The sequence below is a fragment of the Lissotriton helveticus genome, chromosome 6 (genome assembly GCF_964261635.1).
Source record: "Lissotriton helveticus chromosome 6, aLisHel1.1, whole genome shotgun sequence".
NCBI lineage: Eukaryota > Metazoa > Chordata > Amphibia > Caudata > Salamandridae > Lissotriton > Lissotriton helveticus.
The window spans coordinates 690,533,233-690,605,321 of record NC_136067.1 but is presented as its reverse complement, the minus strand read 5'-3'; positions in this window follow the sequence as shown (position 1 = coordinate 690,605,321).

Below are 72,089 nucleotides of genomic sequence, written 5' to 3'. Positions count from 1 at the left end.
TTTCTCCTGCGTGGAACGAAATCGGTTTGAACTATTTTTCATTGTCTACCTCAATATGGGATTGTGTTCTGATTCTTTTGATTCATAACAATAAATTAAGATTGGATATTTGGACTATTGATCAGCATGGCTACAATCTTCATTACTATAGTGAAGGAATATTGTTGAGGGTCTGGTAAGCCAACTCTACCCGCCTAGTTCCTTCTGCTTGGCCAATTTGCTATATGTCATTTGAGATCATGTGTCAAATAAACAATATAATGACAGATTTCGTAAGGGAGAGTTGCACATGAGTGTTCAAAAATAAAAGACTGCTGGGCATATTACCAAGGGGCTTATCGCCGCTTTAGCGGTAATTTTTCCCGCTAAAGCGGCGATAATTTTATCGCCCTATTACCTAGCTGTCGCTAACACCAGTTAGCGACAGCTAATAGGCGATAGCGGGCATTTAGGGGCCCACTATGCATGTCAGCGATAATTATCGCTAATGACATGCAAAGTGGGCGTGCCAAGATGTTAGCGACAGGAAACAGTCGCTAACATCGCTATCACCTATTACCAACTTTTGGAAATAATCGCGCTAAGCACGATTATCTCCAAAAGCTAACGCCTGCCCAGAGCAGTTCTTAGCCATGTTATCCAATGGAAGGTGGATAACATGGCTAAGAGCATTGTCACGAAAATGCATGAATATCGCTGATTTTAATGTAATTGATTCTAGTCTCAAATTTCCAACCTTTTTGAATGTAGTATATTTCCTTCATTTTGCTCAACTAGCTACAATGAACAAATATCCACAAATATTTAGATTTTCCTAAAAATATACTGTGGCAAATGCTTGATAATTCAACAATATTATTTCAGATTTGTCTTGACTGAGTGTGTAGGTAAAGCATGTTTTTTGCTGAGCCCCCACAACTACACATATCAATTCCGGGTTTTCATCAGTGCTTGCAAATAAATAAGGACATTGTTGAAATATGATGCAACTTTTGGATGCCATAATTAAGAGCTGGTATTTCAATCAAGTGATGTCATGCAGATATCAGCCTAATGGGCATGGACTGGCTCTTATCCTCATTGACTTTAAGGCTGGTGAGGATTGATTGCTTATTATTGAGGAGGCAGTGGTTGCTCAATAAATGGTTCAAATGCTATCTACAAGCTGCTTTGCGAGGCCTATTCACTCTAATATGAACCGTATATATTCTTATATCACATTGCCCAAAGCCTTCCATGTGTTGATTGTCACAGTGGCCTATGCGCAGTCCAATCTGCAACAAAGCTATGTTGTTCAAGGCCAAAAATAAGTCTTATTACTCTGTTAATACCTCAGATGACAACAGCTGACAAAGCTGATATAATTTGAAAAATACATGGGCACTAGGAGCACAATTCTATTTTGTCTTTGCCCTTCTTAAGAAAAACACATATTAGCCTCTTTCAATGAAGTAGTGGGGCGCACCTCCCTCTCGGAATTTCCAAAAGAGTTGTGTGGAATTGGTGACACAATTTCTATGGGATTCCAGGCCTCCCACATTATCATTAGCTAATCCAGGAATTACTTCTTTTTATCTGAAAGGGATAACTTATTCAGAAGTAGCTCAGTGTCATCTAAGGTAATTTTATTTAGTTCAGTCTGATTAAGACACTCACATTTCGTCTGTTGTTACACTATTCTTTGGGGCGTAGAATCTTTTGGCAAACCCCAAAATGTGTCTTGTATATCTTCATGCATCTCAATTTATGAGACCGAACGTGAGTCCATAATCTTTAAAACGTTATTATGATATTCCTACTGCCAATAAAATAGTGACAGAAGCCTTTCAATTGTATGGAAATTTGCCTTTTATTTAGTTTTGCCTACCCTGCCCGGAAAATATAATATAGTATACCCTTGAATTGCAGTCTTGAGAATTTGCCAAATTATCCCAATGCTTGTAAATCTTTGTTTCATGGCCATGAACTAGGCTATGCACTGCAGAAATTCAGAAAAATAATTCAGATTGTTATGTAATCTGTGGCCCATAGCTTAATGATTTTCCAAATGTATCACAATCTGATTGTTTCATGCCTCCTACAAGCAGGGCACAAGTCAGGGGTACACGCAGGTACATGGCGTCCACCCACTATTTTTACAGGGTGGACGCCAGCCCCCCTGACAAAAACTTAAGCCCCACAGAAATATGTGGAACTTGTCCTAGTGTAATTTTCAGACAGAGGGACACACGTTCAGCAGTGCCTGTACATTGCCTGCTTTCCATTTCCAGCAGCAACGTTCAGGCAGCGAGGGAGCTTTTTTTTCACCTCCTGCTGGGCCGAAGTTAAGGGGCCATCAGGCCTCCTTTTGTTTGAATATCCTGACTGGAGGCAGCCTGGAACCTCACACTTAAATGTAAATGCCACAGAGGAAACAAAGGCACAGAGCTTGTTATCTCTTCACAGGTCCTTAAGAGAGGCATGCTTTTGCCTTTGTTCAGTCCTTGTACATAGATGCATGCACTGTAAGAATGCCTGGTGTGTTGGTCTGTCCCAGTATTTACACAAATAACAATTTCAATAGCACTATTTTATTTATTTTATTGCGCTAGGCAACCAAGTGCAGGGTGTCAGAGCTCTAGGCACATTATACATTGACAATAAATCATGAACATGTGTAAATCTCTGTACAAGGTGAGTTACATGAGAAAGGGTCACAAAGTGTAGGAGTAACATGCTCTTTATAGGTCACTGTGCTATATTACAAGGATTATAATTTATGAACTGCAGGTAACAAAAGTATCTCTGTGTTAGAAGCAGTAACCCACTTTACCATCTACATAAAATAAACATCTGTCAACTGCATGTTATGTGATGTGCTTTGCAGGAAACTCATTAACCTGCTATGCTACTTTGATTTAAATATGGGACTTCACAAAACACAGATCTCTCCAACAAACGTGTTCACCTCCAGAGTTATCTCACCATTATTACTATTAACTGAGATTTACTAGGTACCTTTACAGCAGATGCCTTAACCCATAAAATATTTTTAAATGTAGACTTTGAAACCAATTAAGCAGAACAGATCTACTGCCATGCTTCTCCTTGTTGCCAATTTCTTTGTGATAAGTTTTAAAAATATAAATGTATCAGTTGAGGCCCAGATTTTGCATTGGGGTTGCGCCACTTTTTTGGCACAACCCCGACGCCAAATCTCATAATGTGCTGAAATGTATTCATTATATACTTGATAAACATGTATGAGGTCTTAATATTTGATGTCACTTCTTGTGATGTCACATCCAGTGATGTCACTTCCTGTTATGTCTCGTGCAATGTCACGCGTCGTGACATCTTGCGCTGTGATGGCATGCGTCATGATTTCACTTGCATACCGACTAACATGGTTGGTCCACCCACTTCTTTTTTTAGGACTTGTGCCCTGCTTACAAGGCAAACCAAATAGAATTGGTTGCATCAGAGAGAACAATGATGAGTTGAAACAAAAAGTGCAGAAACATATTCAGAAAGCTAGGACAATTCTGAAACATGGTAGCCACAAATTTTGAGGACAATATCTAATGATGGATTTACAATTAAAAATAGTTTTCCCCACTCATAGATCTTCAGCATGCATTTCAGCTGGTGAAAAGGAAATTATACTAGAAAGCAGGATGAGTGGAGATTAAAGCTGATGCGTATGAGGGGAGGAAAGACCAAGGAAGAATGGGATAAATAGAAAATTATCTTAAGAAGAAAAACAAACAATAGAACCAAAAGATTGTAATAACTATATCAAATGGCAACTGACACATTGGAAGAGGATCTATATTACCTTCAGAGTCATCAGAAGGTGGATCTGAAGATAACAAACCTCTAGGATCTGATCAATCTACTTATATTACTCAAATGTTGGAGTTCATACTGTTAGAAGTTAAGAAAACCAACAAGGCTTTAGAATAAATCAAACAACAACTTGGAGAGAGAAAAGCAAACCTGGGATGTCTAGATCAAAAAGTACAATATGACAATGGAGTTACAAAGTTTGGGATGGAAAAAGACAGTAAATAGTAACAGTATGCTTCAACCAGTGTAGAGGAATATAATAACGTTGCTAAATTCTTAATAAGGAGATTAAAGTCCAAGGAGGAGAAAAATCATGGTGGAAGCATTTGGGACTTTGAAAAAAGGATGGGTTTGGAAGATTCAGATAGAATTGCCTTGGTATTTTTAAATATGTACATAGATTTATTTACAGAGTAATTGTCCCCAGTGCACCAGAAGAAGTTCAGGACTTTTTTATGAGAGTCTATTCTTGTAGAGACAACTGAAGAATGAGATATTGAGTTGGCCAACTAGTAGGCCACAACTAGCAAAGGCAAGAAGTTTACTGGCAACAGCTAAGGCCACAGGAACTGATGGAATACTTGCAGAGGTTTATAAATGATTTCCAGAGGAACTAATCCCTACATTATTGATACTCTAAAATGCTGTGTTCCAGGATTATTACATAGCTCACTTCTTTAGGTTGGGTAATTTAACTATATTTTAAAACCAGGTCTTCTGGTAACACACTAAATGTTGATTATAAGATTTTAATGGGCATTCTATACACAAGATTACCTGACAAGATCAAATAATGTGTTAATGAAACCCAGATTGGATTGAACCTAGGAAGGTTAATTGCTTCTAAAATTGATTATTTATGGGAGGCAACAGATTTAGTTGGCGACTCCAACTCACCATTGTATATTTGGTTTTTAGACACAGAAAAAACATTCCACCCACTGAACAGGAAATGACTGGGAGGCACTAAACGTACATTCACAGGTCACCAAGTTGATCTGGTCTTTATATAATGGATCCAAGTATCCATATTTTTGCTTAACAATGAAGAGTGGGGGAAATACCCACAATCGGAGGTACTCATCAAGGATGCCCACGTTTCCTCCTTGTTATTTACTTTATTTATTGAAGCCTTAACACAATATTTATACTGTAATAAATAGGTAAAAGTAGAAACTAAAATCTCTGGTTCAAAGAAGAAAAGGCTATATGCCGATGATATGACTCTTTTCACTACACCTGAAGGAGGACATTTTAAAAAGGTAGGATATTATTCACAATTTCACAGGCATGGGGATTTAAAGTGAAAAGGACTTAATCTGAGGCCATACTGTTAAGGTGCAGTCCCATGATTCATCTCAGGAATTTAGTAGTAAATTACTAGGAGAGAAATTAGATATTTAGGAATTCAGAATCTTCAGTATCTAAGTCAGTGAATGAGTTCTATAACTTACCTTAAGGAAGTCAAATTATAAAATTGAGGTCTTAACTTACTAAATGGTGTAATTTATCAATGGTTGGAGGGAAACGGCCTTTACAACATGAGATGAGCTATGCATGCAATTTTTCTGCAAGAGGAACCATGCTTTCCTTAGCCATCCATACGCCATAGCCATGCATATGCATTGTTAAGGAAGTGCACAATCTAGATGCACGGATGGGCGGGCACAGGAAGAGGAAGGGTCGGAAGAGGAAGCTCTGGGATGTGGTCTGGTAAGTGGGGCTGTGGCTCAGTTTGCAGGGGTTGGGGTAGTTTATAGGGGTGGGGGTAGTTTTTAGGGCACAGGGAGGGGTCAGAGTATAGGAATCAGGGAGGTTAGGGTAGTTTTAAGGGGTGGGGAACAAGATTTAGGGCTCAGGATGGGTGGAAGGGACTATTTTCAGGGCTGGGGGCAATTTTAGGGCTCCGGGCAAGGGGACTGGGTTGGGGAAGTTTGCAGGATGTGGGGTGTGTTTTAGGGCTCAACGTGGGGTAAAGGGCTGAGGGCAGTTTTAGGACTCAAGTGCGTGTCTGGCATCAGGGTGGTTTTTAGTACGTGGCACTGGGTTTTAGAGCTCAGTGTGGGGTGCTTGTGTGTGAGCTTTACCACACATGTCCCTTTACCAATCATGCCTTCAAATGAAAGTGCATCGCAAAGGCATGCTTGGTACAGAAATGCGGGGTTGAGAGGCATTCGTTGATGGGGTAGCGTCGTAGAGGCACCCACGGTTTAGCCATGTGTTCTTCTGCCATATAACCATGGTTTGATGGATAAATGTGGTCAAAATGGTCATACTACCTCAATATTTGTTTTTATTCCAAACCCTCTTGTGCTTTCCAAATGCATCTTTTTTTTAAAATAAATTGAATAATTACTTCAGTTATATGGGCATCCAAACAACCTCAGATTTCCAGAAATAACTTAGTCAATCCTTGGAAAATGGAAACTCTGCCTTACTGAATTTAGAATCGTAATATCTGATGGCACTTTCTAGGTATTTATAGAGAAAAATAATTCTGGAACTTACTTTTCAATTTAACTTAGCACCTCTTAAAGTAATGAAGGAGAGTAGAGTGTACATGGTTTTCCATGTAAATATTTAAATCTGAAAAGAATTATGACCTTTGAATTTCATATTCTTAGAGATTTGTGTCAAGGGTGTGTCACTTTGTATAAAAAAAGGGCATAAGTGGACAGTTTCAGAAAGTGTAAACCACCCTGGAATAATCCAGAACTAAAGGGCCATATGGCAGAAGTCATCCCAAATGCTTAGATGAAGGAACTATGGGGAATAAGGCAGATGTGGGGCCAGAATGAAATTTGAAGAAATTAGTCAAAAATGTTATATGCGATTTTGACGAGGTTTTCATAACTACGCCTAATTAAAAATATATATTTTACAAAAACAGAGTTATGAAGGAACCACAATATTTAAAGAAACTTTGCTTGTAAAGTCTATATCACAAAGGTGTTGGAAATGGCCTTCTTGAGGGCGCTTTCCCTTGACATTTTACTTTAGTCCCTCCTGGTATTCCGCTGATCTACATCCTAACCTCAGGACTTTGAGTGCTTTGACACTGCCATTCAGTGCCAAAGCGCTGTGCTTGTCATATACAGACTGGTGATTAGTGTCAATCAGTCAATCAACTAGGGGCTTATATAGTGCAGCTACTCACCTGTGGGGGTCTCAAGGTGCTGGAGGGCTGCTGGTACCTCTGGGGGTAGGGTTATTCGAAGAAACAGGTATTGAGGTTCTTCTTGACTGGGTGCCTTGACTGCCTAATCTGGATGGACGAAACCAAGTAACTGTTTCCTTCCCCTTTTGGTGGTCCCGACAATTTAATAAAAGTGGTGCCAGTGGGTGTAATGTGCAGCGTTATCTGGTGTAGTTTGAGTAGCTAAGGGGCTGGGTATTGAGGTGTAGCTAAAAACTGTGCTTTCTTCACCTTTACAACTGTACGAGGTATGCGATATTTGGGAATGTCGTGGTTTATGCTAATGTGTAAGCAGGAAAGTGTAATACCTCTGAACAGCCTGCATATATATTTATGTTGTTGTGAATGTAGGACTGATTGCTTGTTTTGTGAATACCTCGGAGAAAGGAGGCGCATGGTTTTATGTCGCTTTCGAGGCTGAGGGGATAACAGAGCAAGTGAAATCCTATGAAGGATACATATTTGTTTGTGCTGTTCTGCTGCTAATGAGTTCGACAATTTCATATAACTGTAAAGCATTGTTAGACTTGGAATCTTTTGGCATGTTTCCCCAGACTTTTTGCTTTCTGACCTCCCGGTTCTGACTCTGTTTTTGCTGGTGTACTGATTCTGCGCGCTTTCCTCACTGCAGTCCAGTGGTAAAGTGCAAGTGCTCCTGTATAAAATGTGTTATGGATTGGTGTTTCCATGATTGGTATATTTGATTTATGCGTCAGTCCCCAGTAAAGTGCACTGCATGTGCCGGGGCCTTTAACCCTACAACCCTGGTCTCACCAACGATGCCTGCTGACGCCACCACTGAGCCGCTGCCCGCACCGTGACCTGTGGGCACCGCACTCCGCATCGTCTCACTTCACGACGATGCCTTGGTATCCCGAACAATGCCGCTCCACGTCGGACTCAACGCTGTTGCTTGCGCCGTAGTTCAGGGGCACAGCTCGTAAAGTTATACGACGCACCGCCCTCATGCCGCACCGCAGCCTTGGCCTACCGATGCCGGTATCATCGACTCCAGTTGTTAAGTTGACGACAGCGCTTCAGCAACAGCGACGCCACTGCTGCACCGCGATCTGCCAGCACTGTGACGAGCACCGCATTCATCTCACACCGCTGCACCATGACCTTAGGACGCCGCACCACTGCACTTTGCACCGCAGCAACCGATGCCTGCCAATGCCAGCACTCCTAATTCCATCAGAGAGGAGATCGACCTGCAACGGGCGTGACAACGAGAGGACTTTGACGACCTGCATCTCTGAAAGGTACTGTTGGCGGGTCTTCCCGACACCGCAGCTGACCAGCGACGCCGCGGCCAGCCAGAACTATTTGGACTTGCTTGTTCACGACAACCTGATAGCCCAGACGGAGCTATCAACATCAAAGAACTGTGTTTTCAAGACATCTTGCAACGCAACTAATTTAAAAGTACTGTACTGTGGATTCTTATCGTAATTGGTCTTGTTTGAGTATATAAAAATATTGGATATTTTTCTAAACTCGTGTGGTGTCCGTTTGTAGTGCTTATACTGTATTACTGTTGGTTATGTGCAAATGCTTTACACACTGCCTCTGAGATAAGCCTGAGTGCTCGTGCCAAGCTACCAAGGGGGTGATTAGGGGTTGCAAATGCTTTACACACTGTCTCTGAGATAAGCCTGACTGCTCGTGCCAAGCTACCAAGGGGGTGAGCAGGGGTTATTTTAGGAGTGTAACTCCCTTATCCTGACTAGAGTGGTGGTTCCGGCCTGGCTTCGGTACAAACCTTAGCCAACCCAAAATCCCATTTCTAACAAGCATATTTCCAATATATATGGTTTTTTTTATTTCAATGTGTGTGTAATGCAAAGACAGTGTTTTACACATACGGTGTGGAGTCATTTTGTAGTGTACTCAGTATGTTGCAAGGGTGGTGCTATGCCAATACTTTACACTTTGAGCCAGAGGATAAGCCTGACAGCTCTGTGCCAAGATACCAGAGGGGGAACACTGGTTATCTGACAAATTAATCATACTCATCCTATCTTGAATGGTGGATTATACGTGAGAGTCTCATGTCGGAGAAAAGAGGCAGGTGGGGGTCAGGGAGGGAACAGGAGAGGACGGACAAAAAAATTAACCTGCTGCCCTCCAGCATCGTATCATACTCTTCTACTTCTCTCCGCCGCGGCTGCAGGCTGGCACAGGCACCCAGCCTACACTGCGGCCAATCCTGAAGCTTCTGCCATGCACGAAAGCAGCCTCAGGATTGGCCTGAGTGCAGATGGTTTGCGCTCCAGGACAGACTGGTGGTCTGTGCCTGCTCTCTCCTACTCTATCACTGCATCCGGGGTTGGAGAGAGCTTCTCTGCATATGTGGAATTGGCTGGCCTGAGATGGCCAGCCAAACCCACATGCGCAGTGTAGGTAGAGATCACCACTCCCCCTCAAGCCTATAATCACCCGGGCCCAGCCCCAAGTCTCGGCACATGCTAAATAAAATGATAACAAAGAGGGTTTTAAATCTGTTATATTTTTACATTTTTTAAAGTGCTGCCAGGGGGCACGTTCCTCTGCCATAGCAGAGGAGCCGCCACTGGGATTCTATCTGGCTTCAGTGCATCCTAGCTAGCCAGAAACCTCAGGGTCTAAGAAAGAGTATACAAGGAACTACAATAAATTATTAGTAAAGGAATAAGTAAATGAAAAATTGAAAGTGACATTGGAGTCAAAGTTGAGCTTTCAGCATCAGGAAGGAGAAAGAGAGTGCTTTAATAGGGAAATATATCTACCTTAAGCTCCAAGCTATGTTAAATTCAGTGGTTCTCAGTTTAGTGGTTATAGCTCACTCCCAACATATTAATGCATTTTATCATACGATTCCAGTAAAATGCACCTGGTATTTAACTGAAAACTGAACCATATAGCATGAGATTGTAATATGATCCAATTCCTTCGGGATTTAATTTTTAAATGTCTGAGAGATGGGATATCGTGTTGCACCAAATCTTTGCTTAGCACTGCTGGAATGAATGAGGTTGTTTTGTAAATTGCACAGCTACTCAAAGAGTGTCCCAGGGGTAGATCAAAAGGGATGCACAAACACAAAGGGCCAAATTATCAAGAAAGGGCGATACATTATCGCCACTTTTATCGGCAGGAAACTGCCGCTAAAGCGGCGATAATGGGCTTGATAATATGCCCTTATGAATTCCCATAGAAGCCCAGGCAAACACCAGAACCTGGGCTTCTATGGGAATTCACAAGGGCATATTATCAAGCCCATTATCGCCGCTTTAGCTGCAGTTTCCTTCCGATAAAAGCGGCGATAATGTATCGCCCTTTCTTGATAATATGGCCCAAAGACCTTAAACAGTGGAAGAGAAGAGCCAAGTTTTCAGTTTCCTTCAGAAGACACCGTCAAAGGGGAGAATCCGAAGATCCCGCAGAAGCTGATTTCATGCTTTGGCTGTTAAGGATAAAAGAGATTTGCCTCCCTTCCTCATACACTTCATGCAAGGCATTCCCAGCAAATCGGCAAATGCAGAGCGCAATGCGCTAGTGGATCAGTACGGCAAGAACTGCTCTACCAGATAACCTGGAATGTCCTCAAACACTACCCTATGAACCAACAAAAGAGATGTAACCCCTTCTACGCACATTTTTGCCCTGTGCGGGCGATTTACATAGTGGGCGGGATTCGGACGGCCCTCGCGTCCTCTGTACCGAAGGGGTTAAACAGTATCCATTTCCTAATGGGCAGTCAAAATAAAAAGCTAAGGGAAGGAGAGATGAATATCTGACTAGGCAGATTCAGGATGAGCCATGTAGCAGCATTCTGACCACCTGAAGATGACCAAGCAGGGCCTCAGACTGCTGGACAGATGATGTGAAGCCAAGACAAGACAATTGGGCTTAAACTGAAAATATTACTATATTTTGTTTATTTAATAGCTAGATCATTAATCACCCACAAATTGAGACGTTTAGAGAGTCCAGCATTTGAATAATGGATTATGAAACTGAAAAAGAACATTTCATTACAAGAAATAGAATATAATAGAAATGGAGGGCAGAAAACATACAATAATAGTTGCGGACTGAACAGAGAAAGGTTAGATAGAAGAGAGTAAGGAGATATTGAAACGTTGCGAGTGGTATTTTTGACTTTCCTAGTAATTAATTATATAGCAAACTTGTCTTACACGAAATTGAATGAAAATTGTATGAAAATGTACATTATAACTGTATTTGTGCTTAAGACTCACTTTCTAGTAAAATAAAAATACAAATAAATAAAAAGAGAGAGAAACAGAAACACTGGGGGTTTTATAGATGTGTTATTATTTGATGCAGCTCAGCAAGACAACTTGCTGCGCTGCCCTGTGCTGTGTCAAATGGAGAGAGCCGGAATGAGTAATATTTACCAAGATATGGCGAGTTCCTGCTCTTTAGTTGACTAATGCCAAAGCAGGAACCCTTGCGCCATAGTACAAGGGGGCCTGCATTGCAGTCAGGATTATTCTTCTGCAGGAAGAGACACCTTCCTGAACAAAAACAATCCTCACAGCTATTTTCCTCTTTCTACGTGTGCTGCAGAATGCAGTACACATGGAAATAGAAAGCACAGGGAGACATTAAGATATTTCTCCTCATTGAGCCTCCATCCGGAAGGCGTACAATTTTGACGCATTCCAAGGTTTACTTGTTTTGGTACATCTGGGAATATACCAAAATACATGGGTGGATGCATTGGAATACTCACTCTTCAACCATGTAATGCCTTCCAAAGCACAGAGTAACACAAGGCAGCGACTTGCATTGCCTAGCGTTATTCCATAATTATCAAGCAGCGCAGGGCCACTCAAGGTGGCTTTGTGTGGCTTGGTAAATCTGAATTAAGGTTTGTGCTGCCCTTGCATTACCTTGTGAGATTCAAGGGCAATGCAATCCTATGATAAATCTGGGACTGGATCTCTTTACTCACCCTGTACTTACTGCTGGTTTTGCCTGCAAGGCAGAGGCATTGACAGCTACAACAAGAAATAACTCAACTGTATCATGTTATGTTTCTCTATCCCTACAATGACATATGATATACCTTTTGACAATTTCTGTGTAACCTACTCTCTATGGTTGATGAAAATTCTATGTCTTTCTAGAGCTGAATGAAAGAATAAACCCCTTTTAATAAAAAAAACAGACTAAGCTGAAGTGTAATTCACTTTCAAACAGCTGTGACAACTTTCAGTGAATTAGAAATACATACCATATTTTGAATGCTTTTTAATACACATAGTTATCAGCTGAAACATAATGAATACTCATTAGTATAATGTTTTCACTCCTGACAACATTCATTCACTACTCTCCACTGGCAATACCTATTGTGCTGCTGAAATGTGGGAGCAGAGTTCGGGTTGATGCTGCTATGGAGATGCTGTGCGCTGGAACCACAGCATGCTACGGGGCTTCTGAGGCCGCAAAGGCAACATCTGGGAATATCCCAGATGTGCCCTCCATACCTCACTTATCTTACCGGGCTGGCGTCTTCTGTGTTATCTTGTCATGGCATGTGTTGGGCAAAGGTCTCTGGCATGTTTCCTTGAGCCCACTTCAGATTCCTCTATGTGACCCATTTCCAGAGAGGACAGACATGGTTGCAAGCTCTCAAGGTATAACAACAGAGAAAACAAACGAAGAATTAGGCAGATTAGTATCCTCTATTTAAAGGTCTTTTCCAGTCCTTATTTTGTTTTGGCTCCTAAAAACTAAATCAAGATGGTGGATTAGTCTATTTGTAATAAAGATGAGAAACCAATCCAAGATGGCCATCATACCTCCTGTAACATGTTTCCTCTATCCTTCTTCCTGTTTTTGACAGGTTAATAGCCCCCTTATTTTATTCTTGTCCCGTTTTTTAGTGCTCCAACTTTGTGGGTTCATCAAACCTGTGTTTACCTTCAGTTCTGCTGTGCCTGGTTTCTTCGAACCCTGGTATTGGTCAACATGTTTTGTGCTTCCCCGGCTACTCACAGACAGACGGGTAAGTTTGTCTATGGGGCGAAGTACTATACTCTTCCTCATAAACTAAGTGAGCGCCGACGTGGCCCACCTTTTGAAACCTGGGGGTTGGGTTTAGGAACCTGTACTACACATTCCTTCCAGGGCGAAGACGCTTCAATACCTGACTAGGGGTATTACAGGTATACAGGGCTTTCGCTTCCTTGATTCCTGATCACTTTCCCCTGTTTACACTCCACACAGTTCCGACGAAGTGCCCTTGGATCCCTTATGGACCTACATGAAGCGTGAAACATGTTGACCAATTTGTTCTTGAACACACACTTACATAGATTCTGAGAGCAGCGGAAAGACATTCACCCCCCCCCTCCAAATTTGTTCCACAGAGGTAGCTCCATTGTCTGACCCATTTTAACCTCACCACTTGGACCCCCGAATGAAATTAGGTTCTAGGTACCGTTTGGTAAATTTGACTCACTCGCTCACTCACCCCTTAGGCCCACATACCCACATGCACAACTGTGGCGTCTCCTTAAAAGATCTCCGATAAAGAGCCCTCTTGCGGGGCCCGTGGAGGACAGCAGCGCCACCCCCCATGAGGAGCAACGCCCGATGTTAAAGCATGACACTCGCAAGGGTGTGTGAGGTCACTATATCCAAAAAGGAGGGACTCCCTCATCACTTTAGTTAACTCAACTGTATTGAGATTTACCTCTTTCATACTTCATCTCCAACCAGAATAGGTTGTGACTCTCTCTTATCTTAGGAACAGCTACCCCCTATGAATACCACATAATTTTCAATAGCAGTCGAAGATTCCCTAACATAGAACGATGGGCATAGCAATCAATATTGCAGCAGTTTCAGTTGCAGTATAACTCAGTGGGTGATGCAGTCTGTACACTATTTATGTCTGTCCTTTTTTGCCCAACAGGGGAACAATTTTCCTACTTGACACTATTTTTTAGGCCTCGCCTAGACAGCATGTGCGCTGTCTCTTCGACACATACTCTTCCTAGACTATGGGCTTTAAGCACCACCCATCTTTTCAATTGGCACCTCTTTCCGTCCTATAAAAATGCTTGCTTTTTATTGGTTAATAGGCTTAGTAGTCCCTCCTTTCGGACTTTTGTATCTTCCCATGAGGACTGCCCCTGTTATATGTGCTCTTTCTCGTCAGGTTATTTAGGAAACTTGGACAGCACAATTTGTATAGTTGGCCTGCCTCTGCTCCTGTTAAGTGCTCTGTTTACTTTGTGCACGGGTTTCACGGGGATAGGATGTAGCCTTACAGCTAGTGCAGTCGATCTCAAAGCTGGGGACCCGGGTTCGACTCTGGGCAATGATGCTCCTCATCCTGTGATTCTGGACAAATCACTTAATCTCCCTGTCCCTAACAAAAATGAATGTGTTTATCTGTAACGAAACTGGTGCTCATGTAAAGCGCTCTGATACCTGATATGCTTTGGTCTAGTATGCACTATATAAAACTCTAAAAAAAAAAATTAAACACCACTTCATTTGCTGTGCTGTTTGCCTATCTTCCTTGTTTATTTATCTTCGTCGCCACTTAATCTCCTCTACGATGACCTCCCCAGAGCCCTGATTTTTAAAATGTTTTTGCACCCATCTTCGATGTTTCAGCTTTGTTGTTACATAATCTCCTGTGCTGCCTCCTTCAATCCCCCCTCACCCGACACCACCCCACTGCTTATTTTAAAATAACAATTTAATTATTTTGCAGTATTATATAGCCCGAAGGTATCAGAGCACTTTACATGACCATCAATTGCATTACAGACAGACACATACAATTTACACCCAGAGCCAAAGCTGAGATTCGAACCTGGTTCCCTAGCTTCATGGTCCACCGCTCGGGCCATTAGGCCACATGTGATAGCTACTCCCTCCTCTCCTGTTCGACCCACTTTCCTCCTCACGTGGCGCTGTCCATCATTGGCTACACATGGGCAAGCGCGGGGACAACATGTCACGTCAGTAGAGTGGTTTGCGTGCTCTCTTGGGCTGCTCTACCGTTGTCCATAGAAACAGCAAACAGAGCTTGTGTTGATAAGTGTTTGTTTACTTCATGCAACTGCATGGTATTTCAAGCTTTCGAGTCAGCTGCTCCCAGCCTTGTGCAGCCGCAGAGTGCCCCTTGTCTAATGAACACGCCTGTCTTTGTAGTCTGGAATTCGAAGGTCCATGTACATAGTGAGCTTCACTGTTGCTTCAGATGCTCACCAGTAACTGAGCAAGAGTTGCATGCAGCCAGGTGAATGCCATGAACTCTGAGAGCCTCTTCTTCTTCAATACATCTCACAGGGTCTGCCCGTTGTTGAGTAGCACAGAGGGGAGAGGGCGGGTAGGTAGCATTGTGTTGATTCCACACCTGAATACTTTACACTGCGCTGCCTTCTTACCGATTGGGCCAGCTGAGAACAGTTCACGAGGTTGTCTGTGCTTCTCACATTTCACACCACCTGTGGTGTGGGTGGGTGTTTGTGTACTAGAATGCGAGTTACGAGAGGCATGGTGTACTTGCTACGGATGTGATTATTAATGGAAAACCGAAAATGGTGTTACTATAAGTACTCAGGCTGTAGTAATTTACCTTCAGTCTCGATTTTTAAGGGCTGACTTTGGTGAAACCTTTCTTAATGAAGCACTGTATAGGGAGGCCAGCTGTCATTTAGCATTTGCTAAAATTAATATTCTGTGGAGAGCGCTTTTGTATTTAACTATAGAGGTATTTTTAAGCCAGTACGATACCAGAACGTTCTTTGTAATTGACAGTAGGCTGTAAGAGGCTTGAAACTCATGGTGAGGAACAATGTTTATGCATGGAAGAGTTTATTCATAAGAGGAGATGCTTCAAATGTAATGTGTTCTTAGGCATGGAACCAATACTGACATTAAAGAACTGTAGATGTTGTAGCACCCAGGATAATGTGCTGCATGGCTAAATACTTATAAGGTCCCAAAAGCGAGACCGATTGCATTGCAAATGCATGTTGAACCTACCCACCGAGAGAACTCCACCAAAACCCTCTTGAGTAAGGTGGGGTTTAGGCAACTCAGGTCAGGTACTTGACTCAGCTATTTTTTCAGTTTTAAAAGAGAGTTTATTGGATATAAAAAATGAAACATAATAGCAATAAAATACAATTTATAAATATAATGTAATGCATATATTTCATATAGGAGAAATAAACGGAGAGGGGGGGACAAGGGTATATCAAAGGATATTATTGATCTTGTATTCAAAATATAACAATTAGATTACATTAGTTCTCTAGTATTAACTTATGTTATAACCAAGATATAAAACACAGTAGATAACAGATAATTACTCTTAACTTTAAAGAGGTTTGGATACTTCTTCATTGCAAGGAGTATGTAAAGGTAAGGGTTGAGCAGATGCGTTTAGGAAATTAGTAATAGGTAACCATAATAAATCTCGCTTAATAGCAAGTGTAATTGGGTGAACATAAGCCCTATCTAATCAGTGATTATAACAAATTCCATACCACCAGGCTTGGAAAGAAACATTCGAAGCGCTTTTCCATGACTTAGTGATTTTTTTGAATGTTACAGCTATAAGCAAATCAACAATGAGATATTAAAAGGGGAGAAGGGTCATACCTCTGAGATGCTGACTAGAAACATATGGAATTATAAAAAGTCTATTTTATATAAAAAATAAAGTTTGCATCGTATTCGCTGCTCTAGAAGACCTCCTTATTTTGGTCCAAATTTTGTTCCAGGTTGAAATAGAAAAAGATTTATTTAAATCAGATTCCCAGTCACATTCTACTTTAGATTTATCACGAATATTAGTGGTATCCCTTAATTTTTTACAAATTTGAGATGCAGAGGATGAAGAGTGTAAAAATGGGAGTGTGATAGGAGAGGGTTTGTTATGTGAAGAGGAGGATGTAAGGGCATCATAAGAATTTTGAGCGGCTGTGATCAATAACATATATTTAGAGTGAAAGGGAAGAGGAAGAGAAAAACGGGTTTGAAGCACAGAGAAGGGAATACAGGTTTCATCTTGAAAAAGACGGTGAGTCCATTTAAGACTGAGATCTATCCAATCTTTCCAAAAAAGAGTCTTATTTCTAAGTTTAATGTGTTTATTATACCAAATTGGGGATTGTAAAAATCGTGTACGATTATCCAGCCATTCCAAGATAAGAGGAAGAAAGATTTACGGGTATTTTGAAGAATGGGCAGAGAACATTTCTTTGGAGTATGAGATATAAATACAAATTCTTCAAAAGTGAAAGGATGAAAAAAGGAGGTTTCAATCGCTACCCGTAAAGGCTGGGAGATAGAATCAGTCATACGTTCAGATAACAGAGAAGAAGAATGTTTAAGAAAAAATGACGTATGATATGAAGAGGAAATTGATTGCACCCAAATGTTTAGGATGTTTAAGCTTGGAAAAAGACATCCTAGCTTTTTAGGTCTCGCCTAGCAGCACGTATGCGCTGCTCTGCAAGACTTATTGTAAGGGCTTCAAAAAGCTCACCACACACACGCTCCTGCGTGTGTGGCCTATTGCTTGCGGTTAGCCGCACAGTGCCATTTGTTTTGAATTATCGTGCCCGTGTCTGGGCACGATAATTCAAAACATATGGCCTGGTGCTCGCTCTCACGCGCACCACTTGCACGACACTGCATTCCTTGAATTCTTGTTATTTAAGTAAGCGCCCACTACAGTTAGGGGATGGCATGTTTTCTTTTTCTGCTTTCTTTTAATTGATCCTGCATATACCTGTTGAGTGATTGTGGGGGAGGAATTCAGTGTGAGTGGGAAAGTGGGTGAAGGCAAGAATGAGTCAGTGGTTGGATGTATGGATCTATAAGTGCATGGATATGTGCTACCTTTATGTATGTAATGGTATTAAGTGCCTACAAGCACCACAGACTCAAGACCTATTTACTTGACCAGTGCTTATTGTTATTTTTGCTTTTTACGTCATCGCATAACTCTTGTGTTACTCAATTATTTTGTAGCTTTGCATAGATAGCACTTTGGTGAAAGATTTGGTGAAAGCGTTCTAAAAGTTAGTGATATTAATGGCCCTTTCGCCGTGGCGTCCAACATGGACTTGCGTTTAATGTTCTCCGCCCAAAGCTTTTCTTGAGCAGCGGCCAAGCTCCCTCCCCTCTCCGAGCACCGAGCAGGACTCAGCACTTCGTGTGTGCACAGCTGATCCCCCTTGGCAATTCAAGTACACAGTAAGGGCGGTCACTGGGGGCCCGGGGGTCACAGGCTCGCTGGCAGCCTCTGAACCCTGGCCCGAGGAACGGAACTGACTCTGAGCGCTTCCGGAAATGCCACAGACCCCCAACTGTTCAGACTTTTCTTCCACTGAATCCCTAGCGGAAGGAGGTGAGTGGATATGGGGCAACACGATTAGACAGGGATTATGATACATTTTGTTTTTTTGCTCCATAGTTTACTTTATTGCATATCTTATTCACAAACTTGAAGTTTTTTTCTGTTTTAGGACTGATGTGAAAGTTATAAAATGGTTATGTACTTTTGAACATCTTTAACAAAGAATGAGATTTTTTTTTAATTGAGTGGGGGAAAAAAGAAGAGCACTAAGCAGGGTCTCACCTAGCTCCCCCTCTCAAACCACTTGACACACTGAAGCTCTGAAAGGTGACACGCAGCGCTTTATAAAACTAAACTACTGAGTAAGTAAATAATTAAACGTAAGAATCATGTTTGTGGGAGGACAGAGCTATCTTGCGAAACCCCCCTCGCCGGCGGGCCTGGGGTTTGTTTTCCCAAACCCTCCTCGCCTGTGCATCTGTTCTGCATTTACACACATTTTGGGATTTCACAAGAGACAGATCTGCTTCCCTGTGCCAACTCATCCCTGCCCCCAGGCTCGGGAGCCCAATCTTGTTCTGCAGCTCCTGGGAACCCCCTCTTCCTGTGCTCACCAGGATACTGAGAGGTGGAGCAGTGAACACCAACTTGTCTGACTTGAGGAAACAAAATAGGATGTGGTTTTGGCGTCCTGGGTGGAAATACAACAGAAAATGCTTCTCTAATTGGCACATGCTTTAGTACTTGGGTGATACACGGGCACGGAAGGGCACTGACTCCTGGCTGCTGTTCATGGAGAAAGGGCGCTGTAGAGCAGAGCTACGACGTGCCCTGGCATGGAATGTTAATCTAAATAAGTTCCCTGAAAACCATAAATTAATACTTTTTTATAAGCCAGTAAAAATCCTTTTAATTGATTTTAGGCAACTTTTTTCTTTTTTCTTTCTACTTTAAATCTTTTTTTGTTGTTTGATGTTTCATACACCCGAAAAACTTTTGTATTATTATTCTTACATCATATGAAAACAGTTATATTACCATACATTTATATATACAAATCATACATCTTTTTCACATTTACACATCTTCCGTAAAGAACAAAAAGTCTCTTTGCATAGAAATTTTTCTTTTGGATATGACACTTTTTTTATATCCAGAACACAATTTAACTTTCAAGAGTCCTATCTTTTCTATTGATGTTGACTGGGACCCGAACTTTCTCGGTCCTCGAAATGTCCTGTTGATTATGATCCTATATAGGGTCGGAGATATTTGTTGGTCTCTTATGGAGGAACAAGAAGATTTGTTTTTTCTTTTCTCAGCTGCCCTATTGGGGTCAGTATTTCTTTTTCCTCGGATTTCTCCAAGCCTCTATCCGAACTCTGCCGACGCGTTTCGACTTTATGTATGTTGGACCAGGAATTTCAAATTCATAAGGTCTTCCTCAGGGCTCTGCTTTTGGTATTGTAGGACCTCTTATGCACCTATAATTGTAATGGAATCATTTTAGTGCATATCTTGTTTAAATTACTGTTATCTTGCAGTCTCAATATTGGGAAGAGACAGACAGTGTACTCACATATCAATGATGGCGTACCCTTGCATCTATTCCACATTTTTTTATCTGTTAAAATCAAAAGAGTGTAGACAACTGCGTCAGTGACCTTCCTCTGTTAGGGATCTATGTCCTACTTTTCACAAATAAAAATCACAACTTACTTCGTTTTGCTGTATCGCCGTTTTGTTAAATCACAATGGTTGTTAATCCGAACATGCGTATGGAGGCACAGAGATTCTGTTTTTCTTAAGTCCGTGCTTTTTATTGTTTTCAGCATTCAGTACCTAAAGTGAAATAAGTACTTGTGATTACCATGTGAATGTAAATCTAGCCTTCGCGCTTTTAGCGAGCTGTCTTGTGCACTTTGCACCTTTCCGTGTTTTGTTTTGGAGCGGAATGGCCCTTTCCAATCGTTGTCAGCTGGTTCTTTAAGGCTTGACTTAACTGCGCCCTCATTTTTATATGCTTTCTCAAAGCTCGTTGCATTTTTGGCCATGACAAATGCCACCTGTTGCACTCAATGTTCTGCTATTCTACATTTCGCGGTGCTTTAGTGTATTGTTTCGATCTTAACAAAACAAGGCTTTACGCTCCATACTAGGTTATACTATTTTTTATTTATTTTTTTCTTTTGCGTCCCTAGTCGCATTATTTGCCTCCACGAAGTTTACTTAGCGCCTCACTTGTGTTTTGGGAAACCTTATCGGCGGCCCTCATACCTTTTGTTTGGGGAATGTCCATTTCGCCTTTCTCCCTCCTTCCTTCGGCTCTGCCTCTCCTCCGTCGGAACCGGAAATGACGTGCTCCGTCATTCTCCGATCCGTGTTTGTTTATATGTTGCCATGGTGAAGGGTGCGCTGTACGTGTTTATGTGTTTGCGATGGACTTCATAGATTCTTTCCATTTTTTTGGTGCTTTCTCTAAAGGGATACTTGATGATATGATACATCATAGCAAAAGACGTTCCTTGTATTACTTTCGGGACGTGCTTTTTTTTTACTTTATTGTTCACATCTTTGTCTACACCGGTGGGCTGGTGTGTCGTGTTCTTTTATTTTTTCGTTTTTTTTGGAAATGATAGGGCAGCAGGTCTTTTATTTATAATCATTAGTCTTTTGTTATGGTAGTGACATAGCGAGGCGGTTTTTTGGGGATTTCTCGGTGCATCTTTATAGTGCGCTGAGCTTGATTATGAGGTTTTTTGTTTTGTTTTTGTCGGTCACATATCTTTGTTTGCTTGGTTGCAATGTTCAATCTGGGCTGAGTCTTATTGTTGACATGTTTGTTTTATCCACAATTTCCTAGTTCAGTAATTTCGTTCATTTTTTTCCTTTAATGTGTCGCAGCACTGCAGTGCTGCGACACATTAAAGGAAAAAATATTGAACAAATGCTAACCAAAATAGAGGCAAGAACGATACACTAAAGCACCGCAAAATGTAGAACAGCAGAACATTGAGTGCAACAGGTCGCATTTGTCATAGCCAAAAATGCAACAAGCTTCGAGAAAGCATAAAAAAATGAGGGCGCAGTTAAGTCAAGCCTTAAAGAACCAGCTGACAACGATTGGAAAGGGCCATTCTGCTCCAAAACAGAACACGGAAAGGTGCAAAGTGCACAAGACAGCTCGCTAAAAGCGTGAAGGCTAGATTTGCATTCACATGGTAATCACAAGTACTTATTTCACTTTAGGTGCTGAATGCTGAAAACAATAAAAAGCACGGACCTAAGAGAAACAGAATCTCTGTGCCTCCATGCGCTTGTTCGGATTAACAACCATTGTGATTTAACAAAACGGCGATACATCAAAACGAAGTAAGTTGTGATTTTTATTTGTGAAAAGTAGGACATAGATCCCTAACAGAAGAAGGTCACTGACGCAGTTGTCTACACTCTTTTGATTTTAACAGATAGAAAAATGTGGAATAGATGCAAGGGTACGCCATCATTGATACGTGAGCACACTGTCTGTCTCTTCCCAATATTGAGACTGCAAGATAACAGTAGTTTAAACAAGATATACACTAAAATGATTCCATTACAATTATAGGTACATAAGAGGTCGTACAATACCAAAAGCAGAGCCCTGAGGAAGACCTTATAAATTTGAAATTCCTGGTCCAATGTACATAAGGTCGAAATGCTTCGGTAGAGTTCAGATAGAGGCTTGGAGAAATACGAGGAAAAAGAAAAACTGACCCCAATAGGCCAGCTGAGAAAAGAAAAAACAAATCTTCTTGTTCCTCCATAAGAGACCAAAAAATATCTCCGACCCTATATAGGATCATAATCAACAGAACATTTCGAGGGCCGAGAAAGTTCGGGTCCCAGTCAACATCAATAGATAAGATAGGACTCTTGAAAGTTAACTTGTGTTCTGGATATAAAAACGTGTCATATCCAAAAGAAAAATTTCTATGCAAAGAGACTTTTTGTTCTTTACGGAAGATGTGTTAATGTGAAAAAGATGTATGATTTGTATATATAAATGTATTGTAATATAACTGTTTTCATATGATGTAAGAATAATAATACAAAAGTTTTTCGGGTGTATGAAACATCAAACAACAAAAAAAGATTTAAAGTAGAAAGAAAAAAGTTGCCTAAAATCAATTAAAAGGATTTTTTACTGGCTTATAAAAAAGTATTAATTTATGGTTTTCAGAGGTACTTATTTATTTATTTATAATTTTTTTCTTTTTTTTTTTTCTTGAGACCTTTATTAGTAGTTTCACAAGAACACAGCCGATGGCCTACAACCCATCCGGGCCGGCCGCTAATCGTGTCAGTCATATAAATGAACTTCATAAGGGTATGCAAGACGGTATCAAGTTACAATGCAATACTGAGTCTTGTGCAGATTACCATACACATTGTGAGCAGTCTCATTTCAAAACGTACGTCACCAAACATTTCCCACCCACCCAACACCCCGGGGTCAGATCCAGGCAACCAAAAAAAAAAAAAAACTACAAATACGCGTGGGAGCAGTAAGAGTCATGGCGTGAACATCGTCTCGCTCCCCTGTCTGGAGGGCAGTCCAGTTGTACTTGTCCAGTATAAGTAGACACCTGGGGGTATCAAGGAGAAGACACACTCTGCATACATGGATAGGTAATGTAGTGGGACTGTTTATGTCACAGTAGGTAGATACTTAGGTAGGAGGTTTCCCCTCTGCTCGCCTTCAGCTCAGGCAATATAATCTGCAAGGAAGAACCATTCAAGGCCCCTCCTCATCCGTTAATTTCGACAGCATATAGGTAGTGTAGGGACCCCATATATCTCGTGGTCTGGAGGCTTCCGGCAGTTCCTCAAAATAACAGAGCAATTGATCCCTACAATATGCCAGATCGTTGAGCCACAGTTTAACAGCCGGCATGCTCTTCCCTCCCCACGACATAGCCACTCTCCTCTTGGCAACCTGCAGGGCAATTACCACCAGGCGTCTCATCCCAGCAGGCACTCCAGAAGCTATCCCTAATAGGCAAAGTCGCGGATCAGTATGGATGTCAGTCATTGTCATTTCAGAAAGCGCCGCAGTCACATCCACCCAAAACGCATGCACTCTACCACAGCCCCATGCTAAATGAAGAAAGTCAGCCCCCTCCATTCCACATCGCACACAGCGGGACTGGTCCAGCAAACCGTATCTCGCCAACTGGGCAGGTGTATAGTACCATTGTTGCACAAATTTATAGTGGATGAGTCGAAAATTGCCATTGGCCGCAAATCCCCCAGTCATGGAACAACATTCTGCCCATTCATCCTCAGTCAGTGGATCTTGCAGGCAAGCATCCCATCTAGCTTTAGCAAACACAGCTCCCCCTCTCTCATCCTCCTGCGAGGCTTTATATAACCGTGAGATCAATTTGACTCTACTGGTCGATTCATATAGGAGCTGCAGGGCGTGCACGACCGGCGGCTCGTTCGGGTATGAGGGATATAAGGCCCGGATCGCAGCTCGAAGCCTGACATATAAGAATGTAGCCATATTGCAGTTATTTGCCTGATCCAGTAGGGTCTGCAGGGGAAGGAAGGTAGCAGTGGGGAAGATGTCACCCATAGTCACCACACCGGCGCTCTGGAATACCTGCAGAGCTCCCAGTTCTCCTGATACTGAAATTTCTTCGTGATGCAACAACGGCATATTTGGCGCATACAGCGGCAGTCTATGCGATCTACGTCCCAGTTCCTTCCAGGCACTATATGTACTGTGTACCGTGTCCACCTCCCCTTTATCAAAGATAGAGTGAGAGTTCACTATCATCGCCCTGAGGGGCAACGGAAGACCCGCACTGGCCTCCAGTGCCACATGGGGCGTATATGGTGGAGCCGACAACCAGTAAGTGGCAAAGTGTGCTCTCGCACAAAGATAATATAGCTTCATGTCGGTACAGCAAACCCTCCCATCTCGTACGGTTTCGTCAGGACGTCCCACTTCACTCTCGGCTTCTTCCCAGCCCAGGCCAGTGTGATTAACAAGGATTGTAGCTGCGCAAAGAAATTGGATGTTAGCGTGATCGGCACATTAACAAAATAATACAAAAATTTGGGCAATACCACCATCTTAATGAGGGAGACCCTGTCAGCAAACGATAACGGTAGTCTGATCCAACGGGCAACCTGGTCTTCTAACTTTGAAATAGCCACCCCATAGTTGGCACGGATCGTCTCCACACTGTCCCTGTGAACCCATATTCCTAAATATCGCACCGGTTCCAGCGCCCATTCCAATGGGAACTCGGAGGGGAAAGGTAGGGTAGCGTCCGTCAGGGGCAATAATATGGACTTTTCCCAATTTATGGATAGTCCAGAAAATCGCTCAAACCTGATGAACTCCCGAAGTACTTTGTCTAAGTTCTGTATTGGTTCTCTTATATACAGGACCATATCGTCGGCATACATAGACACGCCAGGGACCTGAGAGGGAAGCGCAGCGCCGTTTCTGCGTATCTCTGCCGCAAGATACAGGCCAAGGGTTCCAATACTATAGCAAAAAGTAAGGGCGATAGTGGACACCCCTGTCTCGTCCCCCTCTGTACAGGAAACGGCGCCGATATATGTCCATTCACCCGTACTCGAGCCACCGGGTTGGTATATAGTAGCGTGATCAAGGAGGTGAAAAAAAAGGTACACCCATGCGATGCAGTACAGCTGTCATGTATCGCCATGCCACGGAATCAAAGGCCTTTGCGGCGTCGAGCAAAACTGCCACCGCTGCCAAGTCCGGCTTAAGAAGATGGAGGACCGCAAACAGAGCTCTTAGATTATGCGTGGTGGAGCGGAGGGGCACAAATCCAGACTGGTCCGGTAACACCATGTCTGGTAATATCAGTCGTAAGCGCGTTGACAGCACTTTAGCAATGATCTTCACATCAGTGTTCATGAGAGATAGCGGGCGGTACGACTCACAGCTAGTTAATGGCGTGCCCGGCTTTGGCAGGGCGACCAACAGCGCCTCCCTCATCGTCGCCGGTAGTTGTCCCTGCTCCAACGCCTCTTCAAGTATCATCGCCAAGCGGGGCACCAAGAGATCGATATATTCTTTATAAAATTCGGATGGCAAACCATCGGTCCCAGCCGCCTTACTATTTGGCAGCGATGTTATCGCATCTCGTATCTCTCCTTCAGTTATATGGTGCATCAAGAAATCCTGCTGTCCCTTCGAGAGCCAGACCAATGCTATATCATCTAAGTACCGCGCCAGGTCGTCCTCCTCTGCCGTCTGCCTGTACCCATACATCTTCCCATAATATTGTACAAAGCAATCTAGGATGTCAGCAGCATTTGTCACGGTGGCGTCCTCTGTTATTATTTCCTGCACATTACAATGCCTAGCCCAGGGTTCCCTAATTTTGTCCGCTAGGCCCCGTCCTGCTCTTCCCCCTTCGCTGTAATACCGCGCCCTAGCACGTTTGGACAGGAAGTTAACCTCCTGGTCTGCTAGATCATTATATTCAGTAACTTTCGTCCGGATTTCCGCTAATCTAGTTGCTTCCGGTTGTTCCTGCAGTCGCTCCAGTGTCAACAGCTCGCCCTCTAGTTTGGACATAGAGTTTCGCAGCGATTTCAGCACTCCTAACTGTAAACCCATACATTCTCCCCGTACTGTCACTTTAAATGCCTCACCATACCATGCACATACTCTCAACCGACCCTACATTCGTGGTAAAAAACTCCTCAACAATCGTTCTAAGACTCTCACGCATCACCAAATCAGTCAAAATGCCAGGAGAGAAGCGCCACGAGAAGGGGGCCGGAAAGTGTGTTGGTAACCCTACCTCCATCAGCACAGGAGCGTGATCGGAGAGAGTCCTGGGCAAGTGGTTCACCCTTTTAACCCATCCACTGACATCTTTCGTCACCAACCAATAGTCGAGTCTCGACCACGTATCGTGTGCAGATGTATAGCAAGTACCTTCACGTGCATCTGGTTTCCCTAACCTCCACACATCTACCAGACCAAGTCCACTCATACCATCACGCACTGCATCAGTCGCTTTCCTGTGTACATACGGCCTAGCATTCTTTCTGTCTAGTACTCCATCTAGAGTTACATTCCAATCTCCCCCACAAATGATCGCCGAGGGTGGCAGAGCGTATACCTTATTCCAAAGCGCTTTATAGAACTCTGGGTCGTCAATATTCGGACCATAAACGTTAACCATTGTTACGAGGGTGCCACTTAGTTTCCCATGCAGTATGATGAATCTGCCCTCTTTATCAATTTCCTCATGTATAGTGACAAACTGTACATTTCGTTTAATTAAAATCATGACTCCACGGGCATACGATGAATATGTAGACGCAACTCTGGTACTTGCCCATTGCTTAGCCACAACCTCCACCGCCCTACCCAGAAGATGTGTCTCCTGTAGAAAGACTACCTGTGCACCGTGTTTATTAAGAAAGGCCAGCATTTGTCTAGTTTTTCTGGTGGCGGTTCAGTCCCCGCACATTCCAAGTAATCCATTTAACATTTCCACCCTCAGGCATCACATCCACCCACCCAATATCCTGTATTATCTAGACAGTGTGTACTCCTCCAGAGCTGGGCACTCCTGCTTGAAAAAGGAATCCCAGTATAAACCGCTTCAAGTATCCAACACCAAATGAAAACGATCATCCTGGCGATCTGAATCCCCACGCCCACCTCCCACATCCTCCCACCACGTCATAACATCTCGAGCCAGATCTGAACCCCTTAGCAACAACCTTCCCCCACACCCACTTCAGCTCCCAAAACCTGCCAAAGCCGTCCCCATCCCCCCAACCTCCCAACTAGGAACAGTGCATCAAACATTTTGTGGGGAACTCCCATACTTGGGGGTGCAGAGGTGCCCAACTCCCACTTGTAAGGTAAGCGGGAGAAGATCAGGGTAACAATCTCGCCCTCCGCCCTTGCCGTCCCGTTGCTGCGGCATAACATAGACCATATCAGTAAAGCACAACCAACAAGTCAATAAGGCAACCGTCCCCCCGCCCCACAATATTCGCTGTCAGTGGATTAGATCCTCATGACCGTGAGCACACATTTTGCAAGTGTGAAGATCTCATTGTGCAGCCGCAGTTCAGGACACTCACAATACAAGAAAGTACGCAACGGATTCAGTCGCCATTCCCAGCCATTACCCAGCAAAATCATAGGCAACAAGGAGCAGCACCGCATCAGAAGGGACTCCGATCGGCCCCACTCTTCGCTGGGAATGGCATAACGTTCGAACAGTTAAATTGCCAGCAACCTATTCAAACTCATAGCAGTTTGTAGCTAGATGTGAGACTCATTAAAGAACAGCACTTCGTCAGCGGCAGCCAGAAACATTGTATATATCGTCAAATGTACTCTCTCATGCAGCTCCATCCTGTACATCGTCTTCTCTGTCTTGTGCTGCATTGGCGTTGCGTTTTCTCTTTTTCTGCTTCTTGGCAAAGTCCATCGCTGCTTTAGGAGAGGTGAATATTTTATTGTCAGATTGGGCTCCGATGCGGAGGCGCGCAGGATACAGCATAGCATACGGAATATCCTCGGCCCTAAGAAGTTGCTTCACCGCATTGAACTCCTTCCTCGCTGTCTGCAACACCACCGTAAAATCAGGGAAAAATTGAAGCTTGTTGCCCTGGTGCTCTATGACTCCTTTCTCATGCGCCAGGCGCAGGATCGCATCCCTATCTTTGTAATTTAGTATACGGGCGATAATGGGGCGTGGAGGGGCTCGGGTCGCCGGCCGCTGAGCCAAGGAGCGATGTGCTCGTTCCACAATGAACACCTTCGATAATTGTTCCGCTCCGAAGATTTCAATGATCAAGCGTTCCATGAAGTCTTCCATGCGGCCTACATTTGTAGTTTCAGGCAGGCCCGTGACGCGGATGTTGTTGCGTCTCGACCTCCCTTCTAACTCTTTGTTCTTCGCCTGGATAACCGCCAATACCCGTTCCATGTTGAAGATTTTCGTCGTCACAGTGGTCAATCCGTCTTCAGTTGCCGACACCCGCTGTTCCACTTCTGCCATTCTTTCGTTCTGCCTGTCGAACTGCGTGGCCATATGATCTAGTCTAAGATTGACTGCTTCCATGGTGCCTTCTATAGACTGCAAACTTTTTTGCCTAGCCACGAGCACGACCTCTAAATTCGGTGTCCCACCGGTCGCCCCAGCAGAGTCCGAGTCCGGTGGCGGCTGCGAAGCCGACATGTTGGATTTTTTAGCGTCGAATGTTAATTTGGGCTGATTGCGCTCAGGTCTGCCCATAGTACATAGTACTGGAATAGCAGTTCGCTGTCCCTCCCGGATTTCAGCGCCCCAATGCCCCAGAGCAAGCAGACACAGCAGTTTGGTGTAGAACCTCAAGCATCAGAGTTAGCAATGGCAACAGGCACGCGTCAGTCCCCAGCGTCCACGTAGGCCTCACTACCAGCTTCGCGCGCAATCAGAAAATGTCCGTTAATAGTTCCCAGAATAATACAGGCTCATTCAGTTTCAGATCTCATGGAGCCTCCAAGTGACAATGTGAGAGATTCCGAGTCGTGTAGGTTGTTTAGCCATACTCGTTTTCCACTTACATACAGTTACGGGCAGGAAGCCCCGGTCCCCACACTCAGCAGTACGCAGGTGGCGGGGAGGCCCGGTAGTCGTGGTCCAAATCTCAGGCACCGGGTAGGCTTCAGCAGCGGCCGGCCCTCGCTCAACGGCCCTCGATCCGCTATTTCACTTGAGCGGTCCCCGCCCCCGCCAGCCACGGCTCGCACGAAGCGGCCCAGTGCGGCCCAGCACCACCTCCGCAGCCCCAAGCCGCCCCATGCCACAGCCGCACTCACCGCCGCCGGTAGAGACCGGTCTCAGCCCAAGCATGGCTCGTTGTCTGTTGCACTTCGAGCAGATCACGTCGCGGGGACCGCCGGCTCCGCACTCCGCTGCAGTCGTCCCCAGCAGCCACTCCGTAGCTCCTCCGCTAGGCCGCAGGTCCAGGAGCTCCGCCCAGGCACCACGTTGTTGGGGATCGGCGATCAGGCCCCAGCGCTGGTCACGGCGTCAGAACCGGCATAAACAGCCGAAACTTACGCCAGTGTGTGCACCACAGTCCGCTCACATAAGCCCGCAGCTCCGGGTCAGCAATCAGGGTAAGAAGTGCAGGATATTAGAAGGATTTCGTCCCGATCTGGCGGAGCCTCACATACGCGCGGCCATCTTGCTCGGCGCCCTCTAGCGCCCCCCAGAGGTACTTATTTAGATTAACTGTATGATTATATGATTCCAACCTCTGGAATCCCTCAATTGAATCACCCCCTTGGCATAAATCTGGCATGGAATGTGCCCTAGCGTCTATGTTATCAGAGCCCTGCTTACCAGTTGTAAAAAACTGTGTGATCCTGCACAAGTCACTGTCTATGCGCTGAGTTGTTTTATGTATCAAAATCAGAAGCATTTAGAAACTGCATAACATCCAGTATTTAGTACTGAATAAATTGCCTGATTAGCAGTTTGATTTCCCATATTGACTCGATCCTCAGCTCACAGGTGACCCCCAATAAGGCCTAACTCTTCCAGATGGACTGTCCCATTTAGGCCTCAAACTGGTCTGGTTTGCTCTTGGTTGATTTCGGTCCACATTGGCTCAAATAAGCTAAAAACAATGGAATGGAATGTGCTTAGTGTAATTAGCAGTCCTTTCAATGTATTAAAGCATTTCTATTTATCAGTTTTTGAGTTTCTCTTTGGGTCGCTGTATGTCACCCATGTCAGGCTCACATAGGCCCCCAACATTCCTTGCCTTGTGATTTTGAGGGCTGGGGGTCGGGGGGTTAGGACAACTTCCATCTCAATCACGAGGCCTAATAGGGAAATGCATTTGCTTTTGCAGCCTAATAGTTTAGGCTGGATTGGAACAGGTGGGGCAAGACCAGGACGAAGTTGTTGCTTTTGTGTAATTACCCAGATTTTCAAGAAAATGATGTGATAGTACAGTTAATTACAAAAATAGTGACCCGTCATTTAATGCTTTATTTTTAGCCCACAATGATTCCAGCACGGTACACAATTGTCAAACAGCTGTTGAAGTTCTGGTTGTTCTCACTGTTTTTACGCACCCTCGCTGTAATTGTGTTGTGAACTGCAGCGTAATTATGTGACCTGGCGTAATTTTGGTAATTTCGTGCCAATTCCTGAAATTACAAAGCTGTGATTTAAATTTCACCTGTGCATAGTTGTTACCAATGGTCAGAATTAAGTCCAGCCTTCCCATTCCTTTCTCGCCAGCACTTACCTTCAGATTCACTGGATTAGGGTCCCGGAGAGGTGTGGTTTCACCAGTCGCCATCTAGTAAATGCTGGTTGAGGTGGGCACCTGCCCAGAGTGCCGATCCATGTGTCAGGAGCCACAGAGGCCGCTCGCATGCAGCCTGCAAACGTCGCTGTCTCGAACCAAGCATTGGCATTGCCAATAGGTCTCGCCTTTGGGACCTTATAAGTATTTAGTTATGCAGCACAATATCCTTGGTGCAACAACATCAAATGTTGCATGGCTAAACAGTCCCAAAAGCGAGACCTATTGGCTATGCCAATGCTTGTTTGTTTTGCCATAAAAAGTTTGATAGAATAGTGCAGACATTCTTGTAACAGGTTTTAGGGATATTGACTGGGAGATTAGATAAGAAAAATAGAAATATTGGGACTAATATCATTTTTATAGAGTCTAATCTACCGCACCAAGATAAAAATAAGGGGTGCCAACGTGTTGTGGAATTAGATTTAATTGTAGGTTTTAAAATTTAGTGTTGCAGTATCTTTAAGAGAAGGTGTGAACCATAAGCCTAAGTATTTGATCTTAGTTGGGCTCCAATGAAAAGAGAAAGTCAAGAAATCAGCATGGAAACAATGTTTATTTAAAGGAAGGAATTCACATTTATCAACATTGAGTTTGTATCCTGAAACCAAAGCAAAATCTGAAACTTCTGATAGAAAAGTTGGTATAGAAGTTTGAGGATTGGAAATAAAAAAAAGAATGTCGTCTGCATATGCAGAGAGTCTCAGATGTTTATCTCCATATGGAAAACCAGTAATATCCTTATTCATGCGAATTTCTGTTAGAAAGGGCTCTAATGCTAAAATAAATAAGAGTGGAGAAAGTCGACATCCATGTCGGACACCTCTGAAGAGAGGAAACGAGGAAGAGCCAAGGCCATTAGCTAGAATAAAGGATCTAGGGAAAGAATAGAGTAATGAGATAAAGGAAAGAAATATAGGGCCAAAACCAAACCAAACAAGAGTTGAGAAAATAAACTGCCAATTAACGCTATCAAATGCTTTTTAACATCTAGTGCAACAGCTGCTAATGATTGTCAATGAGAATGGGATTTACTAAGAACATTAAAATAGAGACTGGTATTATCAGATAAGTGCCGGCCCTTGATGAAACTGTATTGTTCTTTACCAATTAGTTTTGGTAAAATGTTATCCAAACGAAGCACAAGAATTTTCGCAAAATATCTTATAGTCCAAGTTAATTAAAGAAATGGGTCTATAATTCTTACATAAAGTATGATTCTTATTTTCCTTGGGGAGAAGACAAATCAAAGCTTCTTGAAAAGAGCCTTCAGATTTCTGGAATGTTATAAAAATAAAAATAATTGATGCAATTTGGGAATGAGTAGGTTGGAAAAGTGTGTGTATAATTCTATGGTAAAGCCACCAGGCCCAGGAGCTTTTCCTTTTTTAAGCACCTGAATGGCCTCAAGAATAGAATTTGGCTTTAATAAGTTTATTCAAGTCAGATTGATTCTTAGTTAAGTAATAAGAATGTTCTAATTATTTAATTTGTGTATTAAGTAATTGTATGGCTTGAGAGGCTGTGCGTCATTTTTGGGCAACGAATGAAATAATGAAGTATCTAGAAGCAGCTTTAAAAGTATCCCAGATAAGTTGAGGGGATAACTAAGGAGATTCATTGTCCGTAAAAAATAAGGTTGCAAAATCAAGACAGACTGATGTAAATGTGGAATCTAATAGGAGAGAGTTATTAAACCTCCACCTCCTAGTGCCTTTGATGGGAGAGAGCAAATCTAGACTTAAGAATACTGGGGCATGGTCGGATATTAAAATAGAACCTATTTCAGAGTGGGAAATGTGCTGAGTTAGGGCTTTGGAAAGAAAGAGATAATCTATCCGGGATTGAGAGGAGTGAGCAGGTGATTAGTATGTGTATTCTTGTAACGTAGGATGACAAAGCCTCCAGGAGTCTAAAAGAGATCTTGGAGAGATAGTGGAGGTAAATTGAGTATGCATGGGAGAAGGTGAAAATCTAGAGTTAGACCTTCTCTCTATAAAAGGATCCATAATCATGTTATAATCACAACCCAAAATTATATATTCATCAGTATAGCGCATCAAAGAGTAAAGGATTTGGGTCCAGATCAGTTTATCTTGGTTAGTGGGTGCATATATATTAAAAATGGTTAAAGGAATCTTGTTAATTAGGAAAGACATCGCAACCCATCTACATTCAGAATCATTATCTTGACTTATGAGTTGGACATCTAAACATTTATGGCAGAGAATAGCAACCCCATTATGTTTCCCTGAACCAGGTGAGGCAAAAATATGGCCTACCCAATGATGACGTAATTTAGGTGTCTCAATATCTTTCATATGAATTTCTTTAGCAAAGCAAATGTCTCCTTTTAAATTTGCAATATGGGACAAAATTCGCTGTCGTTTAATGGGAGGACCCAAACCTTTAACATTCCAGGATATGATATTTAACAACATCTAAATATATACATTAAAACGGAAAATTTGAGAAGAGAATTTATATATATGTAAAGAATAATACACCATATGAAACATTATAAGTTTGGAGAACTGTCACAGAGAAATGGTAAAGATAAAAAACAGAAAAGTAGGAATTAGGAAAAGAAATAAAATAAGATAAGGGATAGGAAGAATACAAAAGATAGAAAAAAGACCAGTGATTGAAGTGAAACGAGAAATTATGGAGAGAAAGGAAAAAGGAATGAACACAACAAAAACCAGAAGGACAAAACAAATCAAACATTTGATGAAAAAGCACAGTAACAAAGAGACATACCACAAAAAGACAATAAAAGCGGGGTTGGTGGAGCCAAATAAGGGAGGTATGACACCGAACGGAAGACGCAGGACGAAACGGCAAGGGGAACATCATCCAGGAAGAATCAAGGGAACAAAGAGCGAGGGGGACCACAAAACCGCAACATGGTGAGGAAGAAAAAGAGAATATTAACGAGGAACATTGCAATACAACAAAATACCACGAAATACATCAGGAATTAGGCGAATTACAAATAAGAACAAACAGATAACAAACAAGCAATATTGAGATAGGCAAGTAATTTATGGCCTAGGCATGTCCATGGATTCTTCCCTACAGCTGTTCAAAAATTGCTGGAGGAGCGCAGGATCTTCATAATTGTTGTTTTGTTATTATAAGTCACTTTGAAGAGGCATTGGTAAAACAGGCTGCAACTAGCATTCAGGCTGCGAAGCGCGGGCCTCATATCCAAGAACCTTTTCCAACGGTCAGCAGTCACTTTGGCATAGTCTTGGGCAAAAAAGAGGTTAGAGCCATTCCAAGAGATTTTTCTGTGTTGTTTGGCAGCGTGGAGGACCTTAAGCAAATCTGTGTACTCCAGAAAATACAAAATAGCTCCCCTAAGCTTCGTTGATGAAGATGCAGAACGAGAGCTCTGTCCCAAGCAATGCACACGTTGGATATTCAATGATGGATTATCAGGAAAACCCAGAAGAGTTAGCAAGAAGGATTGAAAAAAGGAGATTGGATTAGAGCCTTCAAAGCCTTCGACCAAACCATAAATGCGTGGGTTATTACGTCTGTTGCGATTTTCCAAATGTTCAACCTGTTGTTTAAGTTGCTCTATCTCTCTGTGCATATGAGGAACTTGACCGGTGATTTCTTGAACAGAATCAGCTTCTCTCTCTTGGTCCCCAACTCTTTGCTCAGGTAGAGACCAATTGTTTTCTAGGTTCTGTAGACGGGTGTTGGTTTCCTCCATATGCAGCTTAAGAGCACAAATTACTTCAAGAAGGAGCTCCATGGAAATTGAAGACGAAGAGTTAGTTGTAGAAGGCTGGTTCACTTTCTCTTGTTTGCCTGATGTGGAAGTCGACGTTGAGGGTATTTTAGAAAACAGCTTGGAGCATAGACGAGGTGTAGAAGGAGCCGAGCCCTTAGTACCAACGGATTCATAGATAATATTCTCCATGTTTTCTTGTAAAACATTAAAAGGGTTATGGTCTTCTAAAGCAGCCTCGTTGGAATGATAAACACCACTACGATTAGTGCGGGGCATTGCCATGAAGGGTGGCAAGAGGAAGACCTCCTTAATGAATTTGGAGAATAAACTATAATAATGGAGTTACACAGGTTTCTAAAATAATGATTAAAGTCACATTGAATAATGAATGAGGTAAAGAACAAATAACATTAGTCTAGGAACCAGTTGTTCAAGAATTAGTGGTCAAAATGAGGAACTGATGACAAAGAAAGACAGTAAATTGCCAATATATTGCCAAACGGGCATTTTGCTGTGAGGAAAGAGCATCCCACGACCTCAAGCGGTAAACGGGAGGAGCGTTGGAAAAACAAAATGGTGGCCTGACTACGCGTGGAGTAGCGGCCGGCAAACAAAGTCACAAATACATCCGTTTGGCTCACCCTGTTCTCCCACAGAGGCCGCACTCAATGGAGCCGAGGTTCCAACTGTTGTATCTTACGGTCTCGGGGTCCAGAAACAGGAATACCGGCCTGGAAAGTTCCTGTCACCTCACATCGTTGCGGAGCTCCCGGGAACATCGGCCATCTCCTAAGGCTCTTAAGCCACGCCCCCCACTTCACTCAGCTTTAGAAAGAGCCTATGGTGGAAGTGGCACCACAGTTGTAAAAGTAGGTAAAAACCTCTAAAGAAATATATTTGACAGCTTCACTTATTCATTATAAATCGGCCACAAATTGTGCTTAATTCAGTTTGTCTCAGTGATGTTTAGCTAAGAAAAATCTGGCACTCATCGCTGGGGCAAATAGAGGAGAATGCCATTTTGTGAACGCAGGATAATGTGAAAACATGTACCGTTTGAGCTTAATTCCATGTAAGGTGTGCAACTTAGAACTGAGTGCAAATTGTGCATCTGTGTAAATGCTAATTAAAGCGAGTGCAACTTTCACCCGGGATTGGTGCACCGCTTGTAATCGGGCCCGATGTCTTTCAAATAAATAATTTTATATAATTATAAGTGAACTTGGAGGAATTGGGAAAAAGGGAAGAAGTACATTCTAGCAGTTCTGATAAATTGTTGTGTGGTGTAAAAAACCTCATTAGAAATCTTACCGATTTCTGATTTATTTTATTTTATTTTATTTGTGAAAGAATCTTCTGATTACGAATAATCAAGCACAGGTTTGTAGTCTATGTGCATGAGACCTCACCTTAACCTGTTTACTGGAAACAAACCACACTAAATATTCTCATAAGTTTGGTGATTCAGTTTGCTTGCCCCCTTCCTACGGAATGTCCTGTGTAGACCCTCTTCCACCCAAAGTTCAAGCGCGCCCTCGATATACACTTAACTCTTGACAACTTCAAAAATTTCCCGCATAAAGATGGGAACATTTTGCTTTAGAAACTTTTTTTATGTTTTATATATATTGTGCAAAAGAAAACAGAAATTAGGAAATGGGAAAGAAGTGTAATAAATGTGTATTTATATACACATTATACGTTTTGACATGGCACATCAACAAACTGCAGCATGACATTACATTGAGCATCTGTGCAAATAGCTTTTGTTTCCTGCAAGTGTGTGCAGGAGTCACCCTGTGACACTGTAAGGGTGTTTTGATCAAACTCCATATTCTACAGACATGATGGAGTACTGTGTCCACTTAACTCTTTCCTTCGGCAGTGTCCTAGCTTGGTCCATTAACAGAATGCTTACTCTGTTGGCCTGAAAGAGTAATGGCATCAGGCTGTTTGAACAATTTTGGGCGGACGGGCAGATGTCTTTCTTTTGTCAGGCACTGCCAGGGAAAACTTGGCAGTGACTAATACAAAACACATATAATGACCCCCTTCCCCATACCCAGGGAAAAAACTCCTTGGGTGTGGGGGTCATTCGTTATTTGTTTTTCAGTAAATGCACCCCTTTTGGGAGTTTGTTTTTGAAAAACAAAATGTTTTGGCAGGCAGCTTTCAAAACCGACGGCAACCATACACCAACATTTTAACTAGGTGTTGCGCACATCAGGTTGATGGGTGTAGATTGTGAAGTCCTCTCCCTCTTCAGTGGCTGGGTTTTGTGTTTCTTTGAGCTAGAGACTCCTAGGCCCACCTTCCTGCTGACACTCAAAGATGAAGACTATGGCTTGCCAACTGAGAAGTAAGTAAAATAAGCAGGGAAACCTGAAACCAGCCACAGAACTGTGCCGGTAAAATCCATAAACAATTTACCTGAGATCCAAGGATCCCTGCTGGAAGAGCTGAGGATCTCTCCCGAGAAGAGGAGCCTGCTCTTGCTGCTGACGGAGAAGCATTGGGGGTATTTCTGCAGGAGGTTGACTAATGGAAAAGTTTAACACAAATGTCTGATGATGAGGAGTTAATCTGAGAACATCTGAACAAATAAAAAAATGTCACCTGTGCTGTAAAGTTCAGGGAGAGATTGATGCTACAAAGCCCTGTGGGGAGGCCCGCTCACTGGGTGCATGTACCCGGCTACCCCTGTTGCTTCTTGAGATTGTATTGGACCTCCTTTCTGACCTGGGAGAGTTTGTCCTTGAAGATGGAGCAAACTAAGGCTGTATTTACCCAGAGTGGGGAGGTCTGCTGCTAATGGACGTGCCTGTAAGCCTATGGGTGTTGTATAGATCCCTGAAGCACAAACCATTGCATAGACTCAAACATGTTCCTGCTCTACCTAAAAGACTGTGCATGGCACTAGGAAAGTGCACCCCTCTGATCTTTGCCCCTTTTAACAGTGGAATGACCTTGGGAACATTGAACACTCTAGGGACAACTGAATTTGACTCTTACTTCACTTGTTTGCAGAGCTGCTCCTCTTTTCAAGTGATATAGAGGTGGGCACTCAACCGAGGTAAGCGGGGCTTTGCTTGGGTCCCTGACCAAATCTTCTGGGACTGTCACTACTCCTGATCTGACCATGACTGCTCAGTGAGATTTTAGTAATGTTCGGAAGAATGTGGGGCTAGGCAGGCGAAGAAGCTGCTTCCAGGAAGCCACAGCAATGTCATGCCCCCAAGATAAATGGTCTACCTTAGACCTACAGAGGCTTGAGACTTTCAATTAGCACATACCTATCTGCTGCTTAACCTCCACAATAGGAGATAAGGCAAAACTGGCATAAGAGAACTGTTAGGCCGGCTAGCCTTGATGTTGTCTTCCCGAAAACCTCTCCCACCAGTTTGCTGAAATAGTTTTTTGTTGGCATTAGCACTCGGTGCACTATACCACTGCTAACCAATGCTAAAGTGTGTGTGCTCTCTTCTTTAAACATGATAACATTGGCTTGCACCAAATTGATACATTTAATTCACTTATAAGTCCCTAGTAAAGTGAAACTATATATAGCCAGGGCCTGTAAATTAAATGCAACCTGTGGGCCTGCAGCACATATTGTGCCACTCACTAAAGTACCCCTTTAAAGCATGTCTCAGGCCTGTAATGCACTTTTAAACTGCCATTTTGACCTGGAAAAATAAACTTTTTGCTGTGCCTAAACCTCCCTCAACAACCCATAGAGCAGGGTATTGTATTTGAAAGACTGAGAAGGTGGCTGAGAAGGTGACTTCAAGTGTTTTATGTCCTGGTAGTGGAAAACTCCCAACCCCCCTCCGCAAAAGGACTGCAAGCATCTGGAAAGAAGTTGGAGAAAATCCTATGACGAAGCCAGCAAACATATCCAAAGGAATGCCATTAGGTCCTATCATGTGGAAATAAAAGTCTCGCAATCAGCCTATTTCTCTCCCAAAATTGAGCTCTTTCCTAACTCCCCTTAAGAGATCTTTCAGATTCTGAAAGACATATCGGAGCTGAAGCTTTCCGGCCCTGCCCTAGAAGTGTCAACAAAGCAAAGTAATGATCTGGCCCTCTTCCTTCTGAAGAAGATTCTGGACATTAACTCTTCCTTCCCCGAGCGCCCATAACATGAGGATCCCTTAGTACAGCCAAAAGAGACTCTTACATTTTTTCCTAACCTTATCATAAGCCTCCTAACGGATCTCTTGAGGGCAATAAAGTCAGGCTCTCCCCTCGACCCTGCCCCCTTCACATTGTCCTGCAAGGGTCTGATAGCATTGCTCCCACTTTGGTGGATCTGCTTAATCTCTCTCTCTTCAGTGGGCAGATCCCCTCACTATGGAAGCATAGAATAGTTAAACCCCTCTTAAAAGCACTGTCTTGATCCCCTTTGTTTAAGAAACTATAGCCCAATCTCCCTGTTACCAGGAGCCTCAGAGCTCATGAAGAAACGTGAACAATCACCTTTCTGCCTTTCTGGAGTCCATCAAAATTCCCCCCACTCAAATGGGGTTTAGACTACAGCACAGAAATAGCTCTGATGACAGTAGTCGATGAACTTAGGGGCATATTAGCAACAACTTACGAAAATTATCGCAAATCGCGCTTAGCTGGATTTTATCGCGGAGATAACGCAGTATTACCAACGTTTATCTCCACGGCGATAAAAAAATCCAGCGATAGCGGTGAATCCCATGTTTAACGCAAGATTTCCAGCGATAAAAATCCTATCGCTAAGGAAAATCTCGCTAATAGGCAGGTGGGGACTTAGCCATAGAATCTACTTCCCATTGACTATTATGGCTAAGTCAGGATTTTACCAGGTGTAAAATCCTGGCGCTAATCGGGGTTAGCGCGGGTTTTTTTATCGCGTTGCGGGTATTGCTAATAGGCGATAGCTGTGTTAGCGACTGCTTTCAGTCGCTACCAGTTTGGGTGCGCCCACTTTGCATGACATTAGCGAAAAATATCGCTTACATGCAAAGCAGGCCCCAAACCGGTCTCTATTGCCTGGAAGCTGTCGCTAACTGCTGTTAGCTGTTAGCGACAGCTTGGTAATTGGGCAATAAAAAAAATCACTACTTTATCGTCAAAAAGTGCCGCTAAAGCGGCGATAACGCCCTTGCTTATGTGCCCCTAAGACATTTACTGGACCAAGAAGGATCGCAGCCATCATTCTTTTATACCTCAGTGCGGCCTTCAATATGGTAGATCATGTCACACTCATATATCGGATATCAAAAGTGGTCGTTGATGGCCATGCACTGAAGTGACTTTCCTTCTTTCTAGCGGACAGAACATGCTGGGTGTTAGATCATACATGTTACTCAGACACTATCTCTTTGAGCTGCCACAGGGCCCTCCTGAGCCACACCCTTTTTAACTTTTACATGTACCCCTTAGCTGATATTGTGCGTTTCCATGAGCTGACATTGCTCTCCCAAGCCGATGACACTCAGCTGGTGATTTCAATTTCTACTGACTCCAGCTGTAGTGATTTTAGTCTGGCCCCATGTCTTCAGGATGTATCCAAATGGATGGCTAAATGTAAACTGAGGCTCAACGTAGACAAGATTGAGGTCTGCTATTGGGCAATAATCTCATTAAAAAAAATTCAACTCTTGACCCCGAATGTCTAGAGAGACTTCCCAACCATAAATGTGTGATAAAGAGTCTTGATAAGTGGCTGGATTCCAGCCTCATGATGGACCACCAGGCCAGTCAGCTTGGCGCCGACTGCTTTGGCATCGTGAGACTGTTAAGAAAGGTTCTTAATCTTCCTTTTTCATCCAGAACATTATTTATCCAAACACTTATTATTTCGCGTATTGACTATGGTAATACCTTATACCTCGATTCTCCCCAATACGGATCAAGAGGCTGCAGGTCACTCAGAATGGTGCAGCCCAGCTATATGAATCTTCCAAGGCACCAATCACCCAAAAAGGCGTTGAAAGACCTACACTGGATCCCAGTGAAGCCGCAAGTGCAATTTAGGGCCCTATGAATCCTGCACAGAGCACTTCACAAGAAAGGATCCCTCCTTCTAAGGTCACTAGCCACTCAATACATTCCTGGGAGGACGCTAAGATGCTCCTCAGCTCATTTGCTCCGGGTTCCCAAGATTAAGAGATCTCATTGGGGAGGCAGTTCACTGTCTCATCTTGCCCCTAAACTCAAGAACACACTCCAACATAAACTGTGTCAGCTAATCACCAGACTATCTTTTTGTAAAGCCTTGAAGACCTGGCTTTTCAGTAATTAATTTTACCCTCAGTGACGTACTGGCTCTTTATGCTGATTGTCCTAGTAGTAGGAGCCCTACAGGTAGCCATGCGCTCTATAAGAATCATAGAACAGAACTTTGTTTTTCACTACTGTGAGGCCTACCTTTCAATTAGAATACCATTGGCTCACCTTATTACATTTAATTGCTACCTTTTGATTGGGAACAGGTATAATTATCATGTTTGGACTCAAATAAATTGCATTTTAAAATCCTATTTAACAGTAAAGTCAGATTTTAGATTACAGTTTGGAAAAGACCACTTTCAGAAAGTTGTGCAAACGAATGATGGATGCAATGAATAAAACATTCACCCCCAAGTCAAGAGGTCCGGGTTAAATCCATAGTTCTTTTGCCCACCATGCCACCCTAGTTTGAATGCAGCCATATGCAAATCAGTCTTGACTCTGCTCCTCATGGGAACAATCCAGCCCAAACTGCCAAGCCAGGTCCTCCATGGACCAGAAACAAGCATCCTAGGACCAGTTTCAGGGTATCACCCCTGCAAAGTGAGCAAAAGACCCACGTCTGGGCATACCCATCCCACTTAGGGCAAAAAATGCTATGCAAACAAATGATCGACAGAATACTGAATAAATCAAACATTCATCCCCAGTCAAGAGATCTGGGTTAAATCCATCATTCTTTTGATCACCATGCCACACCAGTTTGGACTCAGAGAATTTGAGGGCATTTTCCTACCCTAAACGTTCTGAGGCCTATTAATTGCTTACCCATCAGGAAAGCGTATTGGTCACAAATAGTGAGCAAAAAGAGAATAGATGTGGGCAGGATGGGCCATCCTGCCAGGATGGTTAGGGAGGAGCTGTTCCCTGCCCTACCTACATTTCAAAAGGCTTGCCTCTAACGGGAAACATCCTTTACCCCGCATGCGATACTATTACAAAGCAATCCCCAAATTAACGTCCCACTTGAGTTAGAATAGTAAATTGCGTTGTAATGGGGAATGCGTTGTAATGGATTGCGTTGTAAAGCCCTGCGTTGTAAAAGATTTTGCGGTGCAAAAACTGTGGGTAATGGCATGCGGAGTAAAAGTGTGGGGGGTAAAGTGTCTTATTCCCTTTAACACTCACAAAGGAACGTGACACCAGCCTCTTCTCACCCTTGACTACTCAAAGCCTGGGCATAGGAAGAAAGGGGAAGGAACTTTCCAGACTCAGATGAGGGGGTGGACTAAAAGTATCCCCCACTTCAAAGGGTGCCACCAGGTATAAATATTAGACCTCCGGAGCCACTCATCAGTACACTTCTGGACCAGAGGACTGCCCTGCTGCAAGAGGCCTGCCTTATTCCCCAAGGAACTACCATGCTGCTTGAAGCCAGCCCTGCTCTCTGAGAAGGAAGGCTGGGCATGCTTCCTTCATCCCAGGCTAACCTAAGTGACTCCGAGGGTCAGTTGGCTGACTTCCTGTTCTGAGCTATCGGTACACAACAAGCTTCAGAGGCCTCCCTGCAATAGCCCAGTGGACCTGCTGCAAGTAGCCCTGTCTGAGCCTGCAACTGGACCTACCTGGACCTGCTACAGGAGCTGCCTGAGCCATGCTGGCCTCTGCTGGAGTGGGTTCTTGATGACCAAGAAATGCCTTCCCAAGTCTTGGGCCTTTGGCTAGCATCAGTTGAGTGCCTCCTGTGAAATCCTGAAGTTTTGAACTCTGCTTGCTGGTCTTTGAAAAGGTAACTTTTCATGGGACTAACCTGATTCCTGTATCCGGCCTGCACTCCATCGCAGTCGTCCTAAACCTGTGGCTTTGTCCCAGTCTATAACTTCCAGATACCCACAGTTAGAGCTTCCTGATTCTTGGCGCTATTTTTGCAAAGCCCTGGTTCCACTGATTAGATTTTTGTTGTTTTGTTCTAATTTTATTTAATAAAATGTTCTCAATTTTTCTAAATTGGTTTAGGTTTGTTCTTGTGCTTTCACATTATTACTGTTTATGTGTTGCATAAATACCTACCACATTGCCTCTAAGTGAAATCTGACTGCTTTTGTGCCGAACTACGAGAGGGTTAAGCACAGGTTAATTTAGTAACTTTTTGTAGTTTATTCTGACAGGGATTGTGGTTGTTGCTTGAGGAGGGTTACAACCCCCAACCAAAAACCCAAATGTCCTACGAGAACTTAAAAACAGACCCTAGGGTTACAGCCATTTATTGGAGCAAAATCACTGGAAACAAATTGTTAACAAAGTGTTAGCATGTTCACAAAATCTCAGCAGATTCTTTTTGTATCATTGTGCCATTGTTTTCCTATTTAAGATACCACATTGGCTGGAAAATCAATTTATTAACAATTAATTTGTGTTAATAAGCTCTGAGTCTCTAACCCAATGCTACTTCTGTACGTAAGAGTCTAAAGGGGGTGTGCAGTTCCTGTCTGGACGTGGGGGAAAGACAGGTCTTTCTTCATGATGCCCTCACACACCCTGAGAGGTGTCATGCTTCATCATCGGGCGTTTGCCCCTCATCAGGCCGGCGCCGCAATGCCTGACGGGCTCCTGGAATCGGGGATCTTTGTCGGGGATCTTTTGAAGAAGCCGTTCTGTGCTGCGGGTCAAATGGCACTTTATCAGGACCGAGAAAGCTAAGTGTAAAAAGCGCACTACCGTCTGGTATTCAGATTCTGTGACATAAATTGCCAGATGCGGTAGGAATGCCCTAGTAGACTTGTACTGGGGAGTACTGGGCTCTTCACCCTCCGCCTGGGACGACTCCTGGTGGCCTCCCGCCCTGGGCACCGCACCCAAACCGACAGACCATGCACGCAACCTGGGCTTCATCCTGGACTCCTCCCTCTCCATGACCAGGCAAGTCAACAACGTCTCCTCGGCGTGCTTCAACATCCTACGCATGCTACGGAAGATCTTCTGGTGGATCCCCACCGAGACCAGGAAGACCGTCACCCAGGCCCTCGTCACTAGCCGACTGGACTACGGCAACGCCCTCTACGCCGGTACCACCGCCAAGCTCCAGAAGAGACTCCAGCGGATCCAGAACGCCTCAGCCAGACTCATCCTCGACATCCCACGACACAGCCACATCTCCGGACATCTGAGAGACCTTCACTGGCTCCCCGTCAACAAGAGAATCACCTTCCGCCTCCTCACCCACGCACACAAAGCCATACACGACCAAGGCCCGAGCTACCTCAACAGCCGGATCAACTTCTACGCTCCCAAACGCCACCTCCGTTCAGCCAACCACGCCCTCGCCGCCGTCCCCCGCATCCGAAGAGCAACTACAGGAGGAAGGTCCTTCTCCTACCTGGCCGCCAAGACCTGGAACTCCCTCCCGACCGACCTGCGCCTAACCCAAGACCACCTCTCCTTCAGGAAGAAGCTGAAGACCTGGCTGTTCGAGCAGTAGCGGCACCCCCCCCTCCCCTTAGCGCCTTGAGACCCTACGGGTATGTAGCGCGCTCTATAAGTGTCATTGATTGATTGATTGATTACTGTAGACCCCTAGTTACATAGTCTAAGGCTGACGGGAATGACCAGAGCATGTCGTTGCTCCGGTTGCGGTGCAGGCAGTCAACTAACAATCATCCTACCCTTGCTCTCGGTCCTGATGAAGTGCCATTTTACCCGCTAGGGGCAGACTGGGCACGAAACATTTTGACCATCCACACTTTGATAGCCCTTTAGGAACATTATTTCTACATGGGGGCACACGCACAGTTTTTAACCAGGCTAGAGCTACCTAATACTTTAAAATTTGATCTAAGTAGGACTGCTCCAGACCTATTTTATTTATTTCACCCCCCTGTGCATCAACCAGCCCTCACACCCGCACGCACCAAACAGCTTCTTCAAAAGATCCCCGACAAAGAGCCCCGATTCCGGTAGCCCATCAGGAACTGCACACCCCCTTTAGACTTGTGCTTCCTCGGGAGCCTATGTGCAGGACCTCTAAACTCGGCTCCCTGTCCCTCCTTTGTTAAATATACTTCTGTAAGTAAACCTTGACTGCTCACCTCGCTACTCTGACAGTCAAGTGCTAAAGAGGTTAATTTGCTGTTCTATTTTTGGATCACATAAAAGGTCAGCCCCAGGACATAATAGGAACATGAACCCAGTACACCCAACTGGGGGTCAGCAGTCCCTGTGTGCCCTGTGGCACCAGAGCTGTTTCCAACAGCCCTCCTACTACACTTGTACATAGGACAGGTTTATCTACTCTTTTCTTGTATTTATAATGTGATGCAAACCTTTTTCTTAGTTGAAAGATCTAGTATGCACATTTAGACAGAGAACAAAAATAAAACCATTGTTATTCAGGAACAACCCATCTTTCTGGTCCCCAATTTGGTGGCCACCCGAATTAGGGTCACTCTCCACTCCGGGATCAAAGGTCAAAAACCTTGGGGTGATGCTGGACAATGACCTGAAATATAAAGGACAAGTTAATAAGGTCACCTCAGCTTCCTTTCACCATCTCAGAATCATAAAGAAATCGAGAAATACTTACCATTTGTTCTTTTAAAGACAGTTGTCATTGCCCTTGTATTGACGAGACTGGACTACTGCAACAGCCTCTATCTAAATCTTCTGGTGGCTCCACTGAAGAAGCTTCAGACTCCTCAAAACGCTGTGGCACTTTTCCTTCTAAAGATCCCCAAATTCCACTTAGCAAAAGCAGACATTTGCAGACTTCATTGGCTGCATGTTAGGTACGGTCTTTAATGCTCTTTGCATGGCCTATAAGACCCTTCATTAGTATGGTTCCTCTTATTTCAAGAACAATCTGAGGTGTTGATTAGTGCAGGCCTTCTCTGGTCTTGTTCAGCGCCAAGATGAGCCGGGTATTCGTTTGCACTTAACAAGTTCCTTCAGTCATCCATTCATTTATTAGCAGAGGGAAGATACATGCAATACCCTCCAAAAGAGGGGTAATAGCTGCAGCAGTATGCACGGTTGTATAGGGGATGTGTGTAGTGTAAACCTTTCTGCTAGACAGTACAGTAAGGGTCAGTTTCAAAGATACATTAAAGTGATAGTAGGGGTATCTTGGTTCAGAGAATGGAAGTGGACTGTTACGTTGTCGTAAATTTAGGAATATTTTTCAGGATAATTATTACGTTACAGATCAGTAGTGAGTATAAGAGGGAAGAAACAAATCCTCATTAATAATCAGTTTCTATAGTTCACCCTCAGTACACTCTTTCTTGTAACTTGTGACATATGCATTTTGCTGGAATTTCTGCACTTTGTAGCATTATAAGCATAGGTTATTATAGTTTTGTTTTGACACATTAAATAATCTTGCAGTATTACAGGCCCAACATACTTTCAGTGATCAAATGTATAACAAATTAGGTTGCTCACAAGATATTAATAAAAAAATTGCAATATCCAAAACAATAAATCATCAATTTCCTAATTTTCTCAATGTCCTTAGCCACTCAAAAATGTATGCCGTTCACACATTAACTTGTGGTACTTCTGGTAACTTTTATTTCATTCCTTATTTAGTGAATATTGAAGTAACAGGACATTATATCTATAGTTTCCTACACTGTAGACAGCTTGCAACTCAGCGGCCTAGCTATCAGTGGTGCAGCAGGTGCAGTAGCACAAGGGCCCAAGGGTGTTAGAGTCCCACTGAAAACCAATACTTGCTGAACTTTACTACCCAACTAGCTGACATTGGAGCCATTTTTTCTGCTTACACCTGTGCCTATGGCTATCTTGCTACTCCCCTTCTGCAACTATTATAGTCTTTACGAAATTTCCTGTAGGATTGATTTCTAATATATTCGGCTCCCTTTATTTGCTTTAAGTGAATATCTCAACATAATAGATTTTAACATTGTCTGTGTCTCTCGCTCTCTCACACTCGCACGGGAGTGCATACATGTAATGTATACATTTTGCTGTGAAAAAATGTGTTTTGGGCAGTTCAAGCAGTTTCCCAGATACTGTCTGTGCAAGCTTTAAAAAAAGAACTAAATATTACCTTGTTCCATTAAAATATTAATTAAATCGTTACTGGATGCTTGATACGGTTCTATGGTAAAAAAAAAAGCTTTGGCCGAATTTTATTTTAACTTCATTCAGCATGTCCCCTGACACATCCTAAATACTCAAAGAGCACTATCCTCTTCACATTCTTTAGCTAATTTGGATAATACAATATCCAGAGGAATTAGGTCTGAGCAAATGTTCTGAGTTGAGGCTGTTTGAAGGGAGATCAAGTGAACAGTATCAGTAGGCTACTATAATCCACGTGATTTTATAGCTAAACAGTGGCCAGAATGCTCTTTACCTTCTTAGAAAGAAAAAAAAGTGCAAAAAAGTAATGTTTTGTTAGAGGTATATTAATAAGACTGAATATTTGGGGCAGAAGTTTAGAGCATCAAAGAAAGTAATGCATAGAGCTTCCTCTCATGACAAATGAACAAGCCAATTGTTGTTTCCTATCTTTTTGCGAAAACATACATCAACTCAAGGTTTGCAAGGGCGCTCGAGCGATACAAAGTGGTGTAAACGGCTGTATCAATCAACTTTCCAGCACTGTATTCTAGCGGAAAAAGTTAACCCTAACACAGCATCTGAACCTTTTTGCGCCATGGGAGGCCAATCTCCTGTCTATTCAATCAAAGGGAGCACATCTCTGGTGGGCAAAAGATCGCAAACATCCATAGTTTTTGGTGCACATCCAGATCAGGGCACAAGTCCTAAAAAAAAGAAGTGGGGGGACGCAGTCACCGGTAGTGACGTCACGGCAGGAAGTGACGTCACGAAAGGTGGCTTGCACTATCGGGCTCATTGACCCCCCTCGCTCACCCCTTAAATGCGATTGCATCTGCGAAGCCAGCGTCTGTGCAGCGTCCTGTGAGCTCCGATATCGTCCCAGAGAGGGCAAAGAGTGAAGTCCAGCTGTTTGGCAGGGGGGACGGCGTCCACCCGGAAAAATAAGTGGGGGGACGCCGTCCACCTGCGTGGTACCCCAACTCGAGCCCTGATCCAGATTAAAGAAACATAGCATAAACTTGACCCTGCTTTGCGTCACATTCTTAGTCTTAGTGAAACCGGGGTGGAGGGTGTAATTACAAGCCCCTTCTGCGGGCGGTGCTTCACATTAAGGGGCCGATTATGATAGAGGATTTTCCGCCTCCTCCGGGCCGGCGGAAGCCACCGCCGGCCCGGAGGAGGCGGAAAATCCTCTGCGGAGTCACCAAAGACCCACCGCCGCATTACGATGGCTGGTGGGTCTTGGATTCTGTCCGCTGCTTTTCCGCCGCGGTCGGATTACAACCGCGGCGGAAAAGCTCTCATTTGGCTGGCAGTGTCTATCAGACACCGCCAGCCAAATTAGGAAGCATTAGTAAACATGCTTTTCCGCGGCGGTTTTTCCGCCGTGGAAAAGCATGTGTACTTTTGCTTTTGGGGGCCCATTGCGGGCCCCCAGGGCGTAGGCGGGTGGGGGGTGCACATGGGGGGTACCTATGGTACCCCCCAGCATTTACATGCACAAAGCGACAGGCACCGCGCGGTGCCTGCCGCTTTGTGCATGTAAATGTTACACATGCACTTTTAACATTGCGGCGGGTGCTGCTTGAAGCAGCACCCGCCGCAATGTTAAATATCCAGGATGTGACTGCCAGGGTGGCGGTCACATCCTGATTTGCACGGAGGGACCTCCGCAGTCCATGCGGACGGTCCCTCCACCTCTGGGATGGCGGACGGATGCAAGTCCGTCCGCCATCCTAATCGGCCCCTTAATACGGAAAAAAGTGACACACTGGCATGCAAGGGGCTAGTAAATAAGTCTCCGGGTGTAAATGAGTGGGGAAGTGCTAAATCGAGTTAGATGCCTGTTCATAACATTTTGGGATATATGTACAAGGAGATGAGCCACCAGAAAGTCACTTTTAGTGATGTCATGGTGGCACTATATCCCTCTCCATATTTACAAAGTGGTGTTAAGCCACTTTTTGTGGCTTAACGACACCTTGTAACTACAGACCGATAACACGCATCACTTTGCGTAGAAGGGGCATGCATTAGGTGTTGCAGTGGGCATTCCTCGCCAACACTCATTGCTTTTTGTCACTGCCCCTGATTTACAAGGATGTGTAAATCTAAGACAGTGCCAAAAACTAACACCGTGCAATAGCAGGCGTTAAAATGGCGAAACGAGGAGAAATATTTCTATTTCTCCTCATTTTTGCTTTTTCTATGTGTGCTGCATTCTGCAGCACTTATAGAAAGAGCAAAACTGGGATTGGGGGTCAGAATGTCATGACCATACTCAAGTTTTGTTAGTACTAGAGATTGAACTATAATCTTGAAATCTTCAGTTGGACTCATTAGTTTGACTTTTCGGAGGAGTTTGCTTTGTTGTTGTACACTCCTTCCTAGGGCACTGATTTGAGTGAAGGCCAGGGACTTTGCTGAATCAATAATGATTAACTTACCGTCATGTAAGTTTGATGCATTTAACCATGCTTGCATAGGACTGATGCTACGATGAGGTGGGATCAAAAGGAATCAGTCTTTGTGTTCCATTTAAGGTGTTGCTGTGCCATCCTTGGTTGTAACCCATTCATTGTTCTTACCAGTGCTGCTGTGTCATCAAGGAAGGAAACCTTTATGTACACGTGCTTGTGGTTGGCATCTAAGTGAAACTAAATGTTGATTTACTCAGGAGAATGGTCAGTGGTCTTATGTATACGTTGAAAAGGGTAGAGGAGAGGATGGAGCCTTGCTCAAGGGGTGAACGTCCTGAGATATCTTTTGTCAGTTTTATATGTTATGACCAATTGGAGACGTTGCTGCCTACCCGTTGGAAGTGGGACGCAGACTGGATACCACGCTAGAGGCCCTCATCATTTTGGTGCCCAAGTTGGGAGGAGATCACTCTGACATGGGAACATATGGACCTCTATCAATGATAATCATCGACTACAAGATACAGAGTAAAGTTTTGGTGGGGAGGCTGCATGGCCACCTATCTGCACTGGTTCACCATGACCAGAATGGCTTCATTTCACAGTGTAACACCTCATACAATATCTGCAGATTAATTTGTCTCATAGATGAGTCACCGGAGGAGCATGCCCATGGTGCCGTGGCCCTTTCCATTAACTTGCGCAAGACCCTTGACACGCTAGGCTGGTCCTACTTGCAGGAGGTGATGCGGAGGATGAATTTGGGACCTCAATCATGATGGTGGGTTGCCCTTCTCTATGCGGATGTGCAGGCCTGAGTGAAGGTAGGGGCCGGTACTGCTGAATCCTTTGGGGTACTCAGGGGAATGTGACAGTGATTCCCCATCTCCCCCATGTTTTTTGCCTGGGTGGTGCAACCATTTAAAGTATAATGAGGACCGAGTGGGTTCTCTTGGGATACCAGTACAAAGCAACAAGCATTAGGGTCCTTATACGTGGACAACATGCTGATTTATCTGTGTTTCCCTGACTTGGGTATACTGTGGTACATGTCCGTGTTGGAGGATCTGGTGACAGTTATAACTAACTGGGAGAAGATGTATTCCTTCCCCCTGTACCCTGATTGGTTAGACACACATTTTGCCATCTCGGATTGTCACATTCAATGGACACCAACTCAGCTGAAATATTTGCGGGCGCATATATTCCACAATGAGTACGACGCAAAGGAAGCTAATCTAGGTGCCACACTGCAAGCAATAAGGGGCAGCACAGCATTCTGCCATTTCCTCAGACTGACCATTGAGACAAGGGTTGCTCTTACCAAGATGATGGTCCTTCCAAAGGTCTTATACTACTTTACCAATCTTCCGGACCCGATCCCCCAGTGTTGGTTCAAGGTCATTGACGCCATACTTTGTAAATTAGTCTGGGATGAAGCATGAAATTGTGTGTCCCTTGCTACTCTACGTAGACCTACGGAAGTGGTAGCCTGGGTGTCCCTGATATGGAATTATACTTCCTCTTGGTGCAATTGCAATAGTTGGCTCGTTGGTTGGAGTGAAGAGATTCTGCAGGATCTTGGGGGTTTGCTGAGCCCCAAAGCAGGGGTGCTCTTGTGGCTTGGATGCTAGGACAGGTTACTAGGGGCACACCGCTCTCACAACTTTTGACCTTCGCAAAGAGGTGTTGGAGGGCCTTGCCCATCAGACTGCACCATTTGGGGCTCTATGCCCCGGTGATCCCGCTGGTGGGCCTTCCTACCTGGAGGGTGGAATACTTTAAGCAGAGCAGAATGGAGCAGTAACTGGAGGCAGGCATAGAGACTGTGGGGAATTGCTATGCAGAGGGCACCATGCGTACACTGGACTCACAGATGGAAGAGAGTGTTCTCCCTGGCATCCAGTGTCTTTCATATGGGGCAGTTGGAGGGGCCATGCGCAGTTTGTGGGCTGTGGGTCAGATGGAGCCTCGGATGAATGAGTTGCAGCAGGTCATTTTAACTTTTGGGCATGGGAGCAAGTTGGTCTCGTGGTTGTATAAATCAGCATTGGAAATACTCACAGATGACTTGCCACGTAGACGTGAGTGTTGGGAAACTGCCCTCGATAGGAAGCACCGGGACAGAAAAATGGAGGCTGGTGCTGAAACAAATACACATGGTTTCGTGGGACACTCATTTTAAATATATGCAATTCAATTACATCCATACCACCTATTCGACCCCCCACAGGATCAATGTCATGCGTGCAACAAGTGGATCACATGGAATGTTCTTGACGAACCCTGAGAGATGCTGGGCTTTTACATATGGTATGGGAATGCTGTGTGGTTAAGCAATTCTGGAGCAACGTGATCGCTAATGTGGAGCATACACTAGGTAGGAGGGATGTAGACTTCATGGTTGTATGTTTGCTGGGCATCTACCCCCACAGCAGGCAGTGTCAAGTGGATAACAGATTTCCCGATCTAACAATGGTTCTGGTGAAAAAAGACATCGCCCTGCATTGGAGGTCGTGAGACGGTTCCCCACACACTCGCTGACGCTCATCCCTGGAGCACTGGGAAGCTGCAGAGGGAGCCTACTCCAGGGCTCTGGGTAGAAGTCTTCAAGGCATTTCTTTCCATTGACGAGAAGAAGGCCTTACCTTTGAACATGATAGTGCATGAAAAAGTAATGGGGGTGTGAATTTGGATTATATGCACACAACCTGTACTACCAGAACAATTGTATGACATGGGGAGTCATTGGATGGTCCAGAATTGCCATCCCTCTGGCCTATTTGAGAGGGTCTCATTACCTATGTACACCTTATCTGATGAGTTGAGTGTGTATATGGAGAGAAGAACTGATAATATTTGCCAGGATACCAGTCTTGGTTTTTATGTTTACCTCTGAATTTTATTTATTGTTGTATTTGTACGGGGCGGACAAGGATGATGTCGCCAATCCACATTGGTGCTGCAATGATATTGTTTTATTCTTTTTGTGACACAGTGATTGGATGCTCGGACTGTCCTGTTCTTTATAGGTCCTACTGGTGGTGGACATTGTTCCAAGTCTTTTCATAGCTGACAACTCATGAGCATACTTCGTGGGGCGTCTCGGCCCTGACTGACCACTGTTTTGACAGAAATTATAATAAAGACATTTTAAAAAAAGAGCAATTGGAGACATACCAAGATAGAACTGAGCCCTCTAAGCCCATCCGTCTTTTCAGATTTTTAGCAGAGATACATGGTTTACGGTGTTAAAATCTGCAGACAAGTCCAGGCAAACAAGCAGGCAGGATTCACTGCTGTCTTAGATGTAGGAGCATCATTAGTTATAATTAGTATTGCTGATTCGGTGATGCAGGCTATTAACCTGTACTTTATTTAAAATGAATATAAAAAACAACTCCTAAAGCTTCGGCCATTTATAAGCACCTTCACGTGGCAGACACCCCTAGACCCAAATCCACAGTGGAATTACAGTGGGAGCAAGACTTTGACATGGTTTGGCCTTTGCTCACCTGGGACAAGTTGTGGCTCAAGATACGCAAATCATCCAGAGCGGCGTCTCTCACGCAATCCATGTTCTTCATTTACAATAGATTACTCCTTACCCCCTCTGCCCTTCATAAGAGGTTCCCTTCCACCCAAGATATATGTTGGTCATGCTCCGCTCCATCCGCTACCCTGTTCCACATGCTCTTCTTATGTCCCTCTGTTCACGCTTTTTGGCTTCGGGTGTTATCTCAAATCAATGTAATATTTCAAACATGCATTCCTTTCTCCCGTACTCACATTTTTCTAGGCAGCCTTTCACCTTGCTGAGACATATTTCAGTTTGATATACGTATTGTGGATCTATTAATGGCTGTTGCGTTTCAACAGATTACCACTCATTGGAAATCCTCATCTAACCTTTCCTTCCAAGCATGGTGGAATAATGTTTGTCATAATCACAGACTGGACACTACCTTTGTTTCCCCCCCCCCCCAGCTAGCTACGAAGAGAACGGCTCTATGGCTTCCTGTTGTTCTGTACCTGGACAGATGTTCTGCTACCTCCCGTTGTCCTTTACCTGCCCAGCAAGAAGTTCTCAAACCCCTTGATTGCCTTATCATTCCCTTATTGTTATATTTCCATATGTACTCATCCTCTCCTTTTTGCATTTTGTTAATCCAGTAATCACTTTTATGCCTAGATTTACTTGCGCTTTTTTCTTATTCATGACTATTTTGTATCATTATATTTACTGTATTTGCGAATGTATATATATTCCCTTTTTTTTTAATACTTTTTCCCCTTATTGTCAACCCTTTTCCCCCTCTTCTCCTCTCCTTTTATTTCTTTGTATGCCTACTTCTCTGCCTAATAAAATCTTTTTGAACTTAAAAAAATGAATATTAATGGCATCTTAAATTTGACACATTTGATAGTAATAGACAATGGGGATGTGTGCTGCATCTTGACCAGTTCTACACTGTGGTCAGCTGGAAAACTAGAAACTGTTGTTTCCTTTCATTGTCATCAAAAGTGGATTTTGTTTAGCTGAAAACACTGCTCAGTACATAAATAATTTCTCACTGACGTAGAGGGTGTTCTGCAGAGTATGAGTTTAAGTAAGTAAGTAATCTTTATTTAGCATAGTTACTTAAAACCATTGCAATATAAAATTGATTAAAAGGAGAGAGCATAAAACTGCATTATAAAAGAATTAAGAGTTAAAAAGTTCACATTCAATGAAGTTTAAAAGGGAGTTATTAGACTTCGTATTTGTGAGGTATTGCTCAGTGTCCTCATGAGCTCGTAATAATGGTCAGCAGAGCGATGTCAGGTCGGTTGAACTGGGACAGTTGCAGGTTAGGTTTTTAGGCATCTTCTTTTCAACTGCCCTCAGAAATTTTACAAAGCTGCAATTCAAGCCAGGGTCATTAGGATGAAAGCAAGCAAGGACCGCCGTCCTTCTTGTAAGGATCCCTTTTCGATTGAAGTGATGCTTTAGCCAGCGTTTCCTTTCGTCCTGTAGTTTTTCACAAGAGCATATCAAATGCAGCATATCCTCTTGTGCCAACCCGCATAGCCGACACAGGGGGTCAGCTTTGATTTTGAGCCAGCGTGGGAGGTTTTGAGTGCAAGGTAGCAGGCCCAACCTGTGCCTTAAAAAGCACATCTTGACACTTTTGGAGTATCCCTCGGCCAGGTAGCGCTGTTGTACCTTAGTAGTGTATGAATTCAGGGTCAGCCAGCCATGTGTTCTTTTCGAGAGAGCTTCTTTGTCTTGCAGCCATGATTGTAATTTTACTGATTTTTTAACCAGTTTTTTGAATGTTATGTGGTTTGTTGGGGTGTTCCAGAGCTGTTCTAGATCTAGATTAGCTAGGCTGCCCGTGAGGTACTTGGCTGCTGCTGAGGAAGGATGTTGTTCTAGCTCCTTCCACAGATGTTCGTTCAGAGTTCCTTGTTTTGCTTTCCTCACTTTGTCCCAGGCTATCATATAGGCTCCCTGCCTTGCCAGGGACTGTTGGTCGATGCCAAATTCGAGCCTGATTTGGGCGGGTGAGGTTTGCCTGGGTAGGCTAAAAATTGTTCTGTATGCAGCTATTATAGTGTTGTCAAGGGTCTTGGCATCCCTTCCTCTGAGTGCCTCGCTCCCGTAAGTAATTGTTGGGAGAAGTTTTGCACGGATTACTTGAGTCAAGGGTAGGAGAGAGGGGCCAGAAAGTTTGTGATTTAGCGACTTCAGCGAAATCGCCAGTGAAAGTCCTCTCCCTCGTATGCTTGTTCTCTGAACCGAGAACTGCCCGCCTTTATCAATCTTCACTCCTAGATATTTGTATATTGGAGTGTCTTCAATTCTTGTCGTGTTCCAATGCCATGATGTTGGTTTCCTTTTTTTCTTGCTGATGGTCATTGTTTGGGTTTTCTCCAGGTTTATTGTAAGATCGTTCTTGCCAGAATACTTTTGTGTTGCATCCAAAAGATGTTGAAGTCCTACCTTAGTGTGGCTTATTAGGACGATGTCGTCTGCGTATAGTAGACAAGGTAGCTGGAGCCCTCCTAGTTTAGGGGCGTGGGAGTTACAACCATTTAGAATTGGGACTAGGTCGCCTAGAAACAGGTTGAAAAGCGTGGGGGCCAGGACACAGCCTTGCTTTAGGCCCCTATTGGTCTGTATGGGCCTTGACAAGGCGGATCCGTCCCCTATTTTTATTTGTACCCAGGTCTCTGTGTGCAGGTTAATGAGCAGGTCCAGCAGGGGTCTCGAGATCCCCCAGTCATTTAATTTAGACCACAAAAGCTTCCGGTTTATGCTATCAAATGCGGCCTTGTAGTCGATGAAGCAGAAATGGATTGGTATTTTGTTAAATTCTGCTTTGTCAATGAGCATGCCCATGCTCAAGATATTCGTCATCGTGCCTACTGACTTAGTGAAGCCTGTCTGATTGACTGGGATTAGCGATCTCTCTGTTGCCCAATCTGTCAGCTCTTCTAGTAGGGTACCTGCAAAATATTTTGCCTCGTTATCGATTAGAGCCACCAGTCGATAGTTAAGTGGGGAAGCCTTATCTCCTGCCTTATAGATTGGGGAGATGATGGAGCCCCTCCAGGATCTTGGTATTGTATTGAATTGTCTGAGTTCCAGAAAGAGGGGTTCCAAGGCTGCTGCCCAGCCTGACACATCTTGTTTGTAAAGAATAGGAGGTATACCGTTTGGCCCTGGTGCTCCCTCCTTTCTTCCTTTTTTAATTTGGCGTTGGATGATACTTTGTAAGTTCGGCAAGTTCTCGATGTCATTTGGAGTATAGAGTTCTGAGTGCCTTGTATCGTTAATTGTTGTTAGATTTTTACAAGTGGCAGGCTGGCAGTGCTGGCTATTTCCTTCAGCCTGACTGAAGTGGGTGCATAGAAAGCTTGCCCAAATATCCTCTGAGATGTTTGATGAGACCCCATGGTGCGAAGGTCTTATGAATGCATTTATTGATTTCCAGAACCTTGCTCCGTCATTCCGTTTGATATCGGAGTGGAGTCTCGCCCATAGATTATCCTCAGCTGATTTGTTTGCTTCCCATTTTAATTTTTTTAGTGTTGATTTTAGTTTTCGTACGTGGTCTTGCTTTACGATATCCATGGGTTTCCGTTGGAGTTCTCTCATTGTACAGTAGATCGATTTCTTTATGTCTTTTATTTTTCTTTTGTCTTCTCGAGAGAATTTGCAAAAATTTGCATCCCCCAGTTGCGACTGAGGCTTAGATCTTGTAGCATACATAGACATAGTACTTGTAAAATTTTCCCATTTCGTAATTTCACTATGCCCGGCGCGGCTCTCGAAGTGCTGTTTAGCCCTTTTCCACTAGTGTTCCATCTGTTACTGCTGAATATTTAATTTTTTTAAAGTTGATGGTTTGAGTTAACTCTTTTGACATTTTTGATCGCTCAAAATTTGGTTTTGTGGTCTTGATGGTAATTTCTTGGGGGCAGTGGTCGCTGTCCCCGCTGCAGCCGATCCGGTATGATTTTAGAAACTGAAAAAAGGGTAATGATAAAAAAGTATAGTCTAGAATGCTACTCATTTTTGTTGTGTGAAAGGTTGCGACTGGAGGATTATCTCCAGAGGTCCTACCATTGAGAGCCCTGATATTAAAATATTCCAGATTTTCGGATATATGACGGTACAACGCGTACCGTCACAACGCATACCTTTACAACGCGGCCGTGACAACGCAAGTCGTTACCACGACTTGCGTTGGGGGGGCGCGGATTTCGAATAGTTTAATTTACTATTCTAACACCAGTCCCCGTGGACCCTAGGGAAGGTGTTAGGATAGTAAATTAACTATTTTTAGACCTTGAGCGCCCTCCAGCGCAAGTCGTGGTAACGACTTGCGTTGTCACAGCCGCGGTGTAAAGGTACCGCGTTGTGAAAACATCGTTGTAAACGATGTTTACCCAGATTTTCCAGCGTCCTATTGCCTAATTTAGTTTTTTGGGATATCTGTGAAGTTGCTTGTATTGGGATATCCCAAATTGCGTTTTGGGTTAGTTGTACATCTTCCTGTGTCGCACCCATGAGGTTAAGATTGAAGTCCCCAGTAAGAACAACATTTGGTGTAGATCTTTCCCTTATATGTGTCTCCATAAAGCTGCAGAGATCTTTAGCTGCTTTCCCCTTCCTTCTTGGATTAATATAGGCATTTATTAGAAGGAAGTCGGTCTCAGTAGTGCTTTGTTTGAGTTGTGGCAAGCAAATATTTACAGCCAGGGCAGCTGTAGAGGATGGCCCCTCTTCTTTTGCCATCAGCACACTTGTAACCAAAATATACGTTACTAGGCCGCCTTTGGAGTGCCCATATTTTGCCGTCCTAGTTGCGGCTGAGTAAAAACGTAAGTAACCATGGAGGTTGGGTGGGTCTACAAGCCATGTCTCTTGGAGTGCCACAATGTCAAATTTTCTGATGTAGTTCATGAAATCTGAGTCAGTTATTTTGGAAGCCAGGCCATTGATGTTCCATGAGCATATTTTTAATGAGTCGTAAACATCTTCCTTAGGCTTGTGGTCGATGTGTCATTCGTTGTTGTTTAGAGTTCTAGCTATCCATCCTGAGTCAAACATTCCAGATATTTGTGTGTGTTCATCTGCAGTGACTCCATTGATGCTGCTGTCTTGGTCAGTTTTATTGCTCCCTGGTCCTACCGCTCCTCTGAGGACCGACTTTTTTAGAGTTTTCGTGATAGTTGGAGCCGCTGCTTTTTCCGCCGGGACAAGAATGTCTGGGTACCCTGGCTTAACATAAGGTTTTATTGTGATCCCCCAGTTTTTAAAGGTGTCAGCTTCGGCAATTAATTTTTGTGAAATTTCCAGGGTTCTCCAAGTTGCTTTTGTTTTTTCTTTGCCTGTGTCCTCATCGGCTACAAATTCGATGGATACCAGGTCGGAGCTTTTTAATTCTGTCAAGGATGGAATATGGGATAGCAGCTTCAAGATGTTACCTCTGTTGAGAGTGTCATGTCTTCCTTGCGACATGTAATCCGGGTTAAACCAGACGGTGCCTGTTGGATTTTTCCGTTCTCCCCCTATTGCACTCTCTATTGTTGATCGACTGAGTCCCATGTCCTCTACTCGTCGTATTGAAGTTGTTTCCGGTTGACTAAAGATGGATGCAGTGACTCTTAGCCGTCGACCAGGTGTGTGTTCATTTGATATATACGGCTCAGCATGTGGTCGTTCATCTGACCGTCGCTTAACCTCTACTAATCGTGCTGCAGTGGTTTTAGCGTCATTTGTACTGCTTGTAGTTATTCTTAGTTCTTGGCCAGTGGTTTTAACGTCGTTTGTACTACTTGTAGTTTTTCTTAGTTCTTGGCCAAAGGTGTGTTGGTTCCTTAATGGCGACCCGTCTAGATGGAGAATTTCACAAGGTCTTGTGATGTTACTCGTGAGACCCGATGTCCCCATTATAGCTGAGTCTGCTTCTCTCCTTGCAGACAGTGCACTTTCCATAGTCCTTGCTGGATAGCTTTCTGGCAACCGTTTGCCTAACGCTGTGATAGCCGGTCCTCGAGCGATCCCAGACTGTGATCCCCTAGTAGGTCCATGATTTTTTATTTGCTGGCAGACCGAGCTGGATTGCATGCTGCTTTTTTGCGCTGGTTTCGTGCAGGGGGCAGGGGTTATGTTGCTGGCTTCGTCGAGTTGGAGGCATGAGTTTCGTGTACCTCTTCCGTGCTCTTTTTGAGTGCGAGAGCTGTGTGGTTCCGGATTTGTTTTTGTTTTGCTGTTGCACTCTGGCCCTTTGATGGTTGTTGCCTTGATCGGGGTCTCAGATGTGCCGATGACTTCATCCGATTCTGATAGGTGTGTGGCACCCTCGGGACGTGCTGTACTTTGTTCCATATTAGGAGTGTTCCCAAATAGTTGTAGAAACCCATTGCGTTGAGAACCGATTTTCTGTTTCCTGCCTTTGCGTTTTTTTGCTCGTCTTTGTTTGGCGTTCATTTTTGGGTTTGTTATTTCTTCCTCTGTGATATCAGGAGATTGAGATTCTGTGTTTCTTGTTTTGCTAGCCACCGGGGTTGGTGGTTTTGTGGGTGCGAGGGCCTTTGAATTAGGATTGATTTGTCTGTTGCTCCTCAGCACCTCTTTGGTCATTAGATGGTTAGATGCAGCCACAAGAGGGCTGGTACAGGAGTTACTTTGCCTACACTTGGTTGTTCTTCTAAATTCTGTGCACAAATCGCTCATTATTGTTGGTAGTGTCGACAGTTTGTCGATTATTGGACCGCATCCGCATCCTTCTTTGTAACAGCCAGATTCTTGGTTTGTTAATGGCAGTTTATTTTGAAGAAAAGTATTCAGCGTGCCCAATTTCCCATCAATGGCCACCACAAATACAGCCAATGTGTCAAGTAGCGACAGTTGGGTGTCCATTTTGTCCGATTGGTAGTTGAAGGCTTCTACCAGGAGTTGTATTGTTTTGAGCAGGCTGCTCCACGCGGTTCCCTGATCTGTTTGCTTCAAGGTTTTGTCCTGGTAGTCCGCGGTCACGGGGCTTTTTTGGCCCACCTCTGGAGCCCCCGCGGCCTTCACTGGCTGATCCACTGAGACATCATTTATGGTGATCGGTAAGGACGTGTTCATTCTTGTTTCACTGATGCTTTTGTCTTGGGTGCATGCTACTAGGAGGTCTTCCCACTCCTCCTTGCCCAAGTATGAGGATATTTCTATCAAGTCTAGAGGCGAGGTTGGTGGCCTGTGTGAGTGTACAGTATCCTTCCCTGGCCACATCGTGCTGTTGTGGTCATTTGTTCGTTCAGAATATGTTAAAGATTGATTCCCAGGAGTTAAGGCATTCTCTTCCCAGCACTCCTTTTCGTCTTTTCGACTTGCCCCATTGTGGTATTTGGGGTCTTTTCCTGGTGCTTTGATTTCCGACGTACTACTCATATTGCAGTCAGAAGGTGCGTCGGCCTCGCTGTCCTTACCAGATGTTGTCCTCTCACACAGTTTTTTGCTAATAGTTTTGCCGAGGGCTATAAGGCCTTTGGGTGGTATTTGTGTGGGCTGGCTTTTATTATTGTCGTTCGCCCTGTGCACTTGGATAAGAATTGGTTCTAAGACAATTTTCATGCCAGGCGTTGATCCTTTGGTTGCGCCAGCCGTTATGAATTTATTTTTGTCACCCTGAGGGGATGATGCCACTTGTAATGGGTCTCTGGCTGTAAAAATAGGGCTCTTCTTGCCATCGCTGTTGTCATCGGTTACTGAACTTGTATTGTGCACGGGCACTGTCTGACATGTCTTGGAAGGTTCAATGGATTCCTGTAGACCTGAAGATTCATTGATGTTGGAGAGTAGTTTATCCCCCATGTTTTTTAGGAAGTGAAATTTTGTGTACATTTTTGGTTGGAGCCTTGCAAGGTTGATTTTTGATTTGCTGCTCTTCTCTATGTTTTCTGGTTGTTCAATGCTCGCGCTAATGGGGTCAGATTTGTCAATTGCTGTGTCAATTGTTAAGCCTTCACTCTGAGTTAGTTGCCTGGGTTTACTTGTTTGATCTTCTCTTGCCCCCTCGACTACTTTCGGTGATCTTTTGCGTTTGTTTGACCGGTTGTTTGTCCCTCCTTTGCTAGTAGGGCATCCACGAACGCGCCCTGATCTCATATCTCCTTCCCCTGTAGCCTGTTCCAGCTCCGCTCCGCGCCACTGCTCCTGAACGTGCTCCCTGGCCAACCTCCCAAGCCCGTCTACCCCCCACAAGAGGGCAGCTGCCGTCGGGGAGGGGGCGATCTCGAGGAGCAGGGTATAACCCAAAACGTCGATGGATGCAGGTTTTTTGGCTGGGGCCGGGTCAAGGACCAGGCAGGCTCTTGAGCAGTTCTACAGTTCTGCAATTTCTACAGTTTTAGATGACGTTCTGTACTTCAGTACTCCGGCCCTGACCAGTGCTGACTCTACCCCCCCCTAGGCTCCTACTTCTGCTGATGTCTAGAGCCCCTAAGATGGAGGGGGGGGGGGGTATCTTACCAACCCGGTGCACAGTACTGGGCCGTGGGATGTGCTGGAATGAATTGCTGCTGACTGTGGGTCGGGCGGGGAACAGCTGTAACTGCGTCTCTGTCAGCTGTGTCTCTGTCTCTGTCAGCCCCTAGACCCCCTTGCCGATTTCACTCACCATTGCGATGCTTGCTGAGGGTGTTTTGATTTCCGCTTCACTGCTCGACCACTCACTGCTCACTGCTCAATGCATCACGCCTCCTTGTTGGCCTAAGCGGCGGCGTTTTTGCTTTGATTGCTTTGATTTTGCCGTGTCCTCTATCCTCTGTCCTTTGCTGTCCACTGCTGGCAATTGACCGGGGGACGGGGGGGGGGGAGGTAGCTCCTTTACTCCTCGTGGTTTATACTCTGCAGCTCCGCAGCTCCTCTGCATCCAGCAGCCGCCGCTGAAGCTGCTCACCACTGCCCCTGCCATCTCTGGTCACCAGCAGGGACGACAGCGTCTAGCCACCATTCACCTTGTTCCCGGCCAGCAGTCCACGGCTCTGCCGCTCGTCGACTCCTGCCCCTTGCCACTTGCCCGGTGCTCGGTATCCCGCTGAGATCCGCGGCCCCGTTCCGCTGGGAAGCCTTTTAGAGGCCCTACCACGGCAGACAGGCGGGCCGGTAGATGGGCTGGGCTGGGCTGGTGCTTTAGACGGAAACGGACACTCCGCCGGGAATCGAGCCGACAGTCCCTGTGGCCTCACAGGGCCGGGTTAGGGACCAAGCCGAACGCGGGGCTCCCTGCGGCTATCCGGCGGTTGACCGGCAGTCTCTCTCGCGGCAAAAGCGGCGGTTTCGGCGGCTCCGCTCACCGCACTGCTCCTCTGCTCCTCTGCTCTGCTCTGCTGGCTCACTGGAAAAACCAGCAGAGTATGAGTTGAATATTGCCAAAGCTGACTGAGCCTTCCATCTTTTTAGGTTGAGAAAATAAGTAGCATTAGGGATTAAAGAGATAATAGTAAGATATGTAATTTACAGAGCACTGGAGTTCACTATGAATATAAAATCTATTTTAGCCATTTTTCAATAGGATACTTGTCCCTTTTTTAAAAGACATGGTTGTTTTGTCAACCTAATATTAAAGTTTACATCTTGTGGGCTTCGCATACACCATAACAAATTATTACTCCCCACAAAGTAAATAATCAGGTGGCGTGGTTGTCTGTTTGCATACGTGTGCGCGTGGTTTTGTCTGGGTGAATATAATTGGCAGTTGAATATCTGTGTGTGTCTGTAATCCTCCTCCCTGCTGCTAATGCTGGTTTTTATTCCCATAAGCATGTTATCTGTGTATGGTCTCTTGTGCAGTCATTCTGTGCTGTACAATAAGCAGACCTATTGGCTTTGGCAATGTGTGTTCACTACTGTGTTTCACAGCGATGCGGAGTGTAGGGGCGTTACGTTATCGCCGCTTTTATGGGCAGGAAACTGCAGATAAAGCGGCGATAATGGGCTTGATAATATGCTCTATGAATTCCAATCGTAGCCCATGTTCGATGTCTTCACATCTAACATGGGCTACGATTGGAATTCATAGAGCATATTATCAAGCCCTTTATCGCCGCTTTTTCGGCAGTTTCCTGCCGATAAAAGCGGCGATAATGTAACACCCTTTCTTGATAATATGCCCCACCATTTCTTCACAACATAAATGGTTGCTGAGGCTCATCTTCCAGTCTTGCATTGCGATCCATTTTGTTTATATGCAAGCCGTTTAATTGATTGAGGAAAACATTTATAGTCAGACACTTCAGTTCCTACACTTTTAATTATAAATGGTTTTAAAGGGTCAGGAAGAGCCTGCCGAAGGTCACACAATGTGTCATAACGAAGCCATAAGTGAAAACACATCGGCAGATAGCTCAGGGGCAACTACAGTCCTTGACACCCTGCTTATTGAAGTCTTTTCAGATATACCTTGTGAGACTGAAGCTATAGTAACTCTACAGACGGCCAGCTTTAACCCCTTGCATGTGGGGATGATTCCCCCGCTGTGCTGGGGGGAGGGGGGCGAGCACAGTGTCCCCATGCTCATGACAAGCTCAGCTCGTCATGAGGCACAGTGCTCGTGTGCTCATGACGAGCTGAGCTGAGCTCATCACGGCCACACTCGTTTTCGTGGAACGTTCAGCAGGGGAATTATCTCCACGTGTGAGCGTTCCACGACTCATGACGAGCTCAGTTCGTCATGAGCACTGTGCCTTAAGGACACGCCCAGCTGGGTTTGGAAACTTAGTCGACTAATACGTTCACTGCAGGGACCTGTGTTCGACTTCATGGTCACAGGTTCAAACCCCGGCAGATCTACTCAGTCTTTCATCCTTCTGAGGTCCATGAAATGAGAACTATTGCGTTTAATACCAATAAACATCTGTTGTTCAGCGCCAAGATACCCTTCCGTGAAAATGTGCTTTACAAATACACGATATATATGTTATGTTACTTCCCAGGGGCGTATAGCACCCGCAACACAAGGGGGCCCAATCCTTTCTGGGAGCCTCATTCAGCTCAAAGCCCATGAATATTTGTGAAGTATTGCGACTCTGGCACGTTATCACATTCTGTAGGGGGCCCCATCATTTTGCTTTACCACTGCTCCTTCCATGCATATGTCCACACCACAGGGCCAGAGGCGTAACGGGTGCCACTGAAGCACCTGTGCTGGAGAGGAGCCCTCGACCCTTCAGGGGCCCTCCAAAAGCTTCAGGGGCCCCCATTCATGCCACAGCCAATGCATATCTGTGGGATATGGGAGACTAAGAGGCCCCTCTTCACATTCCGAAGAGGGACCCATCATTTTGAGTTATGCCACTAAAGAGAACCAGGAGAAAGGATGCAAAAATAACAGTTGATAAACAGAATGCAGAACAATGTCATACATTCACCCCAGTACAGAGATCTGGGCCTAAATCCATCGTTTTTTTGCACACCACACCACTCCAGTTCAGACATGGCCATATGCAAATCAGCCTTGACCCTGTGCCTCATGGGAACAGTCCAGCCCAAACCCGGAATCAAGCATCCTAGGACCGGTTTCTGGCTGTCAGCCATCATCAGCCAGGATAGCTTGACTCCTGTGTCATGGAGAGCACAGAACTCACGTCTGAGCATACCCGTTCCACTCGGGGTGACAAATGCAAAAACAACAGTTGATGGACAGAATGCAGAACAATGTCATACATTCACCCCAGTACAGAGATCTGGGCCTAAATCCATCGTTTTTTTGCTCATCACACCACCCCAGTTTTGACATGGCCATGTGACCCTGTGCCTCATGGGAACAGTCCAGCCCGAACTGCCAAGCTTCTTTTTGCAGGAGAAAGGATGCAGCAGACACAATGTACCAGGTGTACTGTGCTGGCTCTGTTAAAAGGAAAAAAAATTAGACGTCACAGCCACAAAAAGAATTCCCAATATAATGTTTCACATTTGAACGCAACCCTCTAAGGGTTCTGAAAAGCACGAAGGAAGAAGGGAGCAAACAACTGCTCTTAAGACTAGGGGCTTCATATTGTAGCCCAAACACAACTTAATATAATCCCTCGATGCCTTTTGTGCTTATATAACTGAGGTTGTCTAAAGTTACGGACACTTTGAAGATTTCACCTTCTCCCATTACATATCTTTTACATGAAATGCTCACAGATGTTGGCCTGTTGTTGTACCCTAGAACTGTGGTTAATATTTTATTAACCAATGTTTCCTGTCCAGATTATTTATTGAAATAACCGTGGACCACTGAGTGTGAAGCATTGTTACTCGAGCAACCCCTGCTGACCATCCTGGAAGCAGCCTTGTCCTCTCAAAAATACCGCCAATTCATATACTTTAAATATACAGAAACATTGAAAAAAACAGGGCCAATCCCAGTAAACAATGTGCTTTAAATTATTAGTGTTTCTGCAAAAAATGTGCTTCAAAAGTGCATTATGATGCAATATTCTTAAGTATATGGATACAGTGCGCCATTTTTTATATACACATACCTTTTGAAAAGTGGTCATTAATGAATTGGAGTGGTTTGCGCCACGTTTGCACTAATGGGTAAAGCAAATAGGTATTTCTTTTGTTTTCAACCTCAATCTAAAATTACATACTACAATATTCCAAAATTAAAATGAGCTTTATTTTTATTAATATTTGTAAACTTTGGAAAATTAGTATTTTTTTTAGGTCTGGCATTAGCCAAAACCTTTTGATTTTATTAAAATTATATATATGATATACTTATCTATAGGGGCTTTCAACCAGCCCTATTCATTCATTGGTCTGTTGCTGTGTCATTTTCATTTTTTTCTACCCACTAAAGCATATATGAGCATAAGCAATTGGTCAGCCCACTTCAATCATTGGATGTTTTCACTGCAGGTGACAGCATTTACCTTTTTCACAAGCTGCACATCCGCATACAAAGTAGTTCCCTTAAGGTTCACAGTTACCATGGAAACCAAGTAGTATTAATGTTTTTGAGACAAAGAAAATATTTTAGCTTTTAGGCATTTTTATTTCTATGAGCGAGGGCACAGCAGGATCCCCAACAATGACGTTTTGCCAAAGCAATGACTAAACAAAGCAAGCATTGGCAAAGCCAAAAGGGTGGCAGCCAACGTGCGACTTATTGGCTTTGCCAATGTTTGCTTTACATTGGTGCCTTTCACTTGCATTCTTCCTTCATTCTCCGTAGGACCCCATTGACAAGAGTGATACAAGTTTTCTAGGGAAGGCCATCTATTTGAAGGCATATCATTTAAATTAGGTATACCAGACAAGCAATTGAGCAGTGGCTTGTTAAACATTATTATCTGGACTTTTCTACCCTTGACCGCTCAATGTAAATGTAGCACCAACGCAGGGAGAATGCAGGTCTGCACCATATTGTTGTAAATATGGTGCAACCCTGCATTTCAGAAGTGGCAGAGCGTGACGTTAAGCCAAGAAGGCTAATGCTGCGCTCTGTCACTTCCATTGCAAATATGCCCCCCGTGTTCACAGATGAGGGGCTTGGAGGTTTCAGGTGGAGTAGGCTTTGGAAATGTTGAAGTATTATTCATTGGGGTGGATAATAGATGAGGAATGCAGGCAGGCATGTGGTCTAAGTTGTGATTGTAATTTCTGTAGTTGCCTGGGTGATTGGTATGAGTATGGACAGGCATTTGGGAGTTTAGTGTTATGTAACCATTGTAATTACACTGCTGTGTTCAGTAGACAATTTTTGATTACCACCACTTATGTGTCTTCAGATTATGACTTTAACATCATGCCTGCAAAGACATACAGCTTTTAGGGCCATGTGAAACATGCATATTAGTTTGCTGCATAGTGCATTCTTGCTTGATACTGACTTCTCTGGATGATGCATTTATGGCCATATTATCTAAAATGCAGTGGTGTAGCTAGCCCTCAGACTGCCCAAATGTCCCTGCGTTTGCCGCCCTGCGGCGGCCACATTGATGAGCGTGGGGAGGGTGCTGGCAGTTTTCTCAGCTTCTTGCCGCCCCCCCAACAGCCGCACCAGAAAGGGGTGGGGGGGGTGAGATTGCTGCCCCGAAACAGCAGGTAAGAGCTGGAGGGAGGCTGCCGCCCGATAACTCATGCCGCCCAGGGCAGACTGCCCCCTGCACTCCCCTAGCTACACCACTACTAAAATGCCTCTTTACCCACCACCAGATACTGCTTTTCTATCTCACTCGTTCTGGCTCTTTTTTCATACCTGCTTACTTTCTTTGTCACAGTTGTTCTGTATTTCTCCTCCTCTTTCTATCCCCCTTTTGTGTTTTTCTCTCTCTTACTCTGCATCAAAATATGATAAGGAAACAAGACTGGAAGTCCCCAAAAATAAGTGCCCCACTTGCAACCACGGCTCAAATTGAGTACTGGCCCCTTCTCCTGATCTTTGCAGGTACCACAGGGCTCAGTCTCATTGTTTTAAAACTCACAATGTTTACATTCAAATGTACCCCAGCTTGCAAAGCTGCTCCGTTCTGTGACTTGATTTCTTCTAAATGCAAAGCGAAGTAAACTGGCTCTGACTTTCGACTGTATCAAGCGACTTAAGTAATAATTTGTTCTCAAAATGTGCTCCAGGTGTGGTCTGATTCCACATTCAGAGACAGATTATAACCCGGATGCATGCCTGATGTGCCTTTTCCTGTCCAAACCATCACTATTCAATTCAGGATTCTTTATTCGATGATTAAAAATCACCATAAAAGCACAAACATACAGTATATATATATATATATTTTTTAATCATTTAAATTAGCATATGAATCCCAATATTAATACAATCAAAGTCACTGAATATAAAAATGACATTTGTAGACATTAAAACCTATCGCTAAAATCTTACAGTCCTCCCCCCCCTGGTTGCCCTTAATCGAACCGTCACTTTGATGAAATTAATGATACAGCACAAGGTGAGAGGGTCAGTCGCTTGTTGTAGATAAACCAAGGCCTCTTGGGCACATTTCATAATAGCTTGTTTTAAAATATCAACCAAGAATCTACGCCTAGGCTTTGAATAAAATGAACATAACAATACAAAATGAAGGGAATCCTGCGGAGACCTATTGTCGCAGCCGCAGGTTCCCCTCTGCTCAATTGTAGTTGAAAACCCTAGTGGTGACGCCAATAATTACGGTAATAAATTGAGCCTTAAACGGCACATTAAAAACCTGTCCTGGGCATTGTGTATCAGGTATAGATATGGCTCCATTCCCTCTGTGATCTTAACAAGGTTATAAGCATACACCGTGGTTTTAGCCCTTTCTAACTCTGTTCTCCGTGTAACTTTGTGTGCCAAGAACGCTTTTTTAAAATCATTTTATGCTGGGGGATAATCACTGCCGGGTCAACAAAGAGATTCCCGAAACCCAGGGTTTCTAGTGCAGTCTTAACATAACTGAGCCACGGGATTCGCATCCATTTGTCTCGGACAAGGCAGTCATTCAGGATTTCCCTACTTAAGGTCGCCTCTGGATTAACCCAGATTTTTAGCCAAACTAAAATTGGCCTGACCTTCACCAAATCTTCAAGATAGGGTATACCTAACTCCCTGTGTGCAATTACTGCAGCTAAACTTTGTGGAGCTTTCAGGACGGATCGTAAATGTTTGTTCTCCTCCCGTTGCAGTTGGCAAATATTCACAAAGCCCCATACCTCTGCCCCATAAGTGATTTTAGAACAACACATAGAGTTATACAGGTTCAACACCTGTTCAGGGCACCATCTCCCCAACCTTCGCCCGTAACCTGCGATTGCGCCGTTAGTAACATTCATCTTACGGCAACGTTCCTCCACCAAACAATTAATTTTTAATGACCCGTCAAATAGTAAGCCTAGATACGAGAATGATTTCACTTTCTCTATTTTATGGCTCCCTATCATGAAGGTACATTTAGTGCAGGGTTTGTTGCCAGCTGACAACAAGTAGGATTCACCCAAATTAACAGACAGGTCTAATGAGCCCATAAAAGATACAAAACCATCAATTAAGATCTGTAGACTCTTTGGTGTACGTGCGAGGAGGACCGCATCAACTGCGTAAAGTAACACAGGAATATGACGCGACCCTACTCGTGGGCAATCAGATCCCAACTGTAGGAGGTACTGCTCCAAGTTATTAATGTAAAGTGAGAATAAAAAAGGCGCCAAGATACATCCTTGGCGTACCCCACTTCTACAAGGGAAGGAGTCTGTGCGTCCGCCGTCCATGTTGTACCTAACTTGTGCTGAGGTACTACTATGCAGCTCTCTTAAAATGTTGATAAGGCCAACCTCTATCCCCATTTTGGTCATCATGTCCCAAAGCTTGTCCCTGTTTACATGATCAAAGGAGGCTGCCAAATCCATGAACCCCATATAAATAGATTCATTACTAGTCTTGGTGTATTTGGCTGCCAGCATATTGAGGTTCAAGCATTGGTCGCTCGTGGACCGGCCCATCCTAAAACCGTACTGAGTATCTGAGATAATATTGTTTGCCTCTGTCCACTCAGTCAACCGGTTTAGTATCCCCCTGCCCAAGATTTTGGCAGATACATCGATCAGTGAGATCGGTCGATAACACTGGGGGTCGTCCCTGTTGCCCTTTTTGAAAATAGGGACAATAATAGCCATTGACCAGGAGGGCTGTAAACCACAGCAAATTGCTGTGTTTATAACCCTAGTCATTATAGGGGCCCACAATTCCACAGAGCTTAGGAGCAGATCTGGCGGGATACCGTCTGGGCCAGGGGCTTTATTTTTAGTCAGACCCTCAATCCCGACCTTGATTTCCTTAATTGAGAAAACTACGGGCTGGCCCTGGTCAACAATCCCTACCTGTTCGTCAGATGTTCCCACTTCGTGATTATATAGACACCTATAATGAGTCATCCACATGTCAGGCGTGATGTTTGTTCCTATTTCAGGGGCTTTGTCGTCCTGGAATGTAGGTCTATTAATAATCCTCCAGAATTCTGACATATCCCTCTTTTCCCCCGCCTCTCTTAGATCTGCCCATCCTTCTGATTGTAGAGCTAATTTCCTCCTACTCAGCTCGCTCTTGTATTTTTTCCTGCATAAGGCAACTTGTGGGGCGTCCCTTGGCCTCTTTTTTATGCTATTTTTAAGCTCCCTCAGGGCCTTGGAACAGTCCCGATCAAACCAGCGCGGATGACAGCAAGTTCTTTTTTCCGGGACACTAGTTTTTAACAGATCATCTACCAAACCGGCAATCTGCTCAAATGCTAGAAGTAACTGCGGCCCTTCTACTGTCATATCTAAACACGCCTCAATAGCTGATTTCCCACTCTCCATCAAAGATCTATAAAACCTTTCTCCATCTATTTTGGACCACCTAAGGCGTCTGCCCTGATCAGTGACCCTCTCAATTATCGCATCGGGCTTTCTCCCTCTGGGGCAGGCCCGATAAAATACATCTAGTACTAGGGGATTATGATCACTAAACGGGTTCCAATCGATCCCAACTCCAGCGATTCTATTTTTAAAAGCCCTAGAAACTAAAATGTAATCAATATATGAGGAACATCCTCTACCCTTAAAAGTTGGTGGGAGGGTACCATCCTGCAGTATATCCACCATATCAATGGTATGAACCAGGTCATGGGTATACAAGAGTTTGGTTAAAGCATGACCTTCCACTGAGTGCTCAAAATGAGCCCCGTTATCAACTGAATAGCGCGACCAGGCCACGTCTATTGGGAAGAGAGCCGGACAGAGGTGACAATTAAGGTCACCCATAACCAGAATGTTTCGAGCATGGGTCCCCATCCCCCCAACAATATCCTGGCACAATCTGCACTCCAATTCGCTTATCAGTGCATTAGAGCCTCCACCTGCTACATTATTATAAACTTTAAACATGGTCAGTTTTAACCCTTTACCATTGACCTGTACCTCTTGAATGTCATGTGAGTTACAGTTTAAGGTCGACCATGTGCCATGGAGGTTCAGATCTACATATAAAGACAATCCTCCCATAACCCTACCAGATCTGGATTTCTTTGCGGGACAAAAAAACGATTTATACCTTTGGATATGTAGGGAGCTATTGTCAAACACCCATGTTTCTTGAAAGCAAATTATATGGAACCTGCTTATATATTGGCACCATTCTTTATGCCCCCAAAAAGAAGTCAGTCAACTCCCTCCATGCCCGTTAAAGCCACGAAGCGGTTATAAACGGGCAAGGAGCGATCAACCTGTTGGTGAAATAGTGGCCTGTGGCAACCTTCTTGAATTTGAAATGGGGGCCCAAAACCAGCATTCTGATGTAGAAGTAGGGGCCCAATATGACTGCTCTGATAATGAAGCGGGAGCCTAAGATTAGGTACCGGAGCCACTATACCTCTGAGGGAATCAATTTACGATATGTCTGACCGCTCTATCATCTCTGAAGTTTATTATAATGATGTCATCCATTATATCTTTGGTGCTTTGTCCCAACCAGGGGAGACGCCTGACATGAAGAATTTCACCATTTATGTTTAGTGGTAGTGGGCAATTCTGTCTCAGCCAAAATGTAACTTTATTTTTCAACTGATGCTGATCTTCTCCACTACCCTCCTCTAAAACTGGCACTCCTGTAAGCACCACCACAAACGGAACTGCTTCTGGAGGCAGTTCTACTCTGTGCCTCCTGGGTGGAAATATCCTAGCAGTGTTTTCGTGGCCATTAGGTTTAGGGGCATTTCCTGGGAAATTCGATTTTCCACCTTCCTGTGCCTTCTTTTCTTTATTTTTGGTATTTAACCCTGCTGTTTTGGGGGGCAATGGTTTCGGAGGTTTTGGTTTAGCCAAATTAGTAGTTTTTGTTCTTTTTTGGACGATGGTAGTTGGGGGTAACACAGGGGTTAGGGGAGCTGGTATTGACTTTGATAAGTCCTTAAAAGCCCCTTTAATTTCCCCGATAGCCTGTTCTAAATCCCCAGTTGGTGGGCTATTCCTTTTAGCCTCTCTACTAATGGCAATATGAGTGATCTCATTAATTGTTCTATACTACCCATTGGATCAGTGCTGGATAAGTCTTTTGTTGGGAGGTGTGACGGAATAACTATTGGAGGAGTTGTAGATGCGTTAGGTGAAGAGCTTTTGGAGTTCCCAGAGTTAATGTGAGTAATTTTATTTTTCTGTAAAGCACTCCCCCTCTTTCTCCTTTTTTTCGGTGGTGGGCCTTGGGCTCGGGGGGTTTTGAGAGTTTCCTTTGATTTATGGACTGGGTCTACTCGTGGTGGTGGGGTATCCGGCAGGACTTCTACCTCTGGTGTCAAGTTACAGTGAGTCATTTATGAGCGAGTCATTGGTTACAACTAGGGGAGGGGTTCTGTCTTGCAGGAGTAGCAAGATACTATCAT